Source organism: Mustela nivalis, assembly GCF_964662115.1.
Source record: "Mustela nivalis genome assembly, contig: HAP1_SCAFFOLD_1526, whole genome shotgun sequence".
Lineage (NCBI taxonomy): Eukaryota > Metazoa > Chordata > Mammalia > Carnivora > Mustelidae > Mustela > Mustela nivalis.
In genome coordinates this window covers 1-72,089 of record NW_028135138.1, presented here as the reverse complement: position 1 = coordinate 72,089, position 72,089 = coordinate 1, and the positions used below count along the sequence as shown (strand labels likewise).

The 72,089-nt window shown below is 39.2% G+C and overlaps 1 protein-coding gene and 3 pseudogenes across 4 annotated transcripts; 2 read left to right on the top strand and 2 right to left on the bottom strand.

The window, feature by feature from the left end:
* Positions 1 to 1,087: 1,087 nt before the first annotated feature.
* LOC309857913 (serine/threonine-protein phosphatase 2A 55 kDa regulatory subunit B gamma isoform pseudogene) lies at positions 1,088 to 1,872 on the bottom strand (annotated as a pseudogene). The gene has a single exon. The product of its transcript is annotated as a serine/threonine-protein phosphatase 2A 55 kDa regulatory subunit B gamma isoform pseudogene (transcript).
* A 3,200-nt stretch (positions 1,873 to 5,072) lies between these two features.
* On the bottom strand, positions 5,073 to 5,501 carry LOC309857909 (H/ACA ribonucleoprotein complex subunit 3 pseudogene; annotated as a pseudogene). Its single transcript has one exon. The product of its transcript is annotated as an H/ACA ribonucleoprotein complex subunit 3 pseudogene (transcript).
* Positions 5,502 to 35,635: 30,134 nt separating this feature from the next.
* Positions 35,636 to 69,206, top strand: LOC309857910 (ankyrin repeat domain-containing protein 26-like). The gene is made up of 12 exons (XM_082750629.1): positions 35,636 to 35,997; positions 37,964 to 38,078; positions 38,230 to 38,403; positions 40,958 to 41,064; positions 42,736 to 42,873; positions 44,968 to 45,035; positions 55,510 to 55,546; positions 60,978 to 61,053; positions 63,551 to 63,608; positions 63,716 to 63,915; positions 68,654 to 68,777; positions 69,079 to 69,206. Exons 1-12 carry the CDS (start codon positions 35,753 to 35,755, stop codon positions 69,189 to 69,191), a joined length of 1,455 nt encoding a protein of 484 aa, XP_082606755.1. The 5' UTR covers positions 35,636 to 35,752; the 3' UTR covers positions 69,192 to 69,206.
* Positions 55,598 to 56,979, top strand: LOC309857911 (RAD51-associated protein 1 pseudogene; annotated as a pseudogene). Its single transcript has 2 exons — positions 55,598 to 55,630; positions 55,901 to 56,979. The product of its transcript is annotated as an RAD51-associated protein 1 pseudogene (transcript).
* Positions 69,207 to 72,089: the final 2,883 nt, after the last annotated feature.

Below are 72,089 nucleotides of genomic sequence, written 5' to 3'. Positions count from 1 at the left end.
CTTTAGCTATTTGAGGTCTTTTGTGATCCCATACAAATTGCAAACCTGTTTGTTCTGGTTCTGTGAAAAATCATATTGTGGGTTTTTTTGATAGGATTGTATTAAATGTGTAGATTGTTTTGGGTATCAAAGGAATTTTAACAATATTTCTTTTTCCAATCCATGAGCATGGACTGTCTTTCCATTTCTTTGTGTCATCCTCAATTTCTTTCATCAGTTTTTTTTATAGTTTTCAGAGTACAAGCTTTTCATCTCGTTGGTTTATTTCTAGGTATCTTATTATTTTTATTGCATTCATGAATGGAATGTTTTTTAAACAATTTCTCTTTCTGTTGCTTCTTTTTTGGTATATAGAGATAGAACAGATTATTTTGCATTAATTTTGTATCCTGCAACTTTACTGAATTTGTTTATCAGTGCTAGCAGCTTTGTGGGGAGTCTTTTTGTTTTTCTTTTTTCTTTTTTTTTTTTTTGTTATTGTTGTTACAATAAGCTTGTAGAAGATTTAATGAAACAGGGAAATACAGTATATGACATTGTTTAAATAAATAACATATAAAATACATACAGATTATTGGTTTTTGTTTTTTTGTTTTTTGTTTTTTTTTGGTTTTTTGTTTGTTTGTTTGTTTGTTTGTTTTCAGGCGCAGAGCCCCACTGTGTAGGATTATTATAACTGGCCTGCAAACAGTGACACGGTAGCAACCTGCCTGCTTTGTCCATGGGGGCTCCTCCCAGGCTTGTGCTTGTATACCAAGTTCATTCTTCACCAGCCAGCAGGGTCTAGAGTCCATCCTACTGCCCTTAGCTTGCCTAGATATAGGGCATCTCCAGGCAGGCCCCCCTCCAGCTGGGCTCCTGACACCTCGACTATCCCCCTAAGCCGGGACCCCAAGGCTGCTCATCACACACTCAGGCCCCTGCCTTGGGCTGCAGGGAGGAGAGTCCAGAGCAGCCTCCGTCTGACTCTCCAATGGGTTTGCAATCCCTCCTCTGGGAGGACAGACCCCAGAACTCTCTCTCCTCTGGGGTCTCCGAGGCGGTCCCAGAACGACAGAGAAAACAGCCATCCAGAGAAGGCAAGGGGTCAAATATAACCCTCCGCAGCTATGGATTTAGAGTTTTCATGAATCAGTTCATCAGGATTCCAGATCGGTGCCTCACTTGCTGAAGAAACTGAGTAAAAGCAGAACTGAGCCAGCACCCCCCTTCCGGAAGCCCCCTGAGAGATGGTGCGGGAAAGGATACTGAAGCTCCTGTCGGTGACAGCCAGGTGCCAGAGGTTGATGCGCAGGTCATCCGCCGACATGTACGTCTCACAGTCGCTGTTGACGGAGATGGAGTTGATGTGGTAGGTGTGGCCGTTGGCGAAGACCCTCCGTGGGCTCACCTCCACCATCAGATCCATGGGCTTCAGCACAGGCACCTGCAGTGACGTCACCGTGGACAAGTCCTTAAGCTTCCCTTCTTCATCTTTCAGGTTATATCCCTCAGGCCTTTTATCTCGTTCCGTGATCTTCCATAGTTTGATAGTTTTATCGTTGGTGGACAGCAGGGAGTGGGCGGCATTGTGCTGCGGAAGCCACTTGATCTTGTTGATTTTCTCCTCTATCTCCAGACTCTTGAGATAATCGAACTCAGGCTCATGGCTCTGGAAGGTGCTGTAGACGTCATACTCGCCTTGGCTGTGAGGCGCATTATTACTCTCCGGTTCCCGCTGGAAGATGACCACACGGCCACCCTTGTCGCCTGTGGCCAGCAGCTCTCCGGTATGGTTGAACTCAACAGTAAGATGATATCGGCTTCAGTCACATAGCTGTGGTCCCGCAGGAAGCTGTGGTTAATTTTCCGCGTGTCCGTGTCCTCGCCCATTGAAGGCCGTGCCCGGTGCCCTGGGCATGCCCCGCCGCTGCACACCGATGCAATCCGCAGAGGTCGCGCCGGGCGCGCGGGCCATGCCGCCGCAGCCTAGCAGGGGCGCGGCCGCCAGGGCCCCGGGGGCCAGGCATCGCGGCTGGGGGCGGCCTGGGACGGGCGGGGCGACCCGGGCGGGCGCCGCGGTCAGGCGAGCGCGCGGCGGGCGGCGGCGGCCGCGGGTGGTGGCGGGCCAGGGCCCGGGCGCTCATCCCGGCCGGTGCGCGCTGCGTCGTGCGCCCGGCAGCAGCGGCGGCGGCGGCGGCGGCGGCGGGGGCAGTGGCGGCCTGGTGCCCGGGCGCCTGGCTGCCCGGCGGCGGGAGGATACCCCGAGGCGCTGCGCCCACCGAGCCAGGGCCGAGCCGGGCTGCGCGGGCTGGGACCGCCGCCGCCGCCGCCGCCGCTGCTCCGCAGGCCCCTCCCTCGCGCCGCCCGCTCCTCCCCATCCAGATTATATGTTATCTTATGATCCTAATGATATATTTTAAATATATTGACCCACAAGATCTGTTACTTCAGGAATATATATTTGGAAGTTCTCACATTTTTAAATATTACAGTGGCATATACTTTCCCCAAATTCAATTTTTTTAAATATAATTTTTTATTTTTTATAAGCATATAATTTATCCCCAGGGGTACAGGTCTGTGAATCACCAGGTTTACACACTTCACAGCACTCACCAAAGCACATACCCTCCCCAATGTCATAATCCCACCCCCTTCTCCCAAAGCCCCTCCCCCCAGCAACCCTCAGTTTGTTGTGTGAGATTAAGAGTCACTTATGGTTTGTCTCCCTCCCAATCCCATCTTCTTTCATTTATTCTTCTCGTACCCACTTAAGCCCCCATGTTGCAACACCACTTCCTCATATCAGGGAGATCATATGATAGTTGTCTTTCTCCGCCTGACTTATTTCGCTAAGCATGATACGCTCTAGTTCCATCCATGTTGTCGCAAATGGCAAGATTTCATTTCTTTTGATGGCTGCATAGTATTCCATTGTGTATATATACCACATCTTCTTGATCCATTCATCTGTTGATGGACATCTAGGTTCTTTCCATAGTTTGGCTATTGTGGACATTGCTGCTATAAACATTCGAGTACACGTGCCCCTTTGGATCACTACCTTTGTATCTTTAGGTTAAATACCCAATAGTGCAATTGCTGGGTCTTTTTGTTTTTCTACATACAGTATCATGCCATCTCCAAATAGTGAATGTTTTACTTTTCCCTTACCAGTTTGGATACCTTTTATATGTTTTTGTTGTCTGATTGCTGTAGGTAGAACTTCCAGTAATATGAAGAATAAAGGTGGTGAATGGACATCCTTGTCTTGTTTCATAGCTTGCCTTTTGCTTTTGTTGTGGTTTTCTCTGCTGCATAGAGCTTTTTCTTTTTAAATTTTTTAGAAAAGATTATTTTAAGTAATCTCTATACCCAAAATGAGGCTCAAACCTACAAACCCAAGATCAAGAGATGCATGCTTTACTGACCAAGCCAGCAAAGCACCCTTGCATAGAGTTTTTTAGTGTGATGCTGTCCCATACATGTATTTTTCATTCATTGCCTTTGTTTTTGGTATTAAAAAAAAAGTCATTGCCAAGACATTAAAGAGTATATAAAATATACTTCTTATATTTTCTTCCATGAATTTTGTTGTTTAAGGTCTTACCTTCAAGTCCTCAATATATTTTGAATTGATTTTTGTGTACTATGAAAGGAGTCTAGTTTCATTCTTTTGCATGTGGATATATAGTTTCCCAAGTATCATTTTTTGAAGAGACCATTTTTCCCTATTTTATATTCTTGATGTTTTGTCAAAAGTTAGTTGACTTTAACTGTATGGGCTTATTTCTAGGATCTCTTTTCTGTTTACTTAAATGCCTGCTTTTATGAACAATACTACACTGTGTGATTACTATAGCTTTATTACTACATATAGTTTAAAATCAGAAAGTATGATGTCTCCAGCTTTGTTCTTTCTCTTGATTGCTTTGGCTATTCACAATCTTTTCACCTCCTTAGTTAAATATATTTTTAAGAATTTTATTGTGTTTGATGTTATTGTTAATGGATTTTTAATTTCTTTTTCAGGTAATTTGTTGTTATTGTATAGAAACACTACTGATATCAGTATGTTGATATTGTATCCTGCAACTTTCCTGAATTTGTTAATTACATCTAACAGTTTTTTGGTGGAATGTTTAGGATTTTCCATATATAAAATCATGTCATCTGCAAATAGACAGAACTTACTTTTTCCTTCTGATTTAGAAAACTTTTAGTTTTTTTTTTTCCTTGCCAGATTGCACTGAGTTGGTGTGGTAAGAGTGGGCATCCTTGTCTTGTTCCTGATATTAGAGGAAAAGCTGTTAAGCTTTTGTCATTCAGTATGAAATATGGGTGCTTATCCAGTATGGCTTTTATTATTATGTTGTGGTATGTTTCTTTATCTAGTTTGTTGAGGGCATTTATCGTGAATGGATGTTGAATTCTGTCAATTGCTTTTTATGAATCTACTGAGATTATCATATGATTTTTATCTTTTATTCTATTATAGATGTTATATATTATTATTATTATGTCCTTCTTCTTATGATTGTTCTTATTATTATGTTTTTTATTGATTTGTATATATTGAACCAACCCTGTATCACAAGGATGTATCCTGCCTGATCATAGTGTATGGTACTTTTATTGTGATTTGAATTTTGTTTGCTAATATTTATTGTGAATTTTTCATCTATGTTCAGAGAAGATATTGGTCTGTGGCTTTTTGTTTTGTTTTGTTTTGTTTTCCCTTGTAGTGTCTCTTTTTAAAAAAGATTTTATTTATTTATTTGACAGAGAGAGATCACAAGTAGGCAGAGAGGAAGGCAGAGAGAGAGGAGGGGAAGCAGGTTCCCCGCTGAGCAGAGCGCCCAATGCGGGGCTCGATCCCAGAACCCCCGGACCATGACCTGAGCCGAAGACAGAGGCTTTAACCCACTGAGCCACCCAGGCACCCACCTTGTAGTGTCTTTATCTGGCTTTGGTATCAGGACAATGCTGGCCATGGAAAATGAATTTGGGAGTGTTCTTTCCTCTTCAGTTTTTTGGAAGAGTTTGATAAGGATTGATGTTAATGCTTCTTTAATTTTTTTTTAGCTTTTTCAAATCATTTTAATAACCTAGCAGTGATTCAAATTAGGGAAAGAAAATTCAAACTTGTTCCCTTAAGAGGGAGGCTACCATAACTGCTCTGCACAAGCACGATCAAGGGAAACGATGAAACCGGATTCCAAACAGCAAGGGTGGTAAGAAGGCTTCAAGGCTCACAGTTTGAAGAGCTTGGTTTGGGAAAGTCTCTGAGGGGTAGCAGAAGAAACGTGAAGCTTAAGAGACCCTCAGAGGACAGGGCGCTGTTGCTGGGTCATGAGCACCTTGAAGCATTTCTTGATGGTGATTCGGTGTCGAGAATATTTGTCATCTGGGGAGAACAGAGCAGGATGCGCCGAGCAGGTCTGTTGTCTCACAGGGTCAAGCTTCTTCAGAGTATAGACTTGGTCTCCCTGCTCATTGAGGTACTACTGGAGAAACATGACAACGCTGAAAGGAGATGTTCCCAATGCTTCTTTAATGTTTGGTAGAATTCAACCAATATAATTATCTGGTGCTGGTCTTCTTGTCATTGAGAGGTTTTTGATTAATGATTCAGTGTCTTTATTCATTCTTGGTGTGTTCATATTTTCTATTTCTTCATGATTCAGTCTTTATAGGTTATATGTTTCTATGAATTTATATATTTCTTTTTGGTTTCCAATTATTGCCATATAATGGTTCATAGTAATCTGTTACGATATTTGTATAGTTGTGGTGTCAGTTATGTCTCCTTTTTCATTCTGATTTTATTTAATTGTTTTTTTCTGTTTGAGTAGAGTCACCACAATGTTCCATTAGTTTCAGGTGTACAATGTCATTCAATTTCTCTATACGTTATGCTATGCTCACCACAAATGTCGCTACCATGTTTTTTTTAAACCACTCAAAAAAGAAAAGATTATTTATTTATGAGAGAGAGAGAGAGAGAGAGAGAGAGAACCCAAGCCAAGAGAAAGGGGCAGAGGGAGAGAGGGAGGGAGATTCCCTGCTGAGAAGGGACCCAATGCAGATCTCAGTCCCAGGACCCTGAGATCATGATCTGAGGTGAAGACAGAGGCTTAACTGATCAAGTCACTTTGGTGCTCCTGTAGTTTTCATGTTTAACTATACAATGCATAAAATTCTATTTTCCCTATGCTGTGGCTTTTATTTCCATGACTTATTTGTTCCATAGCTAGAAGTTTATATCTTCCACTCCCCTTCATACGTTTTTGCCCATCCCTTCACTCCTACTGCCCTGGCAGCCATCAGGTTATTCTCTGTATTTATAGGTCTAATTCTGCATTTTTTTCTGTTTATTCATTTGAGATTTTTAGATCCCATATATGTCTTTCTCAGTATGACTTAATTCACTGGGCATATTACCATCAAGGTCCATCCATTTTGTTGTATATGGCAGGATCTCATCCTTTTTAAGGCTGCATAGAATTCCATTTTCTTTCTTTCTTCCTCCCTCCCTTTCTTTCTTCCTCCCTCCCTTCCTTCCTTCTTCTCTTCTTTCCTCCCTCCCTCCCTCCCTCTCTTTCTTTCTTCCTTCCCTCCTTTCTCCCTTCCTTTCTTTTATGTTTTGTTAGTCACCATGCAGTCCATCATTAGTTTCGATTTGGTGTTCCATGATGCACTGTTTGTGTATAACACCCATTGTCCTCCTTAATACCCATCACCATCCCCTCACCCTCCTCTCCTCTAAAACCCTCAGTTTGTTCCATTTTCTACTTCTTCCCTATCCATTTGTCTACTGATAGAAATGTAGGATGCTTTCATATCTTGGCTATTGTCAATAGTGCTGTAATAAATATAGGGATGTATATGTTCAAAATTAGCATTTTCATTTTCTTGGGTAAATAGTCGTGTAATTACTGGGTCATATGGTATTTCTATTTATAATTTTTTGTGGAACCTCCATATTGTTTTCCACAGTGTCTGTAGCAGCGTGCACTCTCACCAACACTGCACAAGAATTCCTTTTTTTTTTTCACATCCTTGCCAACACTTGGTATTGCTTGTGGTTTTGATTATAGCAATTCTGACAAGTATAAGATGATATGTCATTGTTATTTTGATTTGCATTTCCCTGATGATGAGTGATGTTGAGCATCTTTTCATGATCTTTGGTCATCTGTATGTCTTCTTTGAAAAACTGCTTTTCAAGTCTTTTGCCCATTTTGAAACTGGAATTTTTTTAAGTGTTGAGTTATAGAAGTTCAATATGTATTTTAGATATTAACCGTTTATTGGATATGTCTCTTGGAAATATCTTCTCTTATTCTGTAGGTTGTCTTTTTGCTTTGTTTATGGTTTACTTTGCTGTACAAAAGCTCTTTATTTTGATGTAGTCCCATGAGTTTATTTTTGCTTTTGTTTCCCTTGCCCTAGGGAACATATCTAAAACATATCTAAAAAAATGTTGATATGACTGATATCAGAGAAGTAACTGCCTGTGTTTTTTCTAGGATTTTTATGGTTTCAGGTTTCATATCTAGGTCTTTAAGCCATTCTGAGTTTATTTTTGTGTATGGTTTTGGAAGGTGGTCCATTTTTATTCTCTTATATGGCTGTCCTGTTTTCCTATACCATTTATTTAAGAGACTGCCTTTTCCCCATTTTGTAGTCTTGCCTCCTTTAATTGAGCTAATGAGTATAGGCCTATTTCTTAGCTCTCTTCTGTTCCACTGATGTTTTTGTGACAGTACCATAATGTTTTGATTATGGAAATCTGGTATGGTGATATCTCCAGCTTTGTTTTTCTTTCTCAAGATTGCTATGTCTATTTGAGATATTTTGTGACCAAGAAAAAAAAGAGAAAGGACCCAAATAAACAAAAACAGAAATGGAAGAGGAAAAGTAACAACTGATACCACATAAATACAAAGTATTATAAGAGAATACTGTGAAAAATAATATGCCAACAATTTGGAAATGGATAAAATCCTAGGAACATATAATCTTCCAAAACTGGATCAGGAAGGAATAGAAGATCATTTCTGATTTTATTTATTTGAGTCTTCTTCTCTTTTCTTCTAATGTAGCTGAAGTTTTGTTTAGATTTTTTATTCTTGTTTTTTTTTTGAAAGATTTAACTTATTTTACAGAGAGAGATCAGAAGTATACAGAGATGCAGGCAGAGAGAGAGAGAGGGAAGCAGGCTCCATGCCAAGCAGAGAGCCTGATGCTGGACTCGATCCCAGGACCCTGAGATCATGACCTGAGCTGAAGGCAGTGGCCCAACCCACTGAGCCACCCAGGAACCCAGTTTTTTTTTTTTTTTTTTTTTTTTACAGAGAAAGATGACAAGCAGGCAGAGAGGCAGTCAGAGAGCAGGGGTGGGGGCAGGGGGGACAGGAGCAGACTCCCTGCTGAGCAGAGGGCTAGATGCAAGGCTTGATCCCAGGACCTTAGGATCATGATCTGAGTGGAAGGCAGATGTCTAACCCACTGAGCCACCGAGGTGCCCCTATTTTAATTTTGTTAATCTTCTTTATTATATTTCTTGTCTCTGTTTTATTTATTTCTGCTCTGGTATTTACTATTGCCCATTTTACCCCAACAATTATTCACTTGTTGGTTTTCTGTCTGGATGGTTTATCTACTATTGAAAATAGGGTATTAAAGTCTTCCACTCTTATGGCATTGTCTGTTTCTCTCTTCAGACTTTTTAAAAAAGATTTATTTATTTTTTTAAGATTTTATTTACTTATTTATTTCACAGACAGAGATTACAAGTAGGCAGAGAGGCAGACAGAGAGAGGAGGAAGCAGGCTCCCTGCTGAGCAGACAGCCTGATGCGGGGCTCTATCCCAGGACCTGAGATCATGACCTGAGCTGAAGGCAGAGGCTTTAACCCACTGAGTCACCCAGGTGCCCCAAGATTTATTTATTTTAGAGAGATTGCATGGGGTAGGGGCAAAGGCAGAGGGGACGGGGGTCTTAAGCAGGCTCTGCATTGAGTACAGATCCTGATGCGGGGCTCCATCTCATGACCCTGATCATGACCTATGCCAAAACCCAAATCTGGATGCTCTACCAACTGTGCCAGCCAGGTGCCCCTCTCTTCAGATCTAGTAGTATTTGCTTAATATATTTCAGTGCTCTCGTGTTGGATGCATATATGTATTTATGATTGTTGTATCTTCTTGATCAGTAGATTCTTGCATCATTCTATGATGGCCTTCTTTGTCTTTTGTTACTATTTTTGGCTTAAAGTCTCTTTTGACTAATGTAAGTAAAGCTACTCCTGCTCTCTTTTGATTTCCACTTGCATGGAATATCTTTTTCCATCCATTCACTTTTAGCGTATGTGTATTAAAGCTGAGGTGAGTCTTTTGTAGGAAGCATATATGTGGTTCTTATATATTTTATCTGTTCAGCCACTCTGTGTTTTGTTCCTGGAAGAATTCAGTGCATTTTCATTTACAGTAATTATTGATAGGTAAAGACTTACTTATGCCATCTCATTGTTTCCTAGCTGTTTTATAGTTCCCTTATACTTTTCTTTGTCTTTGACTTCCTTCCTTTCTGAATTGATAATTTTCTATAGTGGAAGCTTTTTTTTTTTTTAAGATTTTTATTTATTTATTTGATAGACAGAGAGAGATCACAAGTAGGCAGAGAGGCAGGCAGAGAGAGAGGGGGAAGCAGGCTCCCCGCTGAGCAGAGAGTCCGATGTGGGGCTTGATCCCAGGACCCTGAGATCATGACCTGAGCCGAAGGCAGAGGCTTAAACCACTGAGCCACCCAGGCGCCCCAATAGTGGAATCTTTGATTCTCTTTTACGTATCATTTGTGAATTTATCATAGGTTTCTGCTTTTTGCTTACCATTGGGCTTACAAGAAACTTCTATATGTATAGCAGTCTATTTCATACTGATAACAATTAAACTTCAATCACATGTGAAAACTCTACACTTTTGCTCCCCTTTTGTATTTTTAAGGTCACAGTTTACTTCTTTTTATATTGTGTATCCATTAATAAATCATAGTAGCTGTAGTTTTTAATTTCATTTCATTTTATTTTTTTAGTGTCCCAAAATTCATGGTTTATGCACCATACCCAGTGCTCCAGGCAATACATAGCTCTAGTTATTTTTAAAAACTTTTGTCCTTTAACTGTTAAACTAGAGTTAAATGGTTAACATACCAGTGTTGTGTATTTATGTGCTTTCATGCTACTAATGATCATACATTCACTTCAGTTTCAAGTACTCCTTTCAGCATTTCTTCTAAGGCAGTTCTAGTGGTAGTGAGCTCCATCAGCTTTTGTTTTTTAGGCTAAGTCTTCATTTTGCCTTCCTTTCTGAAGGCAACTTTGCCAGGTTAAGTATTATTGGTTAGCAGTTTCTTTCTCACAGGATTTTGAATATATCATCCCATTCTCTCCTGGCCTGCAAGGTCCCTGCTCAGAAATCTGCTGTAGCCTTATGCGGCTTACCTTGTATGATAGAGTTTTTTCCTCTTCTTGCTTTTGAAATTTCTTTCTTTGTCTTTGATTTAGTGAGTTACATTATAACACATCTTGTAGATCATTTTGGGTTGAAATTTTGTGGTGACTTATTATTACCTTCATTAACTTGGATCTCCAAATCTCTCCTCCCAGGTTTGGGAAGTTCTCAGCCATTATTTCTTTAACTAAGCTCTTTACCACATTTCTCTCTCCTCCTTCTGGGACTCCAGTGATCCTTACATTGTTTTTTGCTTTGTTTTGTTTTGATGGTGCCCCATAATTTTCATAGGTTTTCTTTATTCTTTTTCATTCTTTTCCTTTTTGCTCCCCTATTTGGATAATTTCAGTTAATCTCTCTTTTATGTCACTGATTCCTTATGCTGCTTTGTCAAGTCTGATATTGTAGCTCTCTATTGAACTATTCAGTTACTGTATTCTTCAGGTCCAAAATTTCTCCTTGGTGTTTTTAAAAAATGTTTTCTCGTTTCTGAGCTTTCCATTTTTTTCTTGTATTGTCTTCCCAATTTTGTTGTTTATATGTGTTTTTTTTTAATAGTTTCCTGAACATCTTTAGAACAACTGTTTTGAATTATTTGTTGTGCAATTCTTGGATCTCCATTTCTTTGGGACCGGTTACAGGACATTTACTCTATTCCTTTGGTGGAGTCATGTTTTCCTAATTTTTTGTGATTTCAATAGCCTTTTGAAGTAGTCACCTGAACTTTATGGCCTGACTTGGGTAATATAGGACTTTGACCTCAGAGGGGGGCATGCTGATGCAGGGCACCAAGTTGGGGTGTGGGTGGCATGGTTCTCTTTGGCTAAGGCCACGAGGGTCCACAGCATTGACAACACTGTTGTCCTTGGTAAGCCTTGAAGGGATCCATAGTGGTTTCAAGGGCACCTGGGGTCCTCAGTGACACTTCCTGGTACAATGGTTAGGGACCAGGCATGTAGTGGTGGTGGCCAGAACTTGTGGTGGCATACTTGGCTGCAGAGTCCAGATGCAGGTGCCTGTGTCATGTCATGTATCAGTTGGGCATGTCATGCAGTGGTGAGGTCATGGAAGGCAGCAAAGGACAGGCCCAGCTACAGGCTCACTGGCATGCACTACTGTGGCTGTTGGGTATTACCATGGGTGTACAGCAATGTAGACTCTTGACAGGATTCAAACCTGGGATGTGTGGGTGCACAGCTGGTGGGGCTAGTGACAGAAGACAGGGCCTAGTCCAGGCCCACAAGCAATTATAGAATCCCTGGCTGTTGGTGTGCTCCCCTATGCCTCCACAATCATACTCCAAGGCCTGAAAACATCAGCAGAGGCCAGTGACAATTATCAGGCTTGTCAGGGTTGCAGTGTGCAAGTGCACAGCTAGATAGGCTGGCCCTAAGTGCACACATGTTGGTGGGGTCAGTGTCGGGGGTCTAGACTGGCATCTTACACTTGTGCAACAACAGAGGCCTGGGCTGCCTGCTGGTGCAGTTTCCAGGCTCTTTTCACAGCCAAAGAGGGGAATTAATGGGAAGAGACATTACTTCCATGGAGGCTAAGCTGGCAATTGATTTTTTCACTGGCTAAACCTGCCTGGCTTCTCTGCAGTGGGTCCTGCTATGTGGCTGCTATTAGTAGCTACTGTGTTTCTTCTTGTTCCTAGTCAGCTCTGTATATCTTACTTTTGTTGGTCTCTGGGTGGGGTAAAACTGAATCGGGACCTTTGTGTAGTACCCTGAAAGCCTGGAGAAGCTGGTCACTCACTCTGCTTTTCCTTTTTTGGTAAGTGGAACTCTCTCTGGCTGGGGCCCTTGGCACTGAGCAGTTCCAACTTGAGGGGTGAGATGATGCAGGCAAAATGAAACGTTCTTCTTTTCTTGTGTAATTTTCTCAAGTGTTTTTGCTTTACTGTGTTACTAAAATTTCTTAAGAGGACTCCTGAGCTCTCCCAGAGCCATTTATATTCATGGATAGCTTTCTGATTATTGATCTTTGTGCAGGGATGGAGGTCTCCTACATTGATATTTTGGTGATGTCACTCCCAACTTTCCCAGATTTTTAAATTCAGTCCAAAATTTGTGAATCATTGTGCTATATAGTTACAGAGGGAGAAGTCAAGAACCATGTTTTATTGATCCATAGTTAGCACAATTCCTTATATTGACAGTCATTAAAAATTTACATTATTTACTTATTATCACTGTTACCATTATAATTAATTTTGGAAATTAAAGCTATACTATTTTTATTATTTCCTTTATCAAGCTCTAGAAGGCCATACCACAGTCTGAGGAGTCATCAGTGGCATCGCTGTCCATCAAAGTCAGCTAGCTTATCACCAGACCATCTCAGAAGAGCAAGAGAGGCCCCTGCAGAGCATCTATTTGACTCATGTTGACCCATTAAGAGTACAGTACAAGACTCACAGCATGGGGATGTCTTCTGGAGATCCCACTAAAGTGGAGACCTTGGCAAACACCATTGGAAGAAATAAGCAACAGGGGACTCCTGTTCTGAAGGTGGGTCAGTGAAAGGCAGCAGTGGCCACACCGAATCTGCATTGGGAATAGTGGGCCTCATTAAGCTACACTATTTAAAGATCCTTCCATATTTGCACTATTTAGACAGTGCCAGCAGCATAAACACTAAGAGTTTGAATCTGTCCATTCCAGCAAGACTGGAGGCTTGCAAAGAGTCCCAAGAATTTATCAGGGGAGCTAGGGTTAACAATTTTAGATTTGGGGGGAACCAATGTTCATGTTGTCATTAGATGGTTGAAGCAGTAATCTTACGAAGCTAAATGAAACATTTCTACCATCTATAGGTTCAAGGAAGTCCCTATAGCTCCCAATGGAAGACATGGCCAAAGAATTTGGATAGATCCTTAATTGGACATACTTTTATGAAGGTTTGAAAACAACTCCCATAGGTTATCTAAAGTATTGGTTTGGTCAAAAGAATCTCAAGACTTATTTAAAAATTCTTCAGTTGTAGCACAAAAGTAAAAGGGGAAAGTGCAAAGATCTGAGGTAACAAAGAAATATATTTAAAAAAATCAAATATATGGATATATAGTAGAAAATGAAATTGTAAACTAGATCATACAGGGTGCTTTGTAGACTATCTTTAAAAATTTGTGTTTTAAGTATGATAAGACATCACTCAAAGATTATTTTAAGATTTTATTTATTTATTTGAGAGGGAGAGAGAGAGAGAGATCATGAGAGCACAAGCAGAAAGGAGAGTGAGAAGCAGGAAGCCAGAAGTGTGGCTCCATCCCAGGACCCTGGGATCATGACTTGAGCTGAAATTACACTCTTAATTGACTAAGCCACCCAGTCGCCTGTCATTGAAAGATTTTAAGCAATAGAGTGGCATTATATGAATTTATGTTTTCAAACTTTGCCTTTTGGAACATAAGGAGGCCAGAATGTAAAGTGAAAGATCTTTTAGAAGACAATTGGAATTTTCCAGGTAAGGTATGTTGATAGCTTGGACTAGGGTAGAGATAAGATATCTTTTCAGGTCTGAGTCAACTAGACAGTGCTAGATTGGACTGGGAGGCCCAGGAAAGGGGGAATCAAAGATGACTCCTAGGTTGGGGCTTGAATAGCTGAATATGTAATGGTATCATTTGCTGAGGTAGTGAGGAATAGAAAGGAACATATTGAAATGGGAAAGGGAAAAAGAAAGGGAGTGTTCCATTAGGGACGTAGGAAATTTGAAATGCTCGATAGACAGCCAGTTGGGGGTGTTGAGTAGTTTGGTCCATGAGACTGGAACTTGGATGAAAGTCTGACCCAGAAATATAAGTCAGCGTCTGTATATGGTCTTCCAAGCTATGCAACTAGATGAAGTCATTTGCAGAGAATTTGTATAGGGAAGAGGACCCGACCTGAGCCCTGAATCCCTGAAGCCCCGAAACATTCATTGTTTCAGCAGTAGGGAAGCCAGCCAAGGAGCCAGGAAGAAATTTTCCAAAAGGGAGGAGGAAACCAGGACTATGTGGTGGCAGAAAGACAGTGGGGTCAACATTGAATACAGTTGAGGGCAAGAAAGTCCCCATTGAATCTGGTAACCAGGAGGGCAAAAGCAGTTGCAGTGGCTTGTTGGGGAAAGCTAAGGAGGGACAAGGGAGATGAAGAAGAGACAGTGGGGTTGGAGGCAGGCCCGTGCCTCTCTCCTCTCCTTCAGGATGCTTACAGAAGAGGGAGGGCTGGTTTACCCATCAGTGGAGGGAAGGGAATTTCAAATTATTACTTCAACTGCTTTTCTTACTAGGTGATGGGGAGATGACTCATTTTTTTTTTTAATCCATACATTGATAAACATTGAATGGGGCTGTGTATGTGCATATACGGCATGTTGTACATCATGCTGAGTTTGATTTAGTTTGACCAAATATTCTTTTAACTTTAAAATGTATCTTTATAGACTTCACCATGACAGTAAACATCTATTTAGGGCCTGCTGAGATTTCTTCTAGTTCAGCTAATGCTCTAAATTGAAATTGATCGTAGCCCCATCTTGTGAACTTGTTTAGCGAGTGAAGGTACAACTGTGTCCTGTTCTCTGTTCTCTATCACTCTCTCTGGAAGACAGTCAAGGCTTTAGTGAGCTTACTGGCTATCTGGTAAATGAAGACAAATCCAAACATTTGGCCACTTTGCTTTATTTTTGTTTGGCTTATAATTTCAGTGATTCTATGTTAAACCCATAATTTTGTGGGAGAAATAGAGGCTCCTGAGCTAACAGTGATACAGTGTGAAATCCAGACTCATTCCAATGTCAGGAGGCTGTAGCAGTTTCTAGGAAGTGTCAGAATTCTAATCATCCCTTGGTTTCTGAAGGTAGAAGCAGGAGGTGTGGCCCTTCCATGACACAGTCAGTTAGGGAATTTTCTGATTGTGTAAATGATTGAAACTTTTATAGAAAAATTTTAGAGATTAAAATTAGAAAATAGAAATCATTCGCCATCCAATCACTTGAAGACAGTTGTTATTATCATTTTTGTATATTCTGTTTTGGAGCATAGGATTTTGGTGCTTATTTTTAAAGCCATTGAGATCATTATATAGAGAGAGCTATGTGTTTGATTAAGGTTTGAGGGCTTTGAGGTTATGTAGGAAGTTAGAGATAATCTATCCATTTCTGTTTGTGAATCAGGAACACAATGATATTCAGACTGGTTTCTCTAAAGCCAGGCCATGAGGATTCATATCCTTAGGAGTTTGCAGTGAGATTGTAATAAGTTTTTGCTTTCTAACTTCTCATGGACCCTGGCAAACACTTAAAGTCTTAGGCAACCTGAGATTTTGACTTTGATGAGTCACTGTGATTTATGGCCACTCTGACCACAGGGAAGTGGTTGTTTTAGATGTTGGTCTTGAACTAACTGGTGGGTGGTCATGGTGCCTAGCAGGGGCTGGCTTTAGAATTTGAATTACCACAGCTTTATTTTGAATGAAACTGGTATTTAATAGCTTTATATGGTCTCACTGCCTGCAGACAGGGTCCATCAGAACCACAGTAACAAGTGCATCTGAGGCAAGGATTCACTCAAAAGGACAAGAGCATCTTGATTGGGGATAATTATTTGCTGCTTTTACAATCTGATCTTCAACCAGGACCACAGGCCAAGAATTTAATGCAGCTAATCAAGTGTATGAGCTTGATAACTAGCAAGCAAAGGGCTTGTGCAGGTGTGGGTTGGCTGCTCTCCTTTTGTGCTTTTTTTTCCCCTTTAGATTGTATTTGCTAAGATTTTATTTATCTGACAGATGGAGAGCACAAGCAGGTGGAGCTGCAGGCAGAGGGGAAGGGACGGGGAGAAGCTGGCCCTCAGCTGAGCAGGGACTCAAGCTCAGGACCCTGGGATCCTGACCTGAGCCAAAGGCAAAATGCATAACCAACTGAGCCACCCAGGCACCCCAGTTAATAGTGTTTGAACTGAATTCAGAGCCAAGGGAGGAATCTATGGAGGGACTAAGCCATGGATATGCATGGTTTATAAAAGCCTTTAAGATTCATTCCCCACTTTGACATCCAGAGCCTGTAACATCTCAAACCCTAGAATGCGGGGTCTCCAGTAGAAATGACACAGGGATTTGTCCCACAAGGCCTCTAGAGGCACACTTCACCAATAGCCCCTTTATTTCAGGAACTTGCTGAAAGTGGTTCTCCTGCTGAAATAGTTCTGGCCATGAACATTCCCTGGGAAGCTGAGTTCACAGACCTAAGATGTTCCATACCAAGGGGCAGTCTCCACTGTGGCTCGGGACTAAAAACACCGGTTCCTGGGAGAGAGTGCAGGCCCTGCCACCACGTGGGAGCCCACACTGATGCAGAAAGATGGCCCTCAAGGGAAAGTGAAAACTGAACGGGAAGAGCTGCTTCTCAGGGTCTGATGCCAACTGCTTCCCTTGCCAGTTTAAAGGAAAAAGAGAGAGAGAGAGAGGATTATCTCAAATGACAATCCCTGAGAAAAGAAATGAGTGACTCCCAGCCCCTACCACATCCTTGTCCCACAAAAGTGGTAAATCTCATAGAATCAAATCTAACCTCTTTTGAGATATTCTCTCAAGAGTTTTAAAAATTGAGATATAGAAGGACTCGTTTACAAAAACCAGGCTCTGAACTGTAGAGAGCAGATGGTTACCAGAGGGGGGATGGGTGGGGGCATGGGTGAAATAGATGAAGGGGATACGAATACATTTATAAAATTAAAACAAAAAAAGAAAAGAGAGAGTGCACTTATGATGAGCACTGAGTAATGTATGGAAGTGTTGAATCATTATCTTATACACCTGAAACTAATTTAACACTATGTTAATTACACTGGAATTAAAATTAAAACAATAAAATGATTGAAATTAAAAATGACTGCGCCCCAATTAAAAATGAAGTGTGTAAACCTGGTGATTCACAGACCTGTACCCCTGGGGATAAAAATATATGTTTATAAAAAATAAAAAATTATATTAAAAAAATGAATGAATGAATAAATAAATAAATATAAATAAAATTCATGGTTTAAAAATGCACATATCAGTAATTTTTAGTATATTAACTATCACTATTGCCAGTTTACCATTAACTAAAACCAGTAACAAATTCCAGAATATTTCCATCACACCAAAAAGAAACCCCACATCTATTAGCAGTCCGTCATATTTCTCTCTACCTCCACCGCCTGGTAATCATTAGTCTACTTTTTATCTCTACAGATTTGCCAATTCTGGATAGTTCATATAAAAGGAATCATATAGGGTGTAGCCTTTGTGACTGACTTCTTTCACTTCAGCATAATGTTTTCAAAGTTCATCCATACTGTAACATGTAGCAACTCCCATTGGTTTTTAGAAGAATAATTTTTCGTTGCATAGATGAGCCACATTTGTTTATCCATTCATCAGTCGATGGCATTGGATTCTTTACATTTATTTTTAGACATTTATTTATTTATTTATTTATTTATTTGAGAAAAAGAGAGACTGCAGTGGGGAGGTACAGAGGGCAAAGGGGAAGGAGAGAAGCAGACTCCCTGCTGAGCACTGAGCCTAGCTGAGCTCAGTGTAGTGACCCTGAGACCAGGACCTTAGGTGAAAGCAAGAGTTGGGTACTCAACTGAGCCACCCAGGTACCCCTGGATTGTTTTTGTTAATGTGTAGGTATGAAAAACAATTGCTGTGTAATTTTATATGCTTTAGATCCTTCATAGTGAGGCTGCTGAGCTGTGTGGCAAGCAAACAGACACAAAATCTGAGGTCCTGAAGTGCAGCCAGTCTAGAGAAGGACAGTCCAGGCTGCAGCGGCTTAAAGAATGAAGACATGGAAAATTCATCTAACCGAAATTGAGCAAATGAGCAGTTAAAGAGAATGATTACTTAGACTTTAAACTGAAATTGGGGACTTTAATTTTTGGATTCGTAATGCACATGGACAGCAGAATTTTTTCACACTTTACCCCTTTGGGACTTCAACTAAAAGATTTTGGATTTTAATTTTTTAAGATTTATATCTTTTAATTATATCACTGTGAAATTAACAATGGGAGGTTTTTTTTAAATTGAATTTAGGAGTATCACGGTATGTTGATATATGATTTTTGGAATATTTTAATTCAATTTGGAATATTTGATTTCATTTTAATGTTTTAGTGCTGTTATCTGACCTCATTGCAGAAACTCTGAGAGGCTACGTTGGACCATATAGCTGGGCAAAATTTGGAATGGGAAATAGAAAAGAAGTGAACATTCATGTTTAAATTCAGAACAGCCACTGAGATCATTCAATTAATATACCATTCTGTCCCATTTCAGAGCCTAGAGAAAAATCCAATTCTATTAGCAGTAAGAAAGGTCCTAGAAAGTCCCAGAGAGATCCACAAATGAGTATGGAAGGGCAGTTATTTTCTTATAACAAAGATTTTCTTCACTATGATAACTGTGTATTAGTTCTATGCTAATAATAACTCATTGACTAATTTTTAGAAGAAATCTAAAAAAAAAAACAGAGAACTACATTTAGAATACAATTTTTAAAAAACACAGCGAAGTTAACTCTTCTATCCAAAGGTAAAGGAAAACTACAAGGAATGATGATTGTATTATCACTTACTCTTCCATCTGGGAAATGGAAAATTTCTTTTGCTGTAGTTTTTTAAGCAGTTAGATTACAGAGACATTCAAATGTGAAAAAAATAGTTCTGGATTTTCCTCTCCTAGCTGAATCACTGCTACTTCCACTGCCAGGAGTGTAAAAACAGTGAATGGACTTTGGCCCTTCAGTTTTTTCTCCTTGGGCCAAAGTGGAAGGTAAATTTGGCCATTCTTACAAGCATAGGCCTTGAGCCCTTTCCTGCCAGCATGGGAAAGAGGATGGAAACCAGCTATGCTCTTTCTGCCCCTGAGCTTTAGCACTGTGGGTTTTCCAGAATTTACCCATTTACTGCTCCTTTGCATACTCTTCTCTGGAAAGGAAGTCAGTTTTCCATTCCTGACATTATATCTTAATTTGGTGCAAGGTTGTGGTATAAGATTGGACCTTTTGTTTGTTTGTTTGTTTCATCATGAAAGACCTGTTCTTTACTGTTTTTATTTTTTAACTTCATGTCATTCACTTTTGAGAGTGATTTCGAAAGGGATTTCAAGAAGGGCACCTGGGTGGCTCAGCTGGTTAAGCATCTGACTCTTGATTTCGGCTCAGGTGGTCATCACATGGGTCATGATCTCATGGGTTGTGGAATTGGACCCCATGTCAGGCTCCATGCTCAGTGGGAAGTCTTCTTGAGATTCACTCTCTCCTTCCCTCTCCTTCTGCCCCCCCCTTGCATGCCTGCTTGCTCTCTCTCTATTTATTATTAAATAAATAAATTTTAAAGAAAGAGAGAGATTTCAAAAATGTATGCGTATATGGCCATTTTATCCTGAACTTAGGACACTTAAAAATGTTTCAAATCTCCTTTAAAAAAGTCTGGAATATTTGTTTAGTTAATGTATGGACACCATGCAAGGTTCTGAAGCAGAATGTCATATACATTAAAAGCCATCTCTAGAATTTTGAAGTTAGAGAAAAATTTTGCAAAATATCCCACGTAGCTGTCTAATTCAAGTAGTGTTAGGAAGCTCACCTACTTTTTTTTTTCTTTTTCAAAGATGATTAAATATAACACAGTCAGAATTTCACATTCTACCTGGCATATGGTGAGTGTTCAACAAATGTTGGCTTTTATTGTTACTACTCTTTAATTTGCTCAGACACATGTGATCATCACACAACAATTTTACCCTATGCTTATGTAATACTTTTTTGCTTTGCTTCACTCTCCCCAACCTGGCTCTTTCATTCTTCACTTTTTTTCTTTTCTTCTTGCTCTGGTCAGTTCCACAATCATCCTCTAAGTCTGCTACTATTTCTATTCTCATTGTTCCTGTCAATAACTCCCATCAGGCAAATAGTGCAGATTTGTGTGTTTACTTAAAAAAAAAATTCTATTTATTTATTTGAGAGAGAGAAAGAGAGCACATGAGTGGTGGGGGTTGGTTCAAGGGAGAGGGAGAAGCAGGCTCCTGTACTTTATAGAAGCTAGTCCTATAAAGTACAAATGTGTTTCTTCTTTTTTTTTTTTTTAAGATTTTATTTATTTATTTATTTGACGGAGAGAGACAGCAAGAGCAGGAACACAAGCAGGCAAAGTAGGAGAGGGAGAAGCAGGCTTCCCAAAGAGCAGGGAGCCCTAAGAGGGACTCCATTCCAGGACCCTGGATTCATGACCTGAGCCAAAGGCAGATGCTTAATGACTGAGCCACCCGGGCACCCACGAACATGTTGAGGTATATTATTAAATTTAAACATGAACTATTTAAATTACTGTATCAACTTATACTAGGAGGTCCTATAAGTTTAAATGCAGACCATCCAAATATTATTGCTTATGGGCATATCCCTTTAGTCTTCATGGACAGATGTGAAGTAGCAGAATGCCTTTACAATGCAAAAGGTCTGCTTCTGCTTTCCATGGCACATTTTGTATTCAAAGTAAGGATGCTTGTTAGTTAGCTCATGGCATTTTCCTTTAGTCTATAAGATGTGCAGCATTTGGGAGGACGTCTTAGCTCATGCTCATCTTATGCCTTTGGTCAACCCAGACATTTCTGGGAAGAAGGATTTTAACACTTTTTATAGCATTACGTTTTCTGGAAGTCAACCTATACTTTCATGGACTCTTAAAAAATCCAGTCATGTGTTGTTTCCAGTGCTTGTAATCATCTCTCAAAGACATTTGCTGATTACCATTTTAATGCCTAAAAAATGTCGTAGAGTAGAATCATGGAAACTATTTTTTCAGGAAATTAGATTTTCCTGGCTGAGATAGCAATAAGTCTGATTGACAAGGAAAACTCTCCACATGAACAATATTCTAAAGGAGGAGTATGAGGTTTTATCTGGGAATTTCAGAACACTGAGAGAAATGATTGTTTAAGGTGGGTCTGATTTTGGCAATGCTTCTTTAATATATTGAAAAAGTGAGATAAAATTTTTATTTTTACTTCTTTGTAACCACAAGATGGCACCAGTTTTCTATTTTTAAACGCTTGGCATTGCTATTTTTCATTTTTTTTTTTTTTACATTTTTTAAAGATTACAAGCTGTTTAGGGACATTTGGTTATAACTTTCCCTCAAATACGGGCTCATAGACTATAAGGCTAAAGTTACGGTATTAAATAAGAATTTGTAGGTAGAATAAGGTTTATAATATGCATCGCATATGCATGGGATTGATTGGTTTAAATGGTTGAAATCTCAGCCCAAGGGAAAGGAGTTTCTCTGGGGGTTTTGTAAGTGAAAGGGCATTGGGCAACTTAAACTGGGTTACACCACGAGAAGTCAGATGTAAAGTGGTCTTGGCCAGGAGTTCCCTGTCTGATCCAAGGGTATGAGCTGGCAGAGAATATAGGCAGGAGGAGAAGGAGGCTAAGAATGTCAGCTTTGCTGAGAGTTGAACTCTCCTAGAAATGATATTTTGAAGTGAGGGGAGTACTGAGGTTGTGTTTGAGGAAGGAGAAGGAAGAGATCAGTGTGCCTAAGCGTGCCTAAAGCAGAAGCAAAAAGTAGAAGGCAATTCCACTCACTTTTCAGCTCTGACCTAACTCTGTTAACATATTCTGGTTTAGCAAATTGTCCTGGGCCTACAAAAGACAAATGAAGGGAACCAATGGGGAACCAGCTACCTTCCTGTCATAAATGCTGTTGTAAGGCTGTTGTCTAGCTATAGTTCTAAGACCTTCCTGTCCTCACCGTCCCTTCATTCCCTGTTTTCCTTCTCTTCATCAGTCCAATTCCTTTTGGTTATAAGTCGTAGAAACCCAGTGCAAAGTAGCTTAAACACAAGGGAATTTATCCACACATGAGACTTAAAAGTTCAGGGTTTGAATAACTTCCAACAGCTGCATGTAGATGTTCCACTGTTGGTTCTGTTGTTGTTGTTTATCCCCTGTTGTCTTCATTCTTCCTCACATCTGTCCAGGTTACAGGATAGACTGCCCCAACTGCACTAGACGTTCACGATTTTCATAGCCATCAATCTCAGAAGCCATTAGTTTCTCTCCCAGTATTCCTACAAAGACCCTCATTGATGGGTCTGGGTTGTGTGTCCACTTAGCACAAGAATTATATGGACCACACAAGGTGCAATACTCAAAAGAAAAGGTTTATGGACAGATTATAAATGTAACCCATGCCCATTATATCGTCCTAAGAAAGTATCTGGATAGGTACATGGCCCCAGGCCAATGTTCCCAATGTAGTAAGAACTAATCTACTAAATGCAGGGAAAACGCACAGCTTATAATTATGGATAAGGACTAGATCTAAGTTTGGAGATCTTCAACCTAGGAGGAAAGTCTCTTAGAGAGAATTAAAGGTTTGATCTGTTGTTACCCTCTAGTATTTCCTGTTCTTTTTAGTCATTTACTTCTCTGGTAAGCGTAACGGTGGGCAGGTTGACTTGAGAAGAATTTCTGGTCTCAGAGTCTCCTGAACTAAAATCAGTCTTTTCCCCTCTCCCTCCTTCTATCCCTCCCTCTGTACCTTCCCACCCCATCACCAAATGTGACTGGATTTCCTTTGACCCATTGTATGTAGGACTCGTTCGGAATCCTGGAATGAGACATCCAACAGAAATCTTGGGACTAAAATTTTTGTGTTCAAAGCAGGGAATTGGAGATGTTTCCTTATGCTGATGTGTGGTCATTGTGTCAATAATGAAAGCTCTAGATGTAGTTACTTTCATTAATTTCTATCTCACAAAGTTGTGTAGTAAGTGTTCTGTAGTGAGTGTCTGGGAAGATGGCTCCTGCCAAATCTGGAGAATATAAGAAAAGAAGTGTTCTTCTGGGTAAACATTCTTAGTGCCGGGTATTAGAAGCTTTTGTAGAGCTCAACAGAATACTTAGACGTTTAATTATATAGTCATATATTTTAGGTTAATTTTATTTTATAATGGGTTGACCCATTATATTAACATGATGACTGTGTTTTCTTGTGGAAAACTTGGAAACAGACTTATAATAAAATGTCCCCCTGCCTCCCCCTCACTATGAAAACTAGATTGCTTAGTTTGAAAGAATTGATCATAGTCTTACAATGATAGTTTCTACACTATTTTACACAGCATTCTCAGAGTATTTAACATTTACTCTGACAGCAAAGCTGTGGAAAGCTTCTATCTGAGTGGTATGAACCAAAAAGCAGGTAAGAAGCCTGACTTTAAGGACTAATTTCTACCCTGTTAATTGTCCTATTGGTCTTAAGGAAATGAGATAGACAATCATCCATTTTTAGTGGACTAAGAAGGCACAATGTCTGAAAAGTTGGCATGTATATTAGAAATTCCTTCATTAGGAATGATGTCCAACATCTTTTCAAGTACCTGTTGGCCATCTGTATGTCTTCTTTGGAAAAATGCCTATTCAGAGCCTCTACTCATTGTAAAATCAGACTGTGTTTTGTTTTGTTTGTCTATTGAGTTGTATGAGATCTTCATGTATTTTTGATATCCGCTCTACTCCAAGTCCTGTTTCTATGTTCCCTTTTCATTGACTGGCACCACCATTCATTTGGACAGGCTAGTTTTTCACTCATCCTATCGACGACTTAATTATATAATTTTTACTTTCGAAACATCTTTGGAATTCTTCTGTCAGTTTCTACCATAGTCTGAATAACAATTTTTTTTAATGTGGAATACTGCATTATTAGCCTTAAAAATGGCTTTCTTGGATGCAATCTGACCTTCACCCTGGCAGAATAACCCTTTCAAATATGAATCTGTTGATACCACCGCTTAGAATTTCCCCTTTACATTGAAGATAAAGACTCAGTTTCTAAACATAAGTCACCAGAGGCTATATGATCTGGCCCCTCCCTTACACTCTGGCTTTCTCCGGCACCACCTCCCTCACTCCTCTATGCTCCAACCTCTCTGGCCATGCTCTCTCTTCCCAGAGAGTCTTCTCATATGAGGCTTTTCTGTCTGGATCACTCTTCTACCTCTCCACTACTTACCAGGTGGATTCCTATCTTCCGTGATATAAGCTCAAGCTTTAGCTCCTCAAGTCTGCCTTTGTGGACTTGCCTTGCAGCTCTTTCTTGGTGCTTATCACTGATAATTTTACATTTGCTTCTATTATTGTTGTTGGCCAATAATGCCTGTCTTCCCTACTCAATTCAAGCTCTACAAGGTCATGACTTATGTCTGCCAATCATTAATTCCATAGTCCCAGGCAAGAGAATGTAATAAGAGCTCAATAAATAGTTAGATGAAAAATTTCTTATATTGCTTTACACTTACTTTTCTATCTAAAAGAAAGCAGTGTGTGATTACTGTTAGGTTTGGGCTGTCTTGAGCATTGTTGTGAAGTGGTCAGCAGAACCTTCAATGGCATACATGAAAGGGATGTAGCAGGCTACTGGGTATGTTCTTCCAGAAGAGGTTGTGGGTAGAGTAGCCCAATTTCTCAGAAGAAATAGATGTTGCTCCCACCTTATTTCCTCTCTAGCCTTGTAAAAAGAAGACTAAATGGAGCAAGTTAATTTAGCATAGTTTTAGATGAAGCCTCACACTATTCCTGGGAAGGGATAGCATTATAGGATAGTCAAGGTGGTCTGAGATTGGCTGTGGACAGTTGCAATTAGTGTTCTTTCCATACACATTGGGAAGCATGTCGAAGTTTCCAGAAGTGTTACCCAAAATAAAAATCTTGTTTGCCTACTTAAAAGCTGTTCCCACCTTTTCTGGGGATGTAGAGCCTTTATTGCATTCCAGTGTGTAACCCTAACTCATGTGCCTTGAGAAAGATGCAGTATCCAGACCCCAGCAAGAAATTCTAATGGATCTAAGCCAGTCACTGTGACCCGGTTTCCTTGTCAGTTATTGAATCTGATGCGGGCATGCCACTGCATGTGAGAGGCCTTCGTGTTCTTGGAGAAAAGGCTCTTCACTTGTTATCAGAGGCACCTGGATAAGCAGTCCCCCTCCTTCTGCTCAATGCTGTTGTGTGTGAATGGGGTCCTGAGAAGGCTACATCCAGCTTGTGACGTGGGAAATAGTCTGCAGATGAGAGACATGCTGAGCATGGCAGAGAGGCAGGGTAAAAAGCTCTGAGCTGCAGCCTAGTTCTCCAGACTCCAGCCTCCAGACTGCCACCAACCCACCATCTGTCTAAAATGTTTTAATGTAATAATTGTATTCTTCTGCTTTCTTTTTCTTTTTTATTTTTTATAAACATATAATATATTTTTATCCCCAGGGGTACAGGTCTGTGAATCGCCAGGTTTACACACTTCACAGCACTCACCATAGCACATACCTCCCTAATATTCATAACCCCACTTCCCTTCTCCCAACTCCCCTCCTGCCAGCAACCCTCAGTTTGTTTTGTGAGATTATGAGTCACTTGTGTTTTGTCTCCCTCCCAATCCCATCTTGTTTCATTTATTCTTCTCCTAGCCCCTTCCCTGCTTTCTTGTCAGTTTCTTGCTGTAGTATCCATTTGGCCTCTGCCAAACATTTTTCTGTTCTCATCTTTAAATATGGCACCCCCTCTGATCCTCTGCTCCGCTTGTTTCTTGGCATTTAAAGTCCTGTCATACAAGATCGCTTGCCATTCCTGACTGCTAAGGCCTGTTATTTCATGACTCTGTCACAGTGTTTATGCTTTGTGTTCCCTGTGGTTTAGAAATCCTATTCTCTGTGATGCCTCTCTTGACTTCTGAGGTAGCATTTACTTTACCACCAGACCTAGAACCTCTTTTTTCTTTTCTTTTTAAGATCTTCTTTACTTGAGAGAGGGAATGCATGCAATCAGAGGAGGAGCAAAGTGGGGGAGGGAAAGAGAAGGGAAAGAAACTTCAGCAGACTCCTTGCTGAGAGCTCAGAGCCTAATGTTGGGCTTGACCCCATGACTCTTAGATGATGACCTGACCTAAAACCAAAAGTCGAATGCTTAACTGACTGAGCCACCCAGGTGCTCCCAGACCTAGAATTTCTTTTCTTCTCTTTTCTTTTTTTTTTTCTGTTTTTAGACCTAGAATTTCTAACATAATATCAAAATGATTTCAAAAAATTAGTTATTTGTTTATCTCTCCCCACTAGACTGAAAACATTCTGATCATTGGTTATTTATCTTTACATTTTCACAACCTATACAAGTCCAAGTTTGTAAAAGGTACTCAATAAACATTTAATAAATTAATGAGGCTTTTCCTCTAGTAGAGATAAAGGAGTGTGAACATCAAACCATTGGAACCCTGAGTCCACAGGTGACCTATTGTTTTCTATATCGTTTTCTTACAGAGAGTTTCTTTCTTAATTGACTGATGGAAGGGTAAGTTCCAGGGTTAGTTTCCTTGCCATTGATTAGGTAATTTATTTTTAACTCTTAGTGTAATTCTTCTGATGGTCAACAAAAACTAGAAATTCTAGATTTTTTGAAGGGATTTTTATTGCAAGTGATCATTATATTATAGGGCAGTGTTATTTATATAGTAAGTCAGTACTGATGCCTTGTTTGTGTATTTAGGGGTTCCTACTGTTGGACAGGGGATCAGGTGTTGAAAGTTTGGACAAACTCATGAAAACCAAAAATATACCTGAAGCTCACCAAGATGCATTTAAAACTGGTTTTGCAGAGGGTTTTCTGAAAGCTCAAGCCCTAAGGAAAAAACCAATGGTAAGTTGATTAGACACCATCCATATTGGGGAAGAATACCTAAAAGGAAGTCAGAGTCCTACCTTTAAATGGTTACACATACTTTTTCCAACACATATGTACCTTTTCATTGGTTATATTCCATTATATTTGTAACTTAAGCTGTGTCAAAATGGAAATACCTGTTGACACTCTCCCTTTTCTCAAATGAGAACCAGAGTCAAGGACAGAAGCATGAGTTCCTTCATGAGGTTTTTGATAACAGGGTGCTGAAAGGAAATCATGGCAACTATATAAAAGAATGTCAGGTTCCAAAATTGCATATGATGGAATATGATTACCATCAATAACCATATTCTTGCTTTTCGTCAAGGTGTCATTTGTCATTGTTGTTATTTGATTTATTATTTTTTTCTTTTCCTCCTCCAGATTCTCTGAGATGAACTCATCCGATTATCTTCGTTCTGCTGCTGTTTGGCATTTATGGACTCTTAAAAAATCCATTTTTATCTGGTAAAGTCTCTTTTTATTTATCTGACTTTTATTTTTAATCTTTTAAATACTCAACATTTTTTTGTCATTTTCTGCCTGAGACAGGAGAGAAGAAGTATTTTCTGTTTTGTTTTTGTTTTTTAAAGACTTTATTTATTTATTTGACAAAGAGAGAGAAAGATCACAAGTAGTCAGAGAGGCAGGCAGAGGTAGCGGGGAAAGCAGTCTCCCTGCTAAGCGGAGAGCCTGATGGCCTTGATCTCAGAACCCTGAGACCATGACTTGAGCCTGATGTGGGGCTTGATCCCAGGACCCTGAAATCATGACTTGAGCTGAAGGCAAAGGCTTCAGGTGTCCCAGCACCTGGGTGCCCCAGCATTTACTGTTCTGGTGCCACCCGTGTGCCCCAGCATTTACTGTTCTGGTGTCTAGGCCTTTCTTTCCTAAGTCAACACTTCACAGATTGGTTCAAATTGAGGTGATTTTTGCATTGAAGTAGAAAAGTTTTAATCTGTTATGGTTACATGCCAAGTGCATTATTAGGGCTCATTATATTTACATTGCTTTGTGGGTTACAAGAAAAGTTCCTTTAGACACTGTACGAATTTCAAGTTTTATTTTGAGAAAATAATTAATATTTTGTTAATGTTCCAAGGATTATGTTAGAGCAAAAATGTTAGCTTAGTGGTTGGTTTTCCAGACTTCTAGAAAGTTAAACCTGTCCAATTATAAAACTTAAAAACATGTAGAATAATTGTATAGTAAGAATACAAAGACATACTAATAAATTTATGAAAAATTTATATATAATACATAAGTATATAAAAATTTGGGGCTCCTCGGTGGCTCTGTTGGTTAAGCATCTGCCTTCAGTTCAGGTCATGATCTCAGGGTCTTGGATCGAGATGTCTGCACCTTCCCCCACTTGTGTGCTTTCTCTCTCCCCATCTCAAATAAAATCTTAAAAAAATATATGTATCTATATATATACACACACACACACATATAAATTTAGTATATAATTAAGAATTGCCTCAAGTGATTCTCCTAGTTCTCACTTTACCAGTCTAAAATGAAGTAATAATGCCCATCTGAAGTAGTTCCTGTTGCTTTCTCAGCTATTCAGTTTTTACCTCGTGTTTTCTATGTTCTTTATGATTGGTTACCTTGAGAGAAAAAACTGATAACAATTAAAGAATAACAGTTGGTCTGGATCAGGACTTCATCCAAGAACTTGCATGTTACCCCAGATATTTTAAGTTTTTGTGGCATCAAAACTTAGATGAGATTTTAACATCCAGGAATATTCTTTTTTTTTCTTAAGATTTTATTTATTTGACAGAGAGTGAGTGCAAACATGGGGAGCACCAGGAACAGGGAGAAGCAGGATCCCTATTGAGCAGGGAGCCGGATGTGGGGCTCATTTTCAGGATCCTGAGGTCATGCTTAACCGACTGAGCCATCCAGGCACCCCAAGAATATTCTTTTTATAGCTAGTCACCTTTTGTCTCCTCATTTTCAAAACACAACCAGTGTAGGGACACCATATGATCGATATTGGAGGGGTGGGGTTAGTTCTGGCTATTGTTTTATGTATCTTAATTTCTTATATTAAATCAAAATATATATCAAAATATGAAGTGCACTGTCTTATAATTTCTTATAAGGTTCACGTGGTTTGGCTATAAATTTAATTTGCATAACTTATAAAGTCTCACTGTGTAGATCCTTAAATAAACAATGTAGTGGGCTAAAACTGTTAGTGTCCAGTGTATATTTGCTCTGACAACTTGTGTAATCTTGGTATGTTAAGTGTTTTCAGCAAAACTCTAGTTTTGCTTACTGATCTTTTTTTTTTTTTTTGCATCTAAATTTCTGTCTTAAAGACAATATTTTTGTCTTTTTCTCAGGAAATTAGAAATTGCTCTATTTACTCACTTACATCTGTTCAGTAGGGAAGTTTAACCAAAGGGGAGAGGGTCTAAGATAGTTTTGTAATAGTTCCCTGTAGTTGATCTGAAGTGTTTTACTGTCTTTCCAAGTTTTCACTGTCATTCTTAATGATATTATTACTGATATATATCATCTGAGGGCAAGTAATAACAGTTGCTAGAGGAGGAGGCTGCATGAAAAGTGAAATAATCTTTTAAGGTATACACTTAAAAAAATATGCTAGTAGGGACACCTGGGTGGCTCAGTTGGTTAAGCAGCTGCCTTTGGCTCAGGTCATGATCCCAGCGTCCTGGGATCGAGTCCCACATCGGGCTCCTTGCTCAGCAGGGAGCCTGCTTCTCCCTCTGCCTCTGCCTGCCATTCTGTCTGCCTATGCTCACTCTTGCCCCCCCCTCTGATAAATAAATAAAATCTTAAAAAAAAATATGCTAGTGCTAGCTTTTATATTGGGTTTAAGGCAGTGTATCTCGTGGTGTACATCCCTGACCAGTTGTATCAGGATAATTTAGGGTGACGGTTAAAAATGCAAACAGTCCTGGACCTTTTTCTAGAACTACAAACCAGAATTCTAGGCCATGGCCTGGGAACTTGCATTTATACATTTCTCAAGTGATTTTTATGCAGAGTTGAGTCTGAGAATGATTGGTTTAAATTTCTCTTGTTAGATATAATGAGGGAAGAGGGAAATAATTTTTCATTTTAAAATATTTATTTATTTGACAGAGAGAGAGAGATCACAAGTAGACAGAGAGGCAGGCAGAGGGGGAGGGGAGGCAGGCTCCCTTTCTGGGCAGAGAGCCTGATGCGGGTCTCAATCCTAGGACCCTGAGATCATGACCTGAGCCGAAGGCAGAGGCTTAACCCACTGAGCCACACAGGTGCCTCAAATTTTTGATTGGAAGGTGTAAAGATGTTATTTAAGGGGTCCCTGGGTGGCTCAGTTGTTAAGTGTCTGCCTTCAGCTCAGGTCATGATCCCAGAGTCCTGGGATGGAGCCCGCATCAGACGCCCTGCTTGGCGGAAGCCTGTTCCTCCTCTCCCACTCCCCCTACTTGTGTTCTCTCTCTTGCTGTGTCTCTCTCTGTCAAATAAATAAAATCTTAAAAAAAAAAGATGTAACTTTAATGTGAGTCATTTGTTCCTTCAACATGGTCTAGAAATCTGGAAGATGTAGTTTCTTTTCTTCACTATGAATTAATGTATGTAAACTTAGATATAATTTTCTGTACTTTCTTACATCTGAATAATAGGGTGGTTGAAATTTTAGGAAACTAACAAATATATAAAGAATTACTTTTGTTCTCTTTAGTCTGCTTCTGGATAACAGGGATTGATTCTGCAGTAGATCCCGTCCACATGAAAAATGTCACCTTTGAACATATTAAAGGAGTCAGTTAAAATGTTTACCCTGCACTCTTCAAATATTATCTAATTATATAAGACCAATATTTGATTTTAAAGGTATAAAATAGAAAATATATTTATTGGTCTCTACCTCCAGTTTGAGGCACTAAAACTCTTGTTATTCCCTAAATGACAAGAGTACTAAGTGCATCTTTGCTTCTGCAGTTTGGTCTTTGATGCTGATGTCTGACACAGGGCTTCCTGGGTGATGGCAGTGTCATTTGTATGAGGCCACTCTGGTGGACTCCTGGGTAGGGCTGGACCCTAGAAAAAATGAAGCCGTGATTAGAACCTTGGAAGTTTTAGCTTCGCTGCATATACTCCAGCCCTCTTTTAGGTATTGGGACAGAAGAAATAAGTCTCTGCTGTCATTTATAACAGAAACTAAACCATGATATTGCATATGAGGAAATAATAATAGAGTGTGCTCAAATGTGATGAAGCATTATAGGAAAAATATGGAGCAGCATGAAGAAGACTGGGAGTTTTGAGGGAAAGATCACAATTTTATTTTTATTTATTTATTTTTAAATATTTTATTTATTAGAAATGCAGCTTGCATTTTCATGGTCTTTTTGTTTGTTTGTTTTAAACACCATCATTCTTACTAATGAACTTTATTTCAGAGCAGCAAATATTTTGTTAAATAAAAAGTGAGTCACTTCAAAATCTGAATAACTATAAAAGTATGCTTAGTATTAAAAGAAAGATTAACCCCAAATCTCAATCCTTTCAAAGTGAACTTTGAATTACCCTCCTGGTTATGGAAAGTCATATTTGCTTTTCATTCAGATTTTGTGAATATGAACATGTTGTTACAGGATTTACAGATGACTTTATTTAACTGAAGAGAATTATTTTAGAGCTCATTGTATTGGCCTTACAACCAGATTATATTCTTGAAGTGATTTTATTAAAATTACCTACAGTTTTCTAATAACTTTTAAGCTGTATATGGTCTTCATTGAAGAAGTTGATAGAGGGAGTTTGCTATACCGTATCTTGCCTCTTTTTTTTGGGGGGGGGGGTAGCTTTAAATCTTGATCTAATTTCAAACTTGATCTAAATTCCAAACTTTGGTCCAGATTCATTATCCCATTTTTTAATTGGCCACTTCCCTTTCCCCTTTCTCTCCTCTTTCATCCTTCCCTGTCCCTCTCTCCTTCCTTCCTTCTCCCTGTGTGTATACATGTCTTTGTGTGGATGCATGTTTTTATTTTTCCTAGACAGACTTCTCGGGTAAAAATTGCTGGGTCATGTAGTAAGTTTCTGTTTACCTTTTTACGGACCTGATGAAATGCATCATTCTCCGTATCTTCTACAGCATATTCTTAGAGTCATTTTGATAAAAATGTCATTCTTAGAGTCATTCTGGTGTTAATGAAATAATATCTCATGGATTAACATACGGTTATCTACACTAGTGATATCCTCTCCTGTTTTATTGGCCGTGTGTATATTTTCTTTGGAGAAACATCCACTCAGAGCACCCTCACTGTCCCTTTTGGGTTGCCTTTTTTTTTTTTTTTGAAAATTATAAACATATATTTTTATCCCCAGGGGTACAGGTCTGTGAATCACCAGGTTTACACACTTCACAGCACTCACCAAAACACATACCTTTTGGGTTGTCTTATTATGTGGTGTGAGAGATCATATATTCTGAACACAAGTTCTTTATCAATCTTGCTTTTTTTAAATCCAATTGACAATCTCTGTTGAGTGGAGTGTTTAGTTAATCAGATTTAGTTTTGATATACTTGTTTCTACACTTCCCATTTTGCTTTTTCTTTCCTGTTTTTCTCATATCTCAAGAGATCCTTCTGTTCCTCCTTTTTTGAGTTACGTCTTAGTGATTGATCTAGGTATGACTGTGTGCATCTTGTCAGTCTACTCTAATTCTGGTCAAATGTAGGAACTTTGTTTCAGTAGATCTCATTTTCTTCTCTGTGCTCCTAGTGCCATATGTTATATCTGTGCATGTTACAGCAGCTCAACAATACAGTGACATAACTAGTGCTTTATAGACTCTTATTTCCACAGTCTTTCTCTGGAAATGTCATTTATTTTTGCCTTTGTTTTTTTAAGAATAGTTTTACTGGATATAGAATACATGGTTACCTTTTTAAAATCTTTAATCATTTAGATTATGTTATCCCATAGACTCCTAGCTTCCATTATTTTTTTTAATTTTGATTTATGTTATCCCATAGACTCCTAGCTCCCCTTATTTTTTTGTAAGAAGTCAGCTGTTAATCATAATTTTGGTCTCCTTTTGTGATAGATTGGTTTTTTTCTCTTGCAGATTTCAAGGTTTTGTTTTTGTTTACTTATCCTTGATTTTAGCAGTTTGAACCCATGATGACATGTTTAGGTGTGGATGTGCTTTTCTATTTCCTAGTTCAGATTTACTGGGCTTCAAGGATCTGCAAATTAGATTTTCATCAAATTTAAGCAATTTTTGGCAATTACTTCTTCAAATATATTAATCCTTTTCTGTCTTCCTTCTGGGGGTCTCCTTACATATGTGTTGGTACACTTATCGTTGATCTGGTCTCAGGCTTTGTTCATTTTATTGTTTTTTACCTCCCTCTCTGCTTGAGATTAATTTCTGATTCTTCAAGTTCACTGATTCTTCTGTCATCTCAAATCAGTTGAATTTTTGATTGCAGGTGCTGTATTTTTCAGCTATAATTCCCATTCAATACTTTACTTTGTATCTTTTTATTTTTTTATAACTTTTTTTTTTTATTTGACAGTAGGCATATAAACAGGCAGAGAGAGAGGGGGAAGCAGGCTCCCTGCGGAGCAGGAGAATGAATGTGGGCCTGGATCCCAGGATCCTGAGATTATGACCTGAGCTGAAGGCAGAGGCTTAACCCACTGAGCCACCCAGGCACCCCTGTATATCTTTTTATTGAGACTCTTCATGTGTTGTGTCATTTTCATCATGGTTTTCAAACTATTTCCATTAGTCTTTGACCATGTCCATGTAGCTGCTTTTCAATCTTTTAAATCTTTGCTGAATCTACCATCTGGAAATACTTAGATGGGTTTCTCCTTAATGCTTTTTGTAGTAAGGGTCACCTTTCTTGTCTTTTTATAATCTTGTTAAATTTCAGGTGATGTAGCAATTAGGGGTTCTGATTTCCACCCCAGGGGGTTGTCTTGTTTTGCTTAATAACTTGCCTCCAGGAAATTTATGAAGTCTGTCTCTCCTGCAGTGTGCAGCCATTGATGTCTAAGTTCATTTCTTAAATTTTTAAGTCTTGCTTCCTACATGTTGCTGCTGTGCCTGCATCCTTTCACATTTAGCCAAAGATTGGGCAGATGTTGTTTGCACACCCCATTATTCATGCTTTCTCCTCTGCTGATGGATCTGTGTGGGCTTCTAAGTCCATTCAACATTTGGGTCATTTTCAAGGCTCCCTGGTTTTTGCTTACTAACAAGCTTTTTGCTTCTTTGCGTGTATGCGCATGGCTTGGCAACCATGGGTATGTGGGTGGCTTGAACCAGCTTCAGTTTCCACTGCATACCCTGGGTAAACCTGGAGCTTCTGTCAAGTGCTTATCACATTCAGATGGCGCTCTGACCTCTCAGAGCTTACAGTTAAGTACCTTGCTACTGTTACCTTGTTTTCCCCAAACAGCATTGCAACCTCAGGCTAGAGAACCCTGTCTGCTTAGCATGGAGGCCACCTCTTTGACTTACTCTGCCTCAGGTCAGGAAAGTCCCTTCTCTAAGTGACAGGTTTCTGGCATGGGAACTGAGAGCACAGCACAGACTCACAAAACTCTAATCAAACTTCAGATATTTTCATGAATAAACACTTCTTAGTTTGTTGTAGGTGTTCAGAGTCTTTAAAATATTATTATCCAGATTTATAGCCCCCGAGCGGCGAGCCGAGCGGCGGCCCCGCCGCCCCAAGCGGCGAGCCGAGCGGCGGCCCCGCCGCCCCAAGCGGCGAGCCGAGCGGCGGCCCCGCCGCCCCAAGCGGCGAGCCGAGCGGCGGCCCCGCCGCCCCTAGCGGCGAGCCGAGCGGCGGCCCCGCCGCCCCTAGCGGCGAGCCGAGCGGCGGCCCCGCCGCCCCTAGCGGCGAGCCGAGCGGCGGCCCCGCCGCCCCTAGCGGCGAGCCGAGCGGCGGCCCCGCCGCCCCTAGCGGCGAGCCGAGCGGCGGCCCCGCCGCCCCAAGCGGCGAGCCGAGCGGCGGCCCCGCCGCCCCTAGCGGCGAGCCGAGCGGCGGCGGAGCCGAGCGGCGGCCCCGCCGCCCCAAGCGGCGAGCCGAGCGGCGGCCCCGCCGCCCCTAGCGGCGAGCCGAGCGGCGGCCCCGCCGCCCCAAGCCGCGAGCCGTGCGGCGTCCCCGCCGCCCCAAGCCGCGAGCCGAGCGGAGGCCCCGCCGCCCCTAGCCGGGAGCCGAGCGGAGGCCCTGCCACTATGTGATCTGAGAGGCTTGGGCTTCGCACATGCGCTTTGGGCACCTTTAGGCGCTGCCCTTTATGCGCAGGCGCAGACACGCGGGATTCAGAGGTGCGCAAGCGCATTTGTGCTTGGCGTCATGGTTACGGTTGTTAGGTGCTCCAAGATTCCTAACTGTCGCTCGGTTCCTTTGGCTTATCTCTAGCACTGGTGCTGGTGTCTAGAAGCGGCGAAGAGCCGAGCGGAAAGTGGAGTGTTGGTTAAGCCTGTAGGCTTTGCAATGAAGAAGTTTTTTGGTTTCCGGACTGCGAAGGTGCGTTCATCCCCGACCTTAGACATGGAGCTGATGAATGACTTGAGGGCATCGGTTCACAAGGAGGAAGTCACGGAGACCCAGCCCCGGTATAACATCCGCGTGAAAGAGCTCAAAAAGATCCACAAAGTTGCTGTCATGGACAACATATTCAAAATGCAGCGGTTGCTCTTGCGTGGGAAGAACGTGAATAAAAGAGACAAGAGGAAAAGGTAATAGGCATTAAGGGCCTGCTTAGCCAGAGGGAGTCATTTTGTGTTTATGTAGTGAACTTAGATTGACCCCGCCCCTCCCAGAGGAAATTACTTGCAAAGGCTAGATACAGGGGCAGGTCTGGCCAGGTGAAGACATCCAATCAGTAGGGTGCGCATATATCTACTAGGGTAAATTGAAATTCAGTTGGTCATCCATATATCTACTAGGGTAAATTGAAATTCAGTTGGCCATCCGTATATTACTAGGGTAAATTGAAATTCAATTGGTCACACATAGAAAGCCCGGGCAGTTTTCTCTGTGTGTGGCAGACCTAGCATGATTGTTCAGTTTTCTCTGTGTATCACAATCTCATTGGTCACCTGTGTATAGCCCGGCTAAACGATCTCTAGAAAAGTCTGTCAGGCTGGGAGGGGTCTTCTCTTTGCAAGAGATAGCCCTGAGCGGTCAGTTTGATCCTGTCTATCTGGTTGTGGAGCTCCAGGGTATGGCCCACCGGGGAGAAGCTGGAGCAGCCACGCTCCCCAGGGCTAGAGTGGATGCGGGGACGCCCCTTCTCTCCACTGGTAGGTCGCCAGGGGGTTTGTGTCCCCATAGGCAGCCAGGGGGTTTGAGTCCCCCTAGGTGTCCAGGGGCTTCAAGTCCCCCTAGAAAATCCCCACCTGTGTCAGGACCACAGGCCTGCAGTTGTCTTTGTCTTGTTTTGTTGTTGTTGTTGCAGTAGCAGAAATATCTGCTATTTATTTATTTATTTATTTATAATGGTATTAAATACTAATATTGATAATTGGTAATTCTTGATTTTCATATGATCTATAAATCTAAATATCTAATAAAATGAAAAAATAATTTCATTTATTATTTAATATAATGTATATGAAAATATGTCATATATAAATATATATTTATGTATAAGATATATAAAATATATATTATTTCATATATAAAAAATATATAAAATACATAGTGTACAAAAATAAAACTGTTCCTGTTTATTTGAATCCTGAGCTTCCTTTGGCTTAAAGTTTCTTGAACATCAGATTGTAGATTTACTTAAAAAGAATTCTTCGTTATTTTAGTCCTCTTTTCCCATAGTGCTTTCAAGAACTAAAATTTATTTAAATGCCAACCATGTGACTAGAACTGCAGTAGAGCTGTTGTATATATATACCATTATTTCATTTAACGTAAGGCACATTGATTGTGTGATGCCCCACCATATTGTATACCAATAAGAAATCTTTAAAAATTCTGCCAATTATAGTTGTAAGACAGTTTGAATTATAAATCACATTCCCGTGTCAGAGATACTAAAAGGTGACAAAATGAGCCTCCTAGAATCATTGATATATAGTATTCTTGTGACTATTTAAAACATACCTGAGAAATAGGCATAATTGTATCACTTTACCTAATGGGAGTGTTGTCTTTGTACAATAGTAGCAATAGTAACAGTCATAAAAATAATATGAAACAAACTTTGCATAGATCCTCATTTAAGCATGGTGATGAGGTCTTGTGAGATAACTATCCTTTACTTTATTTTTATTAGTTTTTAGTAATCTCTGTAGCCAACGTGAGGCTTGAATTCATGACCCTTGAGGTCAAGAGTCACATGACCTTCAAACTGAGCAAGGCAGGGAACATGAGATAACTGTTTTTCTCTCCACTATTTTGATGAGGAAATTGAGGATAAGGCTGAGCCATAACTATTAAGCTTAAATCCTATTAAACCCAGGTTGAGCTGAATCCTGAGGTCAAGCTCTACCTCGTCAGATAGCCTGCTCTTTTATTAGTATGGTGAATGATCACTAATAAATACTGTACTTTCTTCAAAAGAAAATGAAATCTTTGTTTTTGAGTCAAAGGAATAAGATGCTACTTAAAGTTTACAATTACATGAATTAATTGCATGTTTTGAAATCGTGCACTATAATTTCCTAAAACATTCTTTCACTTTCATAGGACGCCTCTCCATCTGGCCTGTACCATCGGCCATGCTGACATGGTAGATTTTCTTGTAGAGAGGAAATGCAAGCTTGACCTCTATGATGGAGACTGTAGGACTCCTCTAATGAAGGTGTGTGGTAGCAGCTGTGTCTGCCTGAGATGGATTTGATTTAATTACTTAGTATGAAAATCTATTGCAATTAAGTGTAACTAATTGTTTGTAGCATGCTTGCTTTAAATTCCCAGAATTTACACTCTGTTTCTTGGGATACTACTGACAGGCTGTACAATACCAGGAAGAGGCATGTGTAACTATTCTTTTAGAACATGGTGCTAATCCACATCTTACGGATAAGTTTGGCAATACTGCCCTCCACTATGCTGTTGCTGGTGAGAACACATCAATAGTAGAGAAGCTGATTTTATTCCATGCAAATATTGAAGCAAGAAACAAGGTACATCAACATTATTTATAAAGTATTTGAAATTTTAAAACATATATATATAAATTTTTTAGCTACAAAACATTTATTTACATATTTATTCCTATATGTAATAAATAATAAATACTGAATTCTATACATCAAGTCCTGTACCAGGGAAACAACTCCAAAGCCAGGGCAGGGAGGACTAGAGAACGATGAAGCCCATGGAAAGGGCAGAGTTCTGTTTCCCAGCCGCCCTTCCACCCCAGGAGGAGAATCTTCCCATTAGTGCTTGGGAGTGGATGGTGGGCTCAGAGCCCACAAAGGCTTGAAGGCCTGATGGGGAATGAGATGATGATGGAGGCTGGGTGCTGTGCAGGGGCTTAGGAAATGGGTGCTGCTGGGAAGGGGTGGGAGACCATGACCTAGTGGGGTAACTTGGGTGAGTGCGAGTGGGAGGAGAAAGCAGCAGGTTGCAATCCCTGGGCACTCCAGGCCCCAAGGTTCTGAAGATGAGAGCACGGGGATCGGGTCCTGACATCCTCCAGGGGCATCTACTTATGCTCATAGCCACTCTGCCTGCCATGTCCCGCACTGGGGTCTCCCATTTCACAGAGTAGTTCCTGCTCAGCATTGTGTAGGTCCTCAGGGTTAGTAGCTGTGCATGGGGAGTCGAGGGGGACCACACTCACTCTTCCATTTGTTATTTCTTTGACATGCCTTACCTCCTACCACTGCCCTTAAGGAAGCACTGTTGGTTGACATAGGGTCAATTTTTCATACGTAGAAGCTCAAGCATTCCCTCAATGAAAATATTTTGAAATAACTTCATTGTCTAAGATTTCACTTTATTTTTATTTTTTGATTTTTTTTTTCTTGAGTGCACTTTTTGGAAATACATTTTTGTAGGGACTGTAAAGAAAGAAAGCAGGAAGAAAGCACATATACAGACTTATAAGAAGAGAAGCATGTTCTTCACATAGCAAGAATTTTTATGCCTCTATGCTTCTAACCCAAGTAGTAATTCTGAGTAATTTTACATGGAATATGCCTTATTCTGCTCTAAGACTATGATCTAGTTATAGGGATAGAGAAGTGATCTATGTTTCTATCATTCAGTTGATATTAATACTAATCTTTGATACATTTTCATTCTTAAATGCAGCAATTATCTACAATTGATTATAGTTATTAAGTTTTTGTTGACCCAAGTGTTGGTTTTCTTCAAGTTTTGAAAGAGGCCGGCTTTGGCTAACAGTGCTGTAAACTGTCAGTTAATTATTCGAAGTTTTAAGATTTCACTTTAACGAACTTTTTTTTTAAAGAAAGATTTTATGTATTTGAGAGAGAGCATGAGAGCAAACACACATGAGAGGGAGGAAGGGCATAGGGAGAGGGAAAAGTAGGGGAGCCTGATGCAGCGCTGGATCCCAGGACCCCAAGAACATGACCTGAGCCAAAGGCAGATGCTTAACTGACTGATCCACCCAGATGCCCAAGAGCTGCTCTTTTAATTTAGAGTCCATCTCCTTAGTGACCCATTTGGAGCAAGAGAGCCTTATGTTGACATCTGGGATCCTGATACCATTGACAGAAGAGAATCAAGCATGTTGGTATAACCTGGAGAAAAGCTTCACCTTTATTGGAAAGCTCTCGACACTGTATCCCTGAAACTAATTTCTGAAATGTTAATGTTTGCCATGAAAGTATTGTCAAATGGGGATAAGCAAATTTAAACCGGTTTCTTTTGCACTAGAGATAATGTGCAGTTCTGTAATATTTCTCAAACATAAAGGAACATTGAATCTTTCTATTGAGGCACAATCCTCACCTTCCTGCAAAGTATATGTTCTTTGGAATATAATTTAAGAAACACTACACCAGAGATAATCATTTAGGCTGTTAACTCAGTGAAAATACTTTAAGCTTTTAGAGCTATGTTTTAGAGTTTGGAGATATAGAGATAAAAAATAGTCCCTTCCTTCAAGAAGCTCTTGGTTTCGATGGGTGCAATAAAATAAGTAGTGTATACAGTGATAAATACTGTGAGAGAAGCCGAGATTCTTGGAACTGGTCAATGTTTGAAGTAAGATTTGGAGAATGACTACAGTTAATCTGTTGAAGAGGTAGAGGAGGACTATTTAACTGAATTTATTTTATTTTTCTCAAAAATATTTATTTATTTGAAAGAGTGAGAGTGGGAGAGAGAAGTGAGCATAGGGGTGGGGCAGAGGGAGAAGGAGAAGCTGACTCCCCACTGAACAGGGAGCCTGACGTGAGGCTGGATCCCAGAACCCTGGGCTCATGACCTGACCTGAAGGCAGACCCTCAGATTGAGCCACCCAGGTCCCCTGTGGAGGGCTATTGCAAAGAGAAGGAGCAGCTGATGAAAGGGGGTGGTGAGGGGGGGGGGAGGGAGGGTAGGGGTAGTCGCAGGGGGTGGGGAAGATGGAGGGCTGGGGAAGTTGGGGGGTTGAGAGTACTTATATATGTGTTTAAGGTTAGAGGATACTTTATAGGTTTTAAAATTCAGTATGGAAGTATGTAATTTTGTAAATTACAAATTTTTTTTTCACTTTTACAGGTCGAATTCACACCATTTTTACTTGCTGTAATTGAAAACAATCATGAAATGGTGGAATTGTTAATTAGAAAAAAAGCAGATGTACATGTGGTTGATAAGTTTAAAAGGTACAGTAGTTGTGTTTTTTTTTAACCGTATATTGTCCTAGGGTGGTATAATTAAGTCAGAAAGAGTAACATAATAAGAAGAGGATTAATTTATAATTATATAGTGAAAATGTCAACATGTCATCAGTTAGGCAGAAAGCAATTATTCTGATGGGGCAACATGAAGAACAGTATACACAGAATTTATATTCCTTCCTATTATTGACTGATGTGATCTGTAGTCCTTTTTTTTCTGCCATATGATTTTATGTTACCTAAAAGGGTTTCATATTAGTTTTATTATAAAGTGTGCACTCCTTTTATTTTATGACACAATATTAAACTTCTTAACCCTTTTATAGTATTTTTTAGAAACTTCTACTTAATATAAATTCTCCTTAAAAGATGCATATTAAACATAAATAGGAGTTGTTTTATCTTTTGGATGACTCCTTGCTTTAAATTTTTTTTTAAAGAATACTGATGTTAGGTGATCCCTAAGTGATTATTAATTACTATTACCAGATAGGGTGGGCTTATCATCCTTTTTCATGTTATATATATATATATATATATATATAGAGAGAGAGAGAGAGAGAGTTTTCATTGGTAAGGGTAGAAGGATGAAAGATAACTTTCATCAAATAGATTTTTCTTTTTGTGAGTACAAATCATAGGTTGATGATAAAGAGAAAAGAGATGGACTTTAGATAGACACAAGACTAGGTTTAATTCCTTTCCTACTTGCTGGATATGTGACTCTGATACGTTCTCTGATATGAAAAGAAGGATAATATATCCTTCAAGGGTTGTGTTTTAAATAATATTTTATATATATAGTATTTAATTTACTGCCTAACCATGCTTATTTTAGTACCATTAACTGCAACTATGACTCTTTTATTACTGTTAGTATGAATGCTGTTATTTTAAGCCTTCAAGTAGCGTTTTTGTTTTTTTTTATTTTTAAAGATTTTTTTTTTTTGAGAGAGAGAGAGATAATATGAGCAGGGGAAGGGGTTAGAGCAGGGAGCCAGACATGGGGCTCACTTCTAGGACCCCAAGTTCATGACTGAGCTGAAGGCAGACGTTTAAATGACTGAACCACCCAATCACCCCTGCATATAACTTTTTTTAAAAAAGATTTTATTTATTTATCTGACAGGCAGGGATCATAGGTAGCCAGAGAGGCAGGCAGAGAGGGAGGGAAAGCAGGCTCCACACTGAGCAGAGAGGCCAATGTGGGGCTCGATCCCAGGACCCTAAGATCATGACCTGAACTGAAGGCAGAGGCTTAACCCACTGAGCCACCCAGGCACCCCTGCAAATAACTTTTTATACAGACCTGTCCTCTAGAAGACTTGGAAATACACCGAATCAGCTTAAGGAAAAAAAATGGGGAATTCTTTTTTAAAATCTTCACTCGTTCAGTTAAGTGACTTCAGCATAGTTTCTTGTTCATCAAATGACTTTAAACTAGCAACTTCTACTGTCATACCCAGGTGGGACAAGAGGCTTCTCTTTTGCCTTTTAATTTTAGCCATGGAGGTAATTTACAAAGATAAACACTTGAAGTTGTTAATGGTCAATTCTGTACTGACAGGAAAGATATTAACCTGGTAAAGTATATGAAATTTGCTGTTTAGATAACCCTAAGTTCCTAAGGGTGAAGTTATGTCTCTGTTATTTTAGAACAGCCCTCATGCTTGCTGCACCCTCTACATCTCCAGATGTAGTCAGGCTTCTTCTTCAGCAAGGTGTTAATACCTCTTCTCGAGATGAACGTGGATGGACGGCAGGAGACTATGCTCTTTTTAGTGGATTTGATGGGTAAGTGTTTACATTAAAATGTTAGTTATTACTAAAGTGAAGTTTAAAATAATTGAACTCTTAGTTCTTATGTAACAGATGAGCGTTCGTAGTTTGATTCCGGCAATTTGGGGACTGTAGTGAGTTAGCCCATGTCACTTGCCAGAAACCAAGACAAAGGCTAGACTAGTCAGCATTAAAAATGAGTGTGGGATTTTTTTTTTTTTTTAATCTCACGACTATCGAGACCTTTATCTTTAGGGACCCTAACTGTATCTGTTTCATTCCAAGGATAACTGTTATGCATGGGGTACAAAGAATGTTACATTTGTGTGTTTACTCCTTCCTGCCTCCCTCCCTTCCTCCCTCTCCTCCCTCCCTCTCCTCCTTTCCTTTCTTTGTAGATTTCAGTTATAATTATTTCAGAGAGGGGCAGAGTAGGGACAGAGGAAGAAGCAGATTTCCTGCTGAGCAGGGAGCCTGATGTGGGTCTCAATCCCAGGACCCCAAGACTGTGACCCGAGCTGAATGCAAATGCTTAACCAAGTGCCAAGTGAGCCACCTAGGTACCCCAACATCACGCCCCCCCAACTAGTTACTTGGGTCCTGAGATGCTCAGTTTAGTAGAAAGCCCTATCCTTTTCCTTGAGGGTTATCTCCTATTCTTTCCCCTTTGAATTTTCCAAGAACCTAAAGAGTTCCCAAAGACCAAAGAGACCATCCTCTTTCTTCAAGTCATTTGGAGGGAAAAAAGGACATTCTTATCATTGCCTTGTTTCCTTTGATTCTATTGCTGCAATATTGCTGTGTGGTGCCTTCTTGACTCAGTGGGTTAAGCGACTGTCTTTGGCTCAGGTCATGATCCTGAAGTCCCAGGATTGAGTCCCCCCAGGTGGGCTCCCTGCTCAGAGGGGAGTCTGCTTCTCCTCCTGACCCTCCCCCCTCTCATCTTCTCTCTCTCCCTCTCTCATTTTCTCTCTCAAATAAATAAATAAATAAATAAATAAATATCTTAAAAAAAGAAAGAAAGAAAAATATAATTAATTATTTGTGAGAGAGAGAGAACAAGAGCATGAGCATGAGCAGGGGGAGAGGTTGAGTAGGGAGCCAGATGTGGGGCTCAATTCCAGGACCCCAAGATCATGATGGAGCTGAAGGCAGACACTTAAATGACTGAGCCACCCTGGCACCCCTGCAAATAACTTTTTATACAGACCTGTTCTCTAGAAGGCAATTTTTTCCCCCTGCAGTCTGGTTATGATTGACCTTTGCTCCCAGGAAGCCCTTGCTGATCCACATTCCCCAGTCTCCATGGTGACCCACAATGAGACTTCAAAGTCACAACATTTTTTAGTTTACGACATATGCTTATATGCTCAGCTGTTATTCCAAGGCACCAGCACCCTGTTCTGGCTGCCGGGCCCCCTGGCTTTAGCCACAAACACCCTTCCCTTCACACTCAAAAGTCTTACGTGAAGCCCATATGTTCGTGCAGACCTTCATAATGAAGTACCACTTGAGGATTTTGCTTGTCTATCCTGCTAGCAGATGATAGTTGGGACCCTTCTAAGCTGTTAAAGAGGTTCAAATAATGCTACAGGAAGAGCCTGGGCTTTCCTTTCTCCTTTGTTACTAGGCCTGTATCTCAAGCCTGATTTAAATCCTGCAGAGCGCCTTTTCTTATGAGGTGATGAAAGGTGTCATACTGACCTTCTTGGAGTGGTGGGCATCATCTTTCCCAAGAGGCCATGTTTTGGGTAAAATATTTCATTAAATCCTCTTAACAACATTGTGAAATAAGGCAGTAAGATGCCTGTTTTATAGAGGAAGACTTGAGATAGAGAGAAGTGGCTCCTCCAAGAGCAAATAGCTGTGGTTAGAGAGTTAGGACCACTGAGTTCAAAACACGTTCCATTATGGCAAGCTAACACTACTAATTGCTAAATTACTACTTCATGACTAGTTCACCTTACTTTGAAGTATATGGGGTATTTTAAGTTTTGATATTAGCTCTGATATTATTTCAAATACACTTATGAATTTGATATATTTGGTAAATATTTTTCATATCAGTATTAAAATAGTAACGTTGTCTATCACCCTTTTTATATGTAGCAATCACCAAACAATTGCCAAACATACAGAAGAAAGACTTAAAAATTTTTCGCAAAATAACAACCCAGGTAAGACTTTTCAGAGTGAAGTACTTTTGGTGGTCACATAGATGAAGTCAGAGTAAAAAAGTTTTGATAAAGAAAGAACAGTGGGAAAAAAAAAAAAAACCTGAATGTGTAAATTGTATAAGTTCACTTTCTTGCTTTCTTTCTCTTTCTCTCCCTCACCTCTCAATTTTACTTATTTGACAGAGAGAGAGAAAAGTGAGAGAGCACAGGCAGAGGGACAGGGAGAAGCAGGTTTCCCACTGAGCAGGGAGCGCAATGGGGGGCTCAATCCCAGGGTCCAGGGATTTTGACCTGAGCTGAAGGAGGATACTTACCCAACTGAGCCACCCAGGAGCCCCTATTTTTTTTTCTTTCTTAATATCTTTCTATTGTTTTTTAAATTTCTTTTCAGTGTAACAGAATTCATTGTGTATGCACTCTACCCAGTGCTTCATGTAATACGTGCCTTCTATAATACCCACCACCTGGATCCCCCAACCTCCTATTCCCCACCCCTTCAAAAGCCTCAGATTGTTTTTCAGAGTCCATAGTCTCTCATGGTTTATTTCCCCCTACAATTTCCCTCAACTCCCTTCTCCTCTCTGTATCCCCATGTCTTCCATGTTATTTGTTATGCTCTAGAAATAAGTGAAACCATATGATAATTGACTCTCTCTGCTTGACTTATTTCACTTAGCATAATCTCTTCTAGTCCCGTCCATGTTGCTACAAAAGGTGGGTATTCATCCTTTCTGATGGAGGCATAATACTCCATAGTGAATATGGACCGCTTCTTCTTTATCCATTCATCCATTGAAGGGCATCTTGGTTGTTTCCAGTGTTTGGTGACTGTGGCCATTTGTGCTATGAACATTGGGGTATAGATGGCCCTTCTTTTCACTACACCTATATCTTTGGGGTAAATACCCAGGAGTGCAATTGCAGGGTCATGGGGAGGCTCTATTTTTGATTTCTTAAGTAAACTCCACACCATTTTCCAAAGTGGCTGCACCAACTTGCATTCCCACCAACAGTGTAAGAAGGTTCCCCTTCCTCCACATGCTCTCCAACACATGTTGTTTCTTGTCTTGCTAATTTTGGCCATTCTAACTGGTGTAAGGTGGTATCACAATGTGGTTTTAATTTGCATCTCCCTGATGGCTAGTGCTGATGAATATTTTTTCATGTGTATGATAGCCATCTGTATGTCTTCATCGGAGAAGTGTCTGTTTATATCTTCTGCACATTTTTTGACATGGTTATCTGTTTTGTCTGTGCTGAGTTTGAGAAGTTCTTTATAGATCCTGGGTACTGTCATTTGCAAATATCTTCTCCCATTCCATGGGTTGCCTCTCTGTTTTGTTGACTCTTTTCTTTGCTGTGCAGAAGCTTTTGATCTTGATGAAGTCCCAAAATTTCATTTGCACTTTTGTTTCCTTTGCCTTTGGAGACATCTTGAAAGAAGTTGCTGTGGCCAATGTTGAAGACATTACTGCTTATGTTCTCCTCTAGGATTCTGATGGATTCCTGTCTCATGTTGAGGTCTTTTGTCCACTTTGAGTTTATCTTTGTGTACGATGTAAGAGAATGGTTGAGTTTCATTCTTCTACATATAGCTGTCCAATTTTCCCAGCACCATTTATTGAAGAGACTGTCTCTAAGCCAGCATTAACCAGATCCCCAAAGCCAGCAAAGACCCCACCAAAAAGGAGAATTTCAGACTGATATCACTGATGATTATGGGTGCTAAGATTCTCAACAAGATCCTAGCAAATAGGATCCAACAGCACATTAAAAAGATTATCTACCATGACCAGGTGGGATTCATCCCTGGGTTGGAAGGATGATTCAACATTTGCAAATCAATCAATGTGATAGAGCAAATCAATAATAGAAGAGGTCCTCACAGTTGATGCAGGAAAAAGCATTTGAAAAAACTCAGCATCCATTCCTGATTAAGACGCTTCAAGTATAGGGAGAGAGGGAACATTCCTCAACTTCATAAAATCTGTCTATGGAAAACCCACAGTAGATATCATCCTCAATGGGAAAAAGCTTGCAGCCTTCCCGTTGAGATCAGGAACATGAAAAGGAGGCCCACTCTCCCCACTCATGTACAACATAGTATTAGAAGTCCTAGCAACAGCAATCAGACAACAAAGAGAAATAAAAGGTATCCAAATTGGCAGTGAGGAAGTCAAACTCTCTCTCTTCGCAGATGACATAATACTTTATATGGAAAACCCAAAAGACTCCATCCCCAAACTACTAGAACTCATTCGGCAATTCTGTAACATGGCAGGATACAAAGTTAATGTACAGAAATCAGGGGCTTTCTTATACACTAACAATGAAAACACAGAAAGGGAAATTAGAGAATCAATTGCATTTACTATAGCACCAAGAACCATAAGATACCTGGGAATAAACCTAACCAAAAAGGCAAAGGATCTGTACTCAAGGAACTGCAGAACACTCATGAAAGAACTCGAAGACACAGAAAGATGGAAGACCATTCCATTCTCTTGGATCAGAAGAATAAACATTGTTAAAATGTGTATACTGTCTAGAGCAATCAGAAGGCCATTCTGATCAAAATTCCATCAGTATTTTTCAAAGAGCTGAAGCAAATAATCCTAAAATTTGTATGGAATCAGAAGAGACCCCAAATTGCTAAGGAAATGTTGAAAAAGAAAAACAAAACTGGCTGCATCACATTTGATTTCAAGCTTTACTACAAAGCTGTGATCACCAAGGCAGCATGGTACTGGCATAAAAACAGACACATAGACCAGTAGAACAGAGTAGAGAGCCCAGATATGGACTCTCAACTCTATGGTCAATTAATCTTCGACAAAGCAGGAAAAAATACACAGTGGAAAAAAGACACTCTTTTTTTAAAAATTTTTTTAGTTTATTTTCAGAAAAACAGTATTCATTATTTTTTCACCACATCCAGTGTTCCATGTAATCCGTGCCCTCTATAATACCCACCACCTGGTACCCCAACCTCCCACCTCCTTAATATCTTTCTTAATAATCCAGTATTCAGAATTATTTAAGAATTTAAATACTGTCATGAACAATAAGAACAAATCCATGAGAGAGACTGGACTCCAGGAAATAAACTGAGGGTTACGGAAGGGAGGGGATTGGGGTATGCGGGTACTGGGTGATGAGTATTAAGGAGGGCACGTATCGTGATGAGCACTGGGTGTTATACGCAGCTAATTAATCATTGAACACTACATCCGAAACTTACGATGTAGTATATGCTGGCTACTGAACATAATTTTTTTTAAAAGTACCTCAGTGTGGACAACAACAAAAAAGGAAGTTAACTTTAGGCAATTTAAAATACAAGACATTATTGTTTGAAAAGAAATTCATTATTATAGTCATGACCCCTAAAATCCCTTATATCTTTGTGTCAATAAGAGAAAGATTTTTAAGTTAGTATGTTTTATACTTCCTCTTTAGGCATATTAAAACAAATTGAACTTGTTATGTAAATGGATCTTTTAATTTTTTCAAGTGGATTACATTTAGTAAATATTACATAGTGATTTGTCTCATTAAAAAAGGAGCTATCCTTAAAAACTGGGAACTCTACAATACATTCGTGGTACCATAAACAAATGGCAAAAAATATGAACTGGAAAACTTAGCTAGTATGCAGCAATACCAGGACCCTGGAATCATGACCCAAGCCGAAGGAAGAGGCTTTAACCCACTGAGCCACCCAGGCACCCCGGGATAGTGTAATTTTGTTAGAACATGATACTCTGTTGCCATTAGTAAAGAGATTATCATAATAAAAATTCAAATGGGGCAGCTGAGGCTCAACAGATTATACTAAAAGCAGAAAAATGATTCACAATAACAAAAATGCTACCATTTGTCCCTACATATGGCACCTAGTGTTGTACAATCTGAAATGCATGAAGAAACATTTAATTTAGTAGACTTTTATCAAAGAAAATCTGTAGGTTGGTTCGGTTTTGCAATTTACTCATTTTCATTTGTTCACTTAGCAAATAACTATCAAGTGTCTTTTAGCTACTGTCACTCTGATGTCGAATACAGACATTCAAAAAACACAATCCTTGCCCTCCAGGAGTTTGTTATTATCATTGTCATTTTTATTATCTACTCTATTTTTACTACTTTATTTTAATTATTTAGTTTATTCCGTGCTTACTATGTGCCAGAGCCCCTTCGTGTTTATAATTCTCATTGTTAGGTTTTTATTCGTATTTAATATGTAAGTCAATAGTATGCAGACTGAGTAGTAAGTTTGCCAGGTAAATAAGCAGAATAACCATGTTTAACAGGAGGAACGTCCATCAAGATTACATGTTTTGCAGAGGGAACAGCAGTGCAGACGCTCAGATGTATGAGTGAACTTTGGAGCACTTATGAGCAGTTCAGTTTTGCTGGTGCAAAAAGTGTGCTATGGGAATGGTTGGAATGAGTGAATACTTAGCTAAGGCAAGCTAATGAAAGTTTTTCAGTACCATAGAAAGGTGTAGATCTTACCATGTAGACCTTGGGAAATTTATCAGGTTGAATGCTTTAAGCTGCAAATAACAGGTGACTTATAATAGTGACTAAAACAGGGCCACCTGGATGGCTTAGTCAGTTACACGTTGACTCTTAGTTTTAGCTCAGGTCACAGTCTCATGGGTCATGAGATCAAGCCCCACATCCCACAGGGCTCCATGCTCAGCATGGAGTCTGCTTGACGATTCTCTTCCTCTGCCATTCCTCCCATTTGTGCACTCTCTCTTGCATGCGTTCACTCTCTGTCAAATAAACAAATCTAAAAAAAGCAAACCAAACCAAACAGTGACTAAAACGGTCAGAACCAGAATTCTTTTGATGGTTCAGTGATGTCTCCAGGATGCCAGTTGTCTCTTTTTAGCTTTGAGGTTGGCAGTATTTTATATGTCCTTTCCTGATTGGCTAATTAGCAACAATATCCAGTGACTGGAAGGACTGTTTTAATTTATATGTTTCTTTTCTTTTCTTTTTTTTTAAGATTTTTTTTATTTATTTGACAGAGAGAGACAGACAGAGAGGGAATACAAGCAGGGGGAAGTCGCAGAGGGAGAAGCAGGCCTCTTTCTGAGCAGGGAGCCTGATGTGGGGCTGGATCCCAGGACCCTGAAATCATGACCCGAGCTGAAGGCTGACGCTTAACAACTGAACCACCCAGGCTCCGCTATATGTTTCTTAAAATAGGAAGAAAACTCCGAGGCTTGCAGCAACTTTCCTCTAACATCTTATAAGCTAGGTTATATCACATGCTTGTTCCTAAACCAGCCACTGGTAAACCAGGTACTGTGATTAGCTTAGAATAATCTTTTTTTCTTTTGAAGCTACGGTAAGGCGGCTTCGTGTTTGGGACAATAAATATCCAAATAAAGTTGTGGTTTTCCAGCAAGAATGAAGACTATGGCATGGTTATTGGGGAGGGAGCCAGCAGTACTTGATGGAGCAGTACTTCACTGGAGAATGTGAAGCAGAAGGGTAACAAGATTAGATTTGAATTAGGGTCTTCTGGTTGTGGCACAAAATAGTGATCACCAAGATTTTTCTCTAAAGGGCCAGATAGTGAATATTTTAGGCCCTGTGGTTTTTCAACTACAACTACCACTATAGTGTGAAAGCAGCTGTAGCAACACGTAGGTGAATAGCAAGAGCCAACCATCTGGTTCTGTAAATAAAGTTTTATGGGGGCACAGGCACATGACTGGTCTGACTTGGCCTGTGGCCATAGTTTGGTCAACCCTCATGTGGAGGATAGATTGGAAAAAAACCATGTAAAGAGACTGGAAGATAAAGGACGCTTATATTTCCTTAGTCTAGTATCAGTCCATTATGAAATGTTCACTCCTCTATACTCAAAAAGTCAGGAGGCTCAATTTATTCAATTTACAATGTTGTTCTTTTCTAGGCCTTATATCTTTCTCATTTTTTAAAAATTTAAAACTTTTCAAAAGATTTTATTTATTTGAGAGAGAGCACAAGTGGGGCAGAGGGGCAGAGGGAGAGGGAGAAGCAGACTCCCCATTGAGCAGGGAGCCTGGAATGGGGCTTGATCCCAGGACCCTGAGACCGTGACTTGAGGGGAAGGCAGATGCTTAACTGAGTCACCCAGGTGCTGCCTTTCCCATTTGTTTTGCTTAAAAACTTTTTATTCATTTAATAAATAGCAATACTAGTTGGTGGGGTTATTTTTTTTCCCCTTCTGGAAGTCCTCAATTAAGAGCTCATGTTTGTGTAGGGCAGTGGCAGGGGAAATATAAAGCAATGATAGAAAAGAAGTATAGTTAATACAGTTTCATGATTATTGAATGTAGAAAGAGGAGAGAGGGGGATGCCTGGGTGGCTCAGTCATTAAGTAGCTGCCTTCAGCTCAGGTCATGATCCCAAGGTCCTGGGATGAAGCCCCACATTGGGGTCCCTGTTCCATGGGAAACTTGCTTCTCCCTCTCCCACTCCCCCTGCTTGTGTTCCCCCTCTCGCTGTCTCTCTGTCAAATAAAATCTTAAAAAAGGGGAGGGGGAAGAAGAAATCGTAGAAGAGTCATATCTTTCCAGGTTGTGCACTAACATTTAAACTTGCCCATGAAGAATGAGTAGGACTTTATCGGAGTGCAGTGGGAATAGGGAAGACCAGGGAATTTCTGTATATGTTGAATTTGATGGAATATCCATGTAGAATATTTTTAGTAACTGGATAATTGAATACTAGGAGTTTCTAGCTGGAGACAGAGCCTCAAGTTTGTAGGTGCTGATTTGAAATAAATTGATTAGAATTATTAGGCTAAGTCATAGCTTGGACAAAGATTGAGCTTGTCCATGATGGAAAACATATAGAAATAGACGAAGGCCAGTGAACAAAGCCTGGCAATACCAGTATATAAAGTGTGGATGGAGGTGTAAGACTTGGTAGAGAAGACTGGGAAGTGGCTGGGGAAACTTAGGAGAGGAATTAGAGGAAATGTTGTTGAAAAATTTGAAAAAAAATATTTCATGGAGTATTAATTGTATCAAAATCACTAAAAAAAGTTGGATTTAACTTTTAAAAGTTCTTTGGTGGTAACCTTTTCAAAAGAACCATTTTTGAGTTGTAAGGTCTGTTATTTATGTGACTGGACTATTCTGTGTTCAAATATGGAAAAATAACACAACAAGTGTTATTTTTTCTAACTGCAGTATCTACCTGGACAGGGTCAAGGGGATATGGTCTGGCCTGGTGAGTAGACTGGCCAACATTTTTCCATAATTGTCAAAACCTAGGGGTCAAGTGTGAGGAAAAGTGTTGTCTTTCTTACCTGTTTTGTGTAGAGATACTTGAGCTTTTCTTCAAGTCCCTGATACACTCTCGTGGATGAATACTAGGACAAAAATCTGGAAGCAATAGGCAGGAAGCCGCTGTCAGGCCCTATCTCTGAAATGGAATCACGATGCAGCTGTCTTTTGACAGTTTTAAATTTGATCAGAAATACTTTATACAGACCTGCAGTTTGGGAGAAACTGACCTCTGTTAAGTATTTTATTGCAGAAAACTAGTATAATATCAAGGAGGAAATATAAGGTGATATGCTGAATATACCAGTTGTCACTTGCTAGGGATTCTGTGTCAGTAAAAAATGTCAGTACTGGACTATTTTTGTTAGTGCTGTCTCTCTCCATCCTCTTTAATTTGCCTTCTTCTTATATCTTTACTTTTACTGCTTTCTGAATTTTATCTGTAAAGAAAGCACTAAGGAAAACTGTCTTGGAATCTATCACTATTGGAACACATTTCTACTATATGTATATTTCCTCCTAAGGTAACAGGCTACCCCATCTAAAATGTATTTCATATTTTGTTGTTTCTTGTGCTTAACTTCTTTGTACCTGTACCACAGTGACAGAGTTAGTGATGATGTTTAGCCAAGATTGAAAGCATTTTCTGGATTATCGGAAATTTTTACCTGATAACAGTTTTAATGTGACATGCTTTTGTACTTTTTCAGAAATTGGTAAACTATGGCTTAACAAGAATATGTGGCCAAATAGATTGACAAGTTTTTAACCATCTATGTATAAAAGATAACTCACTTTGTTTTCCCCCAAATGAATTCTGTTGATCTCTAACGATCAAATCCACTATTTTCAGGCTGGAGTGGATAACTCATCCTACATTTCGAATGTAGTATTTCTGAGTTTTTGAGCAGATTGTCAACAACTGCCTTTAATAGGTGAACTGTTTCTAATTCTATAAGAAATTAATAACATGAGTGGAAACAAAAAACCTCTAGAACCAATAGTGTGTTATTATACTGTGTATGATATATTTTTCTATAAATTTTTATATATTTTATATATATATAATATATATATTTTTTTTCTATAATTATCCCTTATCGATTCATAACTACAATAGAAGTGAATTAAGCCCTATTTAGTTGCAGAAAATTTATGTGACCTTTTAGTTTTTTTATAGGAACTTTTATACTGTAGGACATATTGGTAATCAGCAGAATTCTCTTTTTTTCCCCAATTAAAATACGATTGTTGCTTGTTTCACATTATTTTCTGACATTATTTCATCTATTCCTTTTATGCCTTTATTCAAATGGATATAGAAATACAGTAGTCCCCCAGGCAAATTCTAAGAAAAACAGATTCAAGGAAAGGTATTCTGTGAAATAACCTTCTAACTGTAATCGTGTCTTAAAACATCAACCTTAATCATAAAAATTGCATATGATGCATTGGTATTAGAGGCTCCCAAAATGACACCCAGGTTTGGTTATTCACTGGAGGAACTCGCACGTCTCAATATATTTGTACGCATGCCTGCGGTTATTACAGTGAAATGATACAAAGCAAAATCAGCAGAGAAAAGGTGCATGGAGTAAAGTCTAGAGGAAGCCAAGTGCAGGCTTCTATGAATCCTCGGCCTATGGGTGTGCTTAATTCCTCCAGCATTAAATCACGACAACTCGTGTGAGATGTCGTCTGCCAATACAAGAATCTTATAGATACTCAGTGCCTGAAGTTTTCTTTAAGTGATAATCATGTAGGCATCTTCTCCCTAGCATATATCAAAATTATGGTTCCCGGAAGGAAATCAAATAGTAAATGCTTGATAAATCACCTGGTTTGTACCAACACTTAACAGTCTCAATGGATACCTTTTCTTTTTTTCCTTCACAGTAAATAGACCTTATTTTTTACAGCATTTTCAAGTCCATTGCAAAATATCGCAGAAAGTACAGAGAGTTTCCATTTACCGCATGTTCCTCTACATGCGTAGCCTTCTTGTTGTCAACATCCTGAACCACAGTGGTACATTGTTATATTTATATTAGCTCATCTTTATCATCCACAGTCCATAATTTACATCAGGGTTCATTCTTGGTGTTGTACATTCTATGGGTTTTAACAAATGTGTGATGACATGTATCTACCATGTGGTATCACATAGAATAGTTTCACTGCCTTAAAAGTTCTCTGTGCTGTGCCTGTTCCCCTTGTCACAACCCTTGTCTCCTAACTTAAAAAGTTTTACTTTTACCAGAATGTCATATAGTTGCAATCATACAGTGGATATCTTCTCGAATGTTTAAAAAATTAAAATTCCGAGGTAATTGAATATAGTGATTCAAGATAATCTTTGTCCTTTGTTATGTTCATCAGTGTAGGATCTGATGACATATGCCTTACAGACTGAAAAAGTGTGATTTCTACAGATGTTTGTCACATAGTGGGGAAGGTTGAGAACAATGACATCATATCCTGCTACCTAGCACTAATCTTTGGTACCATTCTGGTCTAAGAGGTGGATCCAGATAGACTCTCCAGCAATGAAAGTAGGTCGACTCAAGAGGTTATACTTTATAGAACCAGAATTACTAAAATCACTAAAAGCTTTCATACTTACCTTGCAATTGGAAATAAGGCCAGAGAGAGTCTGTTTGCTATGGTTTGCCATGCTGCAAAGTAGAGTGTCTGTAGACCAAACTTTGTGATGAGGTGTTTCACCCTAAACTTAACAGCCCCTGCTGGAGATCTGGAGAAGTTCTGTTGTGTTACAGCAAAATAATTATAGTCTCTTTTAACTGTACCTCATAGTGAAAGTCCTGAAGAATCCAGAAGAATCCTGACTTTGTCAGTCTATGAGGATGATTCTGCTAATGACACCATTTTCTGTTAGTCTCAAGGGTTTGGTTAAAATTGTGGTCATTATAAACATCCACTTGTAGGTATCAAATTCCAATAAATACCATTCTTTTCTTCCATTTGGTAAATGTAGAGGAGAAAGTAACATTTTTTAGCGAGGTTACTGCCTACCAATAGTATAATTAATATTCACTCCAGTGTGGTTGCCAGGTTTGGTCCCGAAGAATACTTTTTAATACAACATCAGTCTCGCAATTTGAATATTCTGTATTTTTCTGTTGTTGATTTAAAATGTACTTTGCTTTTTTCTTTAGTGGCGAATAAGACTTCTGAAGAAGACTCTTTAAGCAGGTAGGATTTTTGTGGATTTTTTTTTTTAACAAATTCTGTGTTAACAAGGGAATGCAGAGAAAAGCATTTGTTGAGAGTCCTACTGTGTGTTAGGCACTATATTATGTGCTTGACATTTATTATTATATAGTCATTACAATAGCATCACAAAGTAGATGTGCTGTTACAGCCTATTTTTTTATTATTTAGTCAGCTGTGGTTCAGGAACATTGATTAATTGACCTATGATTCTATAGTTAAAGAGTAGCAGACCCAGAAACCGCCACTGCTGCTAACAAGAGCTTGAACACTGTGAATTTTTGGTCTTGGAGGGGGCCATGGTGCCCCCCCCATGAGGCCTAAGAAACTAGTTAGTTACTCAGTTTGAAAATTCTTCAAATTTTCAAATGTGATGATGACTTTGTTTCTGCAACCACACCTTTGAATTAGAAGCCCAGAACATTACCAAAAGAGTTAATACTAGAAACAAGAAAACCTAAACTGAAGAATGTCCAGAAAGAAGATATCCCACTACAAGAGAAAACACCTAAAAAAGGATGGCTTTAGGTGACGAACTTTACCAGCGAGACTTAGAAGTGGCGCTAGCTTTATCAGTGAAGGAACTTCCAGGGGTCACCATTGATGTGGGAGAGGCTCGAGATACAAGCACCAAAAAATGTGGCAGCAGTGAAATTGGGATAATGACTAAGGCTCCCCATCTCTCCGATTGCAGTGTAGCCAGTGATGATTTAGATTGAGATAAGCTTACCGAGGGAGATGATGTGTGCGGTGCTCAAGGGAAAAGAAAAGCAGCATCAAAAGCTGTGGTACAGCAGAGGAAGAGTCTTTAGGAAGGCAGTCATGGCGGTAGTGCTGACGACTCTGAACCAACCCCCTGGTGGAGAGTCTGAGGATGAGTCTGATTTTAGGGAGAGTGAAGATGATGATGCAAACTTCACTGTGGGAGAAAATAAAGTGGAAGAAATTAAAAAGAAAGAAGTGAAAGTAAAATCCCCACTTGAAAAAAAGGAGAAGAAACCTCAATCCAAACATGATCCAAAGTCACTTTGGAAGTGACTTCAAGAGACTGTGCTCCAGTTGCCCTGAAATCAGAATCTCAGCCTTCACCAAAAAAGGCTTTATCAGTGAAGAGGCCACTCGGAAACCATTACAAATATGCAAACCTTCAGCTGGAAGCAGAAAACCTAAGTAGATGCCACCAGCGCTCTCTGGAAGTAGCAACAGCAGCAGCAACAGCAGCAGGAGCCCACTGGCAGGGGTGTCTGTTAAGTCTCCAAATCAGAGTCTCTGCTTTGGCTTGTCTAGATTAAAACAAGTGAAACCTTTGCATCCAAATGCTGCTAGTAGCTAAGTGTGGTAGTCAACAAAGGTTTGATTAAGAGAATAAGAGTTTTACAAGTGTGTTTATATTTGAATTGTGTTTCTGTTGAAGAAGTATCATAACATTTCTGCAAAGAAGACATCCAGATGGCCAACAGACACATGAAAAAGTGCTCCATATCACTCGGCATCAGGGAAATACAAATCAAAACCACAATGCGATATCACCTCACACCAGTCAGAATGGCTAAAATAAACAAGTCAGGAAATGATAGATGCTGGCGAGGATGCGGAGAAAGGGGAACACTCCTACACTGTTGGTGGGAATGCAAGCTGGTGCAGCCACTCTGGAAAACAGCATGGAGGTTCCTCAAAATGTTGAAAATAGAACTGCCCTATGACCCAGCAATTGCACTATTGGGTATTTACCCTAAAGATACAAACGTAGTGATCCAAAGGGGCACGTTCACCCGAATGTTTATAGCAGCAATGTCCACAATAGCCAAACTATGGAAAGAACCTAGATGTCCATCAACAGATGAATGGATCAAGAAGAAGTGGAATATATACACAATGGAATACTATGCAGCCATCAAAAGAAATGAAATCTTGCCATTTGCGACAACATGGATGGAACTAGAGCGTATCATGCTTAGCGAAATAAGTCAAGCAGAGAAAGACAACTATCATATGATCTCGCTGATATGAGGAAGTGGTGATGCAACATGGGGGCTTAAGTGGGTAGGAGAAGAATCAATGAAACAAGATGGGATTGGGAGGGAGACAAACCATAAGTGACTCTTAATCTCACAAAACAAACTGAGGGTTGCTGGGGGGGGGTTGGGAGAAGGGGGTAGGATTATGGACATTGGGGAGGGTATGTGCTTTGGTGAGTGCTGTGAAGTGTGTAAACCTGGTGATTCACAGACCTGTACCCCTGGGGATAAAAATATATGTTTATAAAAAATAAATAATTTAAAAAAATTAAAAAAATAAAAAAATAAAAATGCAAACAAACAAACAAACAAAAAAAAAGTATCATAATATAAACAAATCCTTTAATGTTAAAAAAAAAAAAAGAGTAGTAGACCCACGAATTGACTGTCAGCCTGCATGACTCCCACATCAATTCTTTTGTCCCTCAGCAGCACTGAGGTTAAGGAACAGATCCCAGTCATATCAGCTCAGAAAGTCAGATTTAGTTATGTGTTTGCTGATTTAGAGTTTTCCTAAGAAACCAGGTTAGTCCAAGCATTTGTTCTATTATATTTGACAACTAGTGATAACTAGGGGTAATTAGTGCAGTGGCAACTAGTCTCTTGTTTTTACTGTCCAAGATTTTAGGATGGCTCTCATTACCTATGGCCATAGTACATAGCTTTTACATAAGCATGACCTAATCAGGCAAGTTCTTAGATAAAGAGATGTCTGCTCTCCTTGAGATGAATGCTTTTTCCAGAAGTGATGGATATGTAATCTAGGTGTAGGCCATGATACGTTAATTAATTTTATCATCTATTTAGAGGATATTTCTAAATGATTCCTGTTTACTGACTTCCCCGTCTAGTTTTCCCTTTAGACTAGTCCCTTGACCAGTTCCTTGAAGCCTTTTCTTTTTTTGTAGATTTTTTTCCTTTTCTCTCTTGACTTTTCTATAATCTTTTCTTGTATTTTTCTTTTTTCTTTCTTCTCTGCTTTTCTTGGTGTTTCTTTTATTCCATTAATTTTTTCCCTTTCTGCCAGCTAAGTATTCTCTGTTTTTCTGTAGACAAAATCAAAAGCACATAGAATTTCATGATTTTAGGGCATCTTAGAGATGAATTAATCAAAATACCCTCTGGTTCTACAACCTGTGTTTAACATCCTCACCAAGTGATTATTTAAATGGAGAATTTGAAATGCAGAAGAGACTAAAGTGACTTACTTGGATATGATAAGTGACAGAAATGATATTTACATTCAGGTTTTTTCCTTTTTTCCTCATCTTAATAGGTGAATGTTTTAATAATAGAAAGATGGGGAGTGGGTCTAGTGAACACAGTGAAGGTGCGTAAGGAAGGAATTGGCAGGAGAGGTCAAGTTTCAAGAATAACGACACTGGGTTGGATGGGAATAAGAGTTTTAGAAAAGATGTCAGAATATTTGGGCTTATAAGTTAGATCAAGATGGCTTACAGAAATGAGGGACACACACACACAGAAAGGAATGAAGGATATGGGATATTGGGAGTTTAGAAAAGCACATTAAAATAGAGGGTTCAAGAGAGTCATGAGCAGTTTTTTTGTTGGTTGGTTGAATTGAATGAACTAGCATACTTCAGGTTTTCTGTTGAGAGGTATTAAAATCATTTGAGCCACAGGGAAGGCTTTTTACAGCATATAGGAATGCTGTACTACTACTACTTCCAGCCCAATCTTGGATTAGATCCTCTCGAGTAATGGGGGAATGGAGATTCTGAACCACACAGATATATGGCCCAAGGTAGGGGTCTCCTCACTCCACCTCTTTTTCTAATACTCTGATGTCCTTCCCATGTACTTGTAGGGTTTGGTGGGCTAGGACTGGCTGTCAAATCAGTAACAGAGCTTCATTTGGGTAGTTGGTAACATGTCTACATTGCGATGATTACAAGGATGACTTTCAGTTTAGCAGGAAATGGCTTCTACTCTTGATCATTTGATGCTGTGCTTGTTTTGGGAATCTGCTTTCATAGGCTAAAGATTTAAAAGTTTGGAGGGTACCACTGAGCCCTGCACTTGTTGTAGGGCTATGCTGTACTTGTATCCCTGTGACTTACTGTAACTGGAATCCTGAACCTTCCATTCCCCTTTACCCATTTTGTCCATCTTCCCACCCCATTCTCTTCTGGTGATACAGAATTCTCTGTATTTCTGGGTCTGTTTCTGTTTATTTTTGCTTTTACAGCTCTTGCCTCAGGAGCAGTAAAAGCAAAGCAAACTGTGGGGACTACATCAAAATCAAAAGCTTTTACACAGTGAAGGGATCAGTCCACACAATGAAAAGGCAACCTATGGAATAGGAGCAGATATTTGCAAATGACATAGCCAATAAAGGGTTAGTATACAAATAAAAAGAACTGATAGAACTCAGCACCAAAAACACAACCCAATTTAAAAATTATCAGAAGACATGAACAGACATTTTTCCAAAGAAAACACACAATGACCAACAGGCACCTAAGAAGATACTCAGCATCACTCAGCATCAGGGAAATGGAAATCAAAACTACAACGAGATAGCACTGCCTACCTGTCAGAATGGCTAAAATAAAAAACATAAATAACAATGTTGGCATGTATGTGGAGAAAAAGGTATCCTCTTGGATTATCGGTGCGAATGCAAACTAATGCAGCCACTGTGGAAACAGTATGGCGTTTCCTCCAAAAGGTAAAAACTGAACTACCCTACAATCCAGTAATCACACTATTGGGTATTTATGCCCCAAAATAGGAAAATACCAATTTGAATGGATACATGTACCCCTATGGTTACTACAGCATTAGTTATAATAGTCAGCCCGAGTGTCCATTGAGAGATGAATGGATAAAGAAGTGGCACATATATATACAATCGAATATTCAGCCATAGAAAAGAATGAAATTTTGCCATTTCAGTGAAATAGAGGGAACTAGAGAGTATTGTGCTAAGTGGAGTTAAGTCAGAGAAAGACAAATACCATATGATTTTACTCATATGTGGAATTTAAGAAACAATAGAAATGAGCAAAGAAAAATAAAACAACAAAAAGCGAGAGACAGACGAGGAAGAAACTGACTCTTAACCATAGTGAACAAGTTGATGGTTACCAGAGGGGAGATGGGTAGGGAAACAGGTGAAATAGGAGCTAAGGGTTAAGGAATGCACTTGTCGTGCTGAGCGCTGGGTGATGGAATTACCAAATCATTATATCGTATACATGAAACTAATACAGCACTGTGTGATACTGGAATTAAAATAAAAACTTAATAACAAAAACAGAGGCTAAAGTTCAATTACATCAAGAAACTTCATTCAATAAATAAATAGATGACCTTTCACTTGATTTTTCTTTTTCATTAACTTGTTTTTGTTGTATATTTTTGCTCTAAAGTATTTCTGTTAAACCTGGTGATGATAATGCTTCATGGCCTACATCAGATGATGAAGACTTAAGTTTCAATATGAAGGTAATATACTCTCTTGTGAAATTAATTTTTCTGCTCTGAATTTAGTTTTGTGTATTATTTTCTCTTAAAACTTAGCAGTGGCCTGCCTATCATCATTTTATGTTTGAAGTGGAAAGTTGGTCAGAACAAACCACTTTATAGAAATATGACAAGTTGAATTTTTTTTAACTCTGTTAAATATCAAAGTTAGAAAAAATGGGCTGGAAATATATAATGACAGGAAAATTATATTGGGAAAAGCTTTCCCATGATGGAGGAAATATGACATTTGGTCAAGGATAAGGATTCTTACTGTGAGTTTTAAATTATCTTATCATGACTTTTCTTTCTTTTCCTTTCTCTTTTTCTCTTTATCTCTCTTTCTCTTTTCTTTTAACATGACTTTTATAATACTCATTCCTAAATGAATCTTTAGTGGACCCAGTTATTTATTACAGATTGTTTTTTCTTGGACATTTTTTATTTTGGTAGCATACAGTTTTATGAAAGGTTTTTTTTTTTTTTTTGCTATTTCTTTCCCTTGTTCTACATTTAGACCAAAATAAGATTGGAAATTGTGGAAATTTAGAAATTTAAATTCTACTTAACACATTCTACTGTGTTTTCAAAATAATTCCATAAAGAGTTTAGTTAAAACTCTTTATCTAATTGAAGAATACACGTTTTGCCTAAAAAAATAATTAACATTAGAAGCAGAGGCTTTTCATACCCATATGGTAAAATGTCTAATTTCAGAAATCTTTTATATTACAGTTTTTCAAAAATATCTACTCATAATCTTTGTATCAGATTCTAAGATTCAAACTTTTAGACACTTTATATTTATTTAAATATTCATGTTAAAGCTCCTGCATCATGGGATGCCTGGGTGGCTCAGTTGGTTAAGCAGCTGCTTTCAGCTCAGGTCATGATCCCAGCGTCCTGGGATCGAGTCCCACATCGGTGCTCCGCAGGGAGCCTGCTTCTCCCTCTGACTCTGCCTGCCACGCTGTCTGCCTGTGCTTGCTCTCGCCCTCTCTCTCTCTCTCTGACAAATAAATAAATAAAATCTTTAAAATAAAATAAAATAAAATAAAATAAAAAGCTCCTGCATCATTATAAGCTATTGGATTTTAGGAAACATAATTGTGCATCTCCTGGAACACCTAGAATAAAAGCTTGCTTGAAGAATTAATTTTAATATTTTTTGAATGTGAATTAATGAGCAGACAGATGGAATTCTGTATAATGGAATGTTATATAAATAATGTAATGTGCATAATATGTCATAATTAAATATAAAAAATTTTTGAAATACATAATTTAAAAATTTATATTCCCTCTTCATGTTTAGGATTTATAAGTGCAAATGAATTATGTTGAGGAAATAAATGAGAAAGAAGGTTACAATCTATTTTTTACTATTCTTTAATTGTGAGCTTAGAATTTTAGATAGAGAGTCTTTTTTCTCCTGTATTTTTTTTTTCCTGCTTTGTTGAAGATTATTTGACCATAGAGTCGAGGGTCCATATATGGACTCTATTCTGTTCCACTGGTCTATGTGTCTCTTTTTGTGCCAGTTCCATGTGTTCATCATCATTAGACATCAGAGAGATTCAAAGCAAAAACACATTGAGATACCACCTTCCACCGGTTAGAATGGCCAAAATCAAGAAGACAGTAAACAACAAGTGTTGGAGAAGATGTGGAGAAAGGGGAAACTTCTTACAGTGTTGGTGGGAATGCAAGTTGGTGCAGCCACATTGGAAAACTGTGCTACCCGATGACCCTGCAGTTGCACTGCTGGATATTTACCCCAAAGATACAGATGTAGTGAACAGAAGGGCCATCTGTACCCCAATGTTCATAGCAGCAATGGCCACAGTCGCCAAACTGTGGAAAGAACCAAGATGCCCTTCAACGGTTGAATGGATAAAGAAGATGTGGTCCATATACAAGATGGAGTATTATGCCTCCATCAGAAAGGATGTGTACCCAACTTTTGTATGAACATGGATGGGACTAGAGGAGATTATTCTGCATGAAATAAATCAAGCAGAGAGAGTCAATTATCATATGGTTTCACTTACTTGTGGAGCATAAGAACTAACATGGAGGACATAGAGAGATGGAGAGGAGAAGGGAGTTGAGAGAAATTGGAAGGGGAGAAGAACCATGAGAGACTATGGACTCTGAAAAACAATTGGAGGGTTTTGTAGGGGCTGGCATGGGAGGTTGGTTGAGCTTGGTGGTGGGTTTTAAAGAGGGCACGTATTGCATGGAGCACTGGGTGTGGTGCATAAACAATGAATTTTGGAACACACACATCTCTCATAATCCTCACCCCAGGAGAAAATGTAGGCTAATAAATGGCAGAACTGAGATTTGAATCTACATTTGAATGATTCCAAAACCCATGTTCTTTGTGTAATGGTGCTCATTTGACAATGGTGAATATTATAATTATTTTACCAAATGTGTTATTTGTAATCCTTAATACTATTAATTTCTTTTCTAGAACACCTCAAAACCAAACTTAAGAAAATTAATGAATGCTTCTCAGCTTTTCAAGAAATGTAAGCTGTTTGAAGACTTGTTATGCACTGATTTTTGTCCATTCTTGTGTTAGTAACTTGAAATTACAGATATTTTCATATACTCTTTATTTTGTTTTTTTACTAAGTGGAAATAGAACTTGGCCTTCTATCACCAGGAGATAAAACTTTATCTGAGCATGATAATTCTGAAAACAAATGTGAAGATACAGTTGGTGTTTTTTCCAAACCATCTGTTGACATCTGTGACTCTTCTCCTCCTGCTTTGCCATCGCCTGATTCTATTCTAAAACCTCCTTTCACATCGTTAGGCCTTGGTCTTACAAAGGTAAGTTGTTTCATTTTAAACTTTTTCCCCGTTCATATTTTATCGTCTTGATCCTTCTAATGAAAAGAATCTTAGGAAGAAAGGGAAGTCCTCAAGATCATAAGAGAAAGCAGTGTCATACTGGAAGAGAGGTAATTGGATTGAGATTTATAAAGTCTGGTGGGAGTGAACAGTTCTTAGGTATGCCATTATGGGAGGAAAGAATTACAGAGCAACTGGAAAGAACAGCTATAGATGGAATATGAAGATGAGGGAGGAGGTGAAGGGAAAGAATTTATTTAAGAAGGGCTAGATGACTGTAAAGCTTGCAGAGTTGAGAGAGATTATTATAAAAACACAATAGCAGTTGTGGGGCTACGGGAGAGCAGATACTCTACATTATAAAATATGGTAGAAATTATTTTAAGTACGAATTAAGAAAACGGAGTCAGGTAATTTAAAAAAATGCTCACTCATCTGAATGATTACAGCTTATTTCTATGAAGAAGTGGAAGAAAATTTTATTCTTACTTTTAAGTTGATAAAGTGTGATATTGTATATGTAATTTAGCAAAACCTGTGTTTATAGATAATGCAAAGTGAAATCTGTTTTAGGCCTTAATCAGACTTATTATGAATTTTGAATTTTGGCCATTATCCTTTTTTTAAAAATTTTTTCAATTTATTTATTTTCAGAAAAACAGTATTCATTATTTTTTTTTTACCAACCCAGTGCTCTATGCAATCCGTGCCCTCTATAATACCCACCACCTGGTACCCCAACCTCCCACACCCCCCTGCCACTTTAATCCCTCAGATTGTTTTTCAGAGTCCATAGTCTCTCATGATTCACCTCCCCTTCCAATTTACCCCAACTCCCTTCTCCTCTCTAACACTCCTTTTCCTCCATGATATTTGTTATGCTCCACAAATAAGTGAAACCATATGATAATTGACTCTCTCTGCTTGATTTATTTCACTCAGCATAATCTCTTCCAGTCCTGTCCATGTTGCTACAAAAGTCGGGTATTCATCCTTTCTGATGGAGGCATAATACTCCATAATGTATATGGACCACAACTTCCTTATCCATTCATCCGTTGAAGGGCATCTTGGATTTTATTTATTTTTCTGTGTGTGTGAGAGAGAGTACAAGAGCAGGGGGAGGGGAAGTGGAGAAGCAGACTCCCTACTGAGTAGGGAGCCTGATGAAGGACTTGATCCCATGAGCCTGGGATCATGACCTTCATGAGCTGAGGGCAGATGCTTAACCAACTGAGCCAACCAGGTGCTCTTTCTTGTGGCTTCTAATTTATGTACTGTGTGGTGTAATCTTGGAAAGTTTTAGATCTTTTTGAGAATAAAGAGAGGAGAGAAGTAAACACCTTACGTAGTCTTTTCATTACGCAAAACTGAAATTTATGACTATGTAAGTGAGGTTCTTAATCTTTATCCATTAAATGAAATAAATTTTAAGGTGCAACACACTTAAAGAAAAAATATAATTTTTTAAAGATTTTATTTATTTATTTGACAGACAGAGATCACAAGTAGGCAGAGAGGCAGGCAGAGAGAGTAGCGGGGGGAAGCAGGCTCCCTGCTCAGCAGAGAGCCTGAAGTGGGGCTCAATCCCAGGACCCTGGGATCATGAGCTTAGTTGAAGGCATAGGCTTTAACCCACTAAGCCACCCAGGTGCCCCTAACATCTTGTTTTTTGATTCTGATTTATTTTTAATTGTATCTGCAATAGACACATGCACACAGATCAAATGAATAAACTAACAATTTATAGTTTTTTTCCTAATATGAACTAGTTGTCATTATAGAATCATAAGGAAGCAAAGGTTGCTAACAGAGTATACAGAATTATTTCTGGAAGATGATTTTTACTTTTTCAAATATCTCCAACAGTGGATACATTTTATATTATCAGGAAACGTTAGTATTCATAGCTATTAGTTTTGGGGGGTTCTTTTTAAATTTAAAAAATTTTAAGTAATCTCTATACCCAGCATGGAGATCAAGAGTCACACTCTCTTCCCACTGAGCCAGCCAGTAGCTCCATAGTTGTTAAATTTAACATGTGAATTCTTTCATATCTGAAATCCAGAAATGCTGGTGATTTTTTTTAAATTTATTTTTGTCCCTTTCTTCTTTCCTCATGTGGATATTGGGTCCTGCTTGATAATGACACATGTATTTGGAGACTTTAAAGCCTTCAATTATTTGTTAAAGATTTTATTTATTTATTTGACAGATGGAGATCACAGAGAAGCAGGCAGAGAGAGAGAGAGGAAGGGAAACATGCTCCCTGCTGAGCAGAGAGCCCGATGCGGGGCTCGATCCCAGGACCCTGAGACCATGACCTGAGCCAAAGGCAGAGGCTTAACCCACTGAACTACCCTGGCGCCCCGATCATGATTATTTTTTAATATTAGATTCTTTCTCTGGTCATTACCTACTGGTGAAATATGCTGTTCACAGTGGAATAAGAAAACCATGTGAATTTTAAAATAGAGTTTTATATTTTTCTCATATATCATAGTAGTACTTAAAAATGCCTCAGAATTTTAAAATCCTATTATTTCTTTTATATAATAGAAATCTTTTAAGATTAATTTTAAAAAATGAGTATTCCTACAAAATCTTGGTGTTTTGCAGTTAAATCTTTATTAATCTTTTTTATAAAATTTTATTTATTTATTTGACAGACAGAGATCACAAGTAAGCAGAGAGGCAGGCAGAGAGAGAGTGGAGGCAGGCTCCCTGCTGAGCAGAGAGCCCGATAGGGGGCTGGATCCCAGAACCCTGGGATCGTGACCTGAGCTGAAGGCAGAGGCTCAACCCACTGAGCCACCCAGGCACCCGATATTTATCTTTTTAACATCATGAGTAATGTCATTTTTCCTACTCCAAATGTATTTGTCTAGAAGTTTCTTCATAAGTCTTCTGGGTGCCTCAGGATGTCTGGGTGGCTCAGTTAGTTAAGCATCTCTCTTTGGTTCAAGTTTTGATCCCAGGGTGCTGGGATTGAGTCCTGCATTAGGCTTCTTGTTCAGCGGGTAGCCTGCTTCTCTCTCTGCCTGCCCCTCCCTCTACTTGTACTCCCTGTCTCCAACAAACAACTAAAATCTTTAAAAAAAAAAAGGGCTCTGGGGTGCTTCAAATTTGGTATGTCCCAGATTGAAGACATTCTATCTGATGCTTTCTTCTTCCCTGGCTTTTTGTAATCTGCTCTGTCATTTGTTTTCCACATCCTAGTAGATAGCACCACTGAAACACTGAAGTAGGAAAAATCCTGGACTCCAAACTTCCCTGAAATTACTACATCCAGGGACACTTCGGTGGCTTGCTCGGTTAAGCATCTGACTGTTGGTGTTGCTCAGGTCATGATCTCAGGGTCCTGGTATGAAGCCCCTGGTCGGCCCCCATACTGAGTAGGGAGTCTACTTGAGGATTCTCTCTCTTCCTCTTCCTCTGCCCCTCCACCTGCATGCACACCCACTCCTTCTAAATATAAATAAATTAAATCTTTTAGAAAAAAACATCACATCTCTACCTTTGAATCCAATAATACATTATATGTTAATTAATTGAATTTAAATTAGAAAAAGGGGCACCTGGGTGGCTTAGTCAGTTAAGGGTCTGCCTTCAGCTCAGGTCAGGTTCTGGGCTTGAGTCCCTCGTTGGGCTCCTAGCTCAGTGAGGAGTCTGCTTCTCTCTCTGCCTGCTTCTCTTCCTGCTTGTGCTCTCTCTCTCTGACAAATAAATATAAAACCTTTAAAAAATATTAAAAAGCAAAAAAAGAAAAAATCACCACATTCAGTCACTCTCTCCATTCACTATTTTGTATCTGCTTCCCATTTTTCATATCTGAATATAATTCCCTCTCTCTGTGTCCTATAATTTGAAATCCTCTTCTGGCTTGGGTTCCTTTTTTTTAATTCAAAGATTTTATTTATTTACTTGACAGACAGATCACAAGTAGGCAGATCGAAGAAGAGAAAGCAGGCTTCTTGCTGAGCAGAAAGCCTGATGCGTGGTTCAATCACCCGCATCAGGGATCATGACCTGATGATCCCTGAGCCAAAGGCAGAGGCTTTAACCCACTGAGCCACCCAGGTGCCCCTTGGGTTCCTTTATGTTCATCTCTACATTGCTATGAGAGTGACCTTTCTAGAATATATTTGTGGTGATGTAACTCCTCTGCTTCTTTAGTGGATGCCCATTACCTGAAGGAGAAAGTTTATATTCCAGCATCACACTTGCCTTTTTTGTTTCAGTCCTGGTTTTCCAATTCTGTCTCTCTATCCCACTCCCAAAAATTGTGTTCCAGTTTTGCCACCTTCTGTAGCTATAGTCACTTACTGTGTTATTCCATACGTCATCCTTTTGCTCATTCTACCTTTTCTAGAATGCCCTTCACACTGTCTTTGTGTAGTCTCTCTCTCCAGATACAGCCCTACCTTTGCAGCATTTCCTGAGCTTCCCATATACAACTGTTTTCCCCTTTGTGCCTTCACTGTGCTTTATTCACTTCACCTGTAGAACTAGTAAATGATACTCTTCTGTTCTCGTTTTTGTCCATCTCTACCCCTACTAGGATACATGACAGTCTCTTTTATTTATATTTCCAGCTTCTCCCAGGATAGTGCCTATGACTTGATGGACGCATTTGTCTTTCTGAGTGAGTGGGTGAGCACGTGAATTGATGTGATGTTTTCTGAAGTCGGGCTTTTGTTTTGTATTGTTTTTATAGGAAGGAGAGGAGCGGCCAGGGATTGGAACAAAGGACGATGGTATCACTGAAAGTGTTCCACAAGCACAAACAATTAATGACTGTTTGACTTCTGCTGACAGGGCAGGTAAAAATGATAGACATGGTAAGTTAGTGAACATCTCCACATTTTTTTCTAGGCCTAAATGCTAGTATAAGAAATATCACAGTATGTAGATCCAGTTATGTTCCCCCATTTCATTAAGATATTTTTCTTTTTCTTTTTGCTGTCTTTCTTTTTAAGTATACCAGCTTTTGGTTCCTGAAAATTCTTCAACCCTCTGAAAATCTTTACTGCTTTTACTTTTATTTTATTGAAGTATTCATGAAGGGGGCATAGGCTTGTATATACGTTTAAAATTCATAATACACGTTCTAATTAATGTATCTGTGACTGTATTTTATAGTTATGCTGTCAGCATTAGGATTTGCAGAACAAAATGAAGAATCACCTTGGGATTCTGAGGTACCGTTTTATTATTATTTTAAAATAAAAGCAAGGAGTGATTTTCAAACGTAAAAGGGATGCTTAGACTTTACACTCTCATCTCTGCATTTGCCTATAAAAACTATTTCCTTATACTTTTTACCTGTAATTGATAAAATATTTCTGTGCTAAATATAATAATCCAGCAAATATAGTTCTATTAATTTACAAACTTAACCTAATGAAAACTGTGTAGTAGTAGTATTGCAGAAAACGGAGGCTTAGACATGATTAGGAATTAGTTTGTGTTTTGAAATTAAGTTATCTAAATAACCAAAGAATTACTCCAGGCCAGCTTGTGGTCAGATATATGATTCTGTGGTGTATATGGATGTGCAAAACTCCTAATGAGATCTAGAAAGAGTTTAGATTTTAGTTTTTCACAAGTTGGAATTTGAAAAGATGATACCTGGGACTTGAAAGTGTATCTATCTATCTGTCTGTCTATCTATCTATCTGTATGTATGTATATGCATATGTGTGTATCTATGTAGTTGAGAGAGAGAGTTAGTGAGTGGGAGGGAGAGGGAGAATCTGAAGCAGACTCCAGTCTGAGCACAGAGCTCAACTGAACCATGGGGGGCCCCTGAAACTATTATATTTGGATTGTTAAGTAGATTTACAAGGAGCATTGTGATTATAATAAAAATTATAGTAATATAATGGTATTAGTGGTATTATTACCACTGGTTTAGTGGTGTTTTATTTATTTTTTAAAAGATTTTATTTATTTATTTGAGAGAGAGAGAGAGAAAGGGAGCATGAGTGGGGGAGGGGCAGAGGGCAAGGGAGAAGCAGGCTCTCCACTCCCCATTTCTGGGGCTCTATCCCAGAAATGCCTAGGCATCCCTGGTTTAGTGGTGCTTTCAATAGGTAAAAACTATTTCAGATAGTTAAAATAGTATGCCTTGAGTATCTTTGTGGCAGCCTTACTTACAGAAACGTAAGTGTAAGGTAACGATGACCTTTTCTAAGGTGACAGACTATGGAGGGAGCTTAAAAGGGCCTGATCTCTTAGGACAGGTAGGTGCTATACAGTACGGCAAGCACTGTGTTTGAAGTCAAAAGATACAGTGGCATCCAGATTCTGTCACTTGGTAGCTGTGGGATCCCAGAAAAACTTGTTTAACCTGTTTGAATGTCACAGACCTCATTCATAAAAATGGTTCTAATACCTACCTCTCAGGTATGTGTAATGAACAAGTATGAAAACACTTTGTAAACTGTTAAGGGCACTATAGAAACATGAGACAAAAATGATCACAGCAGTATTAGTGATTTACTAAATATCGAGGACCCTTTTTTGAAATGTGAAGATTTCTGAAGGGCAATAAAATAAATAGCAGTAGTGTTAAGAAAAGAAGGGGAAAGTTAGAATGGGCAGGTGGATTTCTAATTTGGGCTATGTTAAATTTCAGTGACATTGTGTTAGGTATACAGTTGACCCTTGAACAAGATGGGTTTGAATTGTTTGTCCACTTACACTCAGATTTTTTTGATACAGTACAGTACTGTTAATGTATTTTCCTCTTCCTTATGATTTTCTTCATAACCTCTTCTTTAGTTTATATTGTAGGAGTACAGTATATAATATATAGGACATACAAAATGTGTTAATTGACTTTACGTTATTGATAAGGTCAGCATTAGGTTATAATTTACTCTGACCTTCCGTGCTTAGTTTACAGAGTCAATATTCAAATGAGGATTAAGAAGTAGATGAGATCTACAGATCTAATGATCTCTACTCTAGAGATCTAAGGTCTTCTATTTAAATATTTTGGTTTTTAATATACACTTTTGCTATTTTTAAGTCTAATTGCTTTTGAAGTAGGAAGTTCAATAGGAGATGAGTAAAGTTTTGGGGGAATCCAAAGTTATATGTGAAGTTTGGACTGCACGGCTATCAATGCCCTTAACCCTTGCATTGTGCTAGGGTCGATACCTAGAATAGTGACTTGGTACTTGAGACCTCCTCAGTGAGCTTGTTGTTGATACTTTTAGAGAAAAAGAAAGAGAGAGCATGTGAGAGGGGTGAGGAGGGGCAGAAGAAGAGAAACAGAAAGATTCCCAAGTAGGCTTTGTGCTCATTATGGAGCCCAACATGGGGCTTAATCTCCCAACCCAGAGATCATGAACTGAACTGAAATCAACAGTCAGTTGCTTAACTGACTGAGCCATATAGGTGACTCCTTAGTGAGATTATTTTAGGTGTTTTGAACTTAAATATATTTGTTATTGAATACCAGCTATATACCAGGCTGTACAAGTTGAGGGGTTAGGCTGTAGTGGTTGATGCAGAAAAATGAAGAATAACAACCCACTGTAAGTCACTGTTAGTGGTTCATATAAGAAAATAGGAATGTTAGGTTAGGGAACAGTGGGGGAGTTTGCAGTTAGAATGGGGATGAGAATACAAGCAGAATTTTGTTGGTCAGAAACAATCTCTCTGAGTGTGGCAAGAGCTGTCAAGTAAAGGATGAGAAGGACCAGTTGTGTGAAGGTCTTGGAGACCTTCTAGACATTCTAGACAGACAGAACCGTGGATCACACCTGTTCATCATTTCACTCTAATGTCTTGGAATGACCAGGAAGCAGGAAGATCCACCCCATTGTCATAACCATTGGTATTATTGTTGTTTGTAGAAAAGAAAATGGGTATACTAAAATAAGTGCCTGGTACCTTTTAGGTAATTAATAAATAAATGTTCTTATTATTCCCTTATGAAAGCTTATTATACTTTTTGGAGAGTTTCATACCTATATCTAAAACTTTTTACTATTATTTAAACATAATTTCATGAAAAGTTTTTCTTCCTACTTTGGCATTGCATTTAACCATTATCCTGTCAATAAAGTTTCCAAGCCTTTGTTTATACAAATGAAGCAGCAGTTACCACACTGTATTCTTTATACTCAACATGATCTACT

Coding starts and splice junctions, on each gene's coding strand:
- LOC309857910 (XM_082750629.1), top strand. CDS start 35,753: ATGAAGAAGTTTTTTGGTTTCCGGACTGCGAAGGTGCGTTCATCCCCG. Junction 61,054..63,550: donor ACTTAAGTTTCAATATGAAG/GTAATATACTCT, acceptor TTTCTTTTCTAG/AACACCTCAAAACCAAACTT. Junction 63,916..68,653: donor TAGGCCTTGGTCTTACAAAG/GTAAGTTGTTTC, acceptor TTGTTTTTATAG/GAAGGAGAGGAGCGGCCAGG.